The following is a 72,089-nucleotide window of genomic DNA, read 5'->3' on the forward strand; positions in this document are numbered from 1 at the left end:
GCAACAGAGAATTGCTACTCCTATAACAAGGAAATGTCATAAGGAAACAGAGTTTTAGGAAGATAATTCTTATTGCCCTGAACAGAGGCCACGGAGAGAAAAAAAAAAAGATCAACAAATAAAAAATATTGACTTTGGCATTTATGTATTTTGCATAATAATTGCAATAACGCATTTTTCCATCTGTGTTTTTTTTTCTTTCCCAAATTGCTTATGCTAGTTGTTTTTCATTTTTATTTTTATTTTTTAAAATTATTTTATTTTATTTTGTTTTTTTGCGAATTTTTGGGCCGCTCCCGCGGCATATGGAGGTTCCCTGGCTAGGGGTCGAATCAGAGCTGTAGCCACTGGCCTACGCCAGAGCCACAGCAACGTGGGATCCGAGCCACGTCTGCAGCCTACACCACAGCTCATGGCAACGCCGGATCGTTAACCCACTGAGCAAGGCCAGGGATCGAACCTGAAACCTCATGGTTCCTAGTCGGATTCGTTAACCACTGAGCCACGACGGGAACTCCCTTTTTTGTTTTTGTAAAAAGAAGCTTTAAATTTTATGTAATCTAATGGGTCTCTTATGATTTCTTAAAAGGATTATAAGCTTGGTAAGTCATCTTTGGTTTTAAATTCATAGGTCTAATACCTTGTTTGAGTGGACATTTGGAAGAGGATGTTTTAAAAATATTTAATTGTTTTTTTTTTTTTTTAGTGATTTTTATTTTTTCCATCATAGCTGGTTTACAGTGTTCTGTCAATTTCCTACTGTACGGCAAAGTGACCCAGTCACACGTACATAAACACGTTCTTATTCTCACATTATCCTGCCTCATTGTTTCATCACAAGTGATTAGATTTAGTTCCCAGTGCTATACAGCAGGATCTCATTGCTTATCCATTCCAAAGGCAGTAGTTTTTGCACAGCAAAGGAAATCATTAAAAAAAAAAAATGCAAAAAGATAACTTATAGAATGGGAAAAAATAGTTTCAAATGATGCAACTGACAAGGGCTTAATCTCTCTCTTTTTTTTTTTTGTCTTTTTGCTATTTCTTGGGCTGCTCCCACGGCATATGGAGGTTCCCAGGCTAGGGGTCTAATTGGAGCTGTAGCCACTGGCCTATGCCAGAGCCACAGCAGCGCGGGATCCAAACCGCATCTGTGACCTACACCACAGCTCACGGCAATACCAGATCCTTAACCCACTGAGCAATGCCAGAGACCAAACCTGCAACCTCATGGTTCCTAGTGGGATTCGTTAACCACTGTGCCACAGTGGGAACTCTTTAATCTCCAAAATATACAAACACCTTACACAATGCAACAGCAAAAATGCCAACAGCCCAAATGAAAAGTGGGCAAAAGGCCTGAATAGACATTTCTCCAATAAAAATATTTAACTGTTAAAAAAAATTTAACTTTTTAATGTATCTGGATTTATTTTATTATACACTAGGAAAGATGAGCCTAGATTAACTTTATTTCCCTTAAATTCCTACCCAGTTATTCCTGTGCAAGTTAATGGGTTATTCTTCCATTGTGGTGATGTCACTTTTATTTTCTAGCAAATTGATACATGGAAAAAACACATCAATTTCTGGATTATCCTGTGTTTGCTATCTCCATATATCTTCTTCTTTCAGTAGGTCTTGTTTTAACTATCATAGCCTTATTTTTTTTTCACCATAGAGTGTTCATTTTCCATGTAAAAGAGCAGAAGTTAACAAGTGGGCAAAAGAGTAAAGCATGGAACTCATGTGGGAGACCATGTCGGTGATTTAAGGCTGAGGGTGGTGAATGCTGGTCCAGGGGGAGGTGTGATGAAGAAATGGGGTGAGATCCAGGACCAGTCTGGCAGGAAGAGGTCATAAGATGTGTTGATGCCAAAATGAATGGGATGCAGCAAAAGCAGTTTTAAAAGAGGGTTCTCATAAAGTAAAAAAATGCTTACTGGTTTTGGAGGGTCTCCCAGAGAAGGGTGGGTTTGGGGGTCTGATGCCACAGACACTGGTGGCAGCCATCCCTCAAAGTTCCCCCCACCATATTGTCACTGGTGCTAGCATTCACTACCACAGAACCCTCCCTCCAGCTCAGCCTCATATCTAGTGTGGCTATAGTCCCATTCATATTCTTCATTCAAAAATTTCTTTGATAAACATCAATTTTTTTCTTCCTGAGAACATCAGAATCTAATCAGATTCTCCAAAATTTTCATAGACTATTAACTGGATTTTGTGTAAATCGTTATGAGGGTTGTAATGAGTTTGCGTATGTCATTTATATATGAATTTATACCCATTTTCAATCAACTTTTGATATTTGTGATGATGGAGTCAATGAATTAATTTAAAATAACAACAGAGTTTTTTTTTTTTTTTTTTTTTAACCTCAGTTGCCTCCTTCAGTTACACAATTAATAGTCAAGTTGAATTTAATCCCCTTTCATTTTTGCAGCTAAATGTCTGGTGGAGATGTACTCCAGCAATCAAAGATCCAGTGACTGGCCTCAGGGAGAAGAATAAAAGAAACAATGATAAACATTGTCAGTGAATGGATTTGGGGAGTCTTTAAGAGTTATTCACATTTCAACTTTAACTTTCATTTTAATTCCTTAGTATTTCAAATGGAAACCCATGATTCCTTTCTGCAAGAATTTTCGCCTTGGGCATTTATCATTTTTTTTCTCTTATTTCCTTTGCTCTCTTTGCCTCTTTGTGCTTGCGGTGTCTGTACAACAAGTTCTCCAGGCCCTGGCTAATTCTTGGTACCCTTGAATCTCTCCTGACAGCAGAAAGCAGTGATCAGATAGGTTGAATGATTCAGTGGAAATTTAATCTGATCTCATTTTAGCCATGTGAAAGAAGCAACCTGCTGTGAACTAGAATTGTAATGCTGGAAATTATCTGATTTCCACAGGCCTCTCTTCCTTCTCTGCCCTGGTGAATGACTGTTAAAGGAATTTAAAGCATGTAAAAACCTGATAAAAGTTGATTTGTTGCCTTGGCCATTGAACTGGACATCTTGCCTTCTTGCAGGTGAAGCTAAAGAGTGGTACCACAGACTCTAGATTTTATTTCTAAGGACAAAGCATTTAAGTGTATTCACTTAAGTTGCTTCTTGAGGCAGTAATGTCTTATTCCCTCTAAATTAGACTTCTAGCTTTGAACCTGGTTTGAAAAGCAAAACAAAACAAAACAACAACCACAACAAAGAAATCTCTGTCAATAGAACTCTTCAGATGCAAGGACTGACAACCTGAAGGATAGAGTTGACAAGATGGGATCGGTCAGTTCACTCATCTGAAGGAAAACCATCCTTTATTTGTGGTTGGCTTGAGAAGGCCTGTTACAATGCAGAAAAGTTGAGAAATGAAAGGAGAAAGTGGAGAAACAAACAGGAAAAGAGTGAAAAACTGGATATAAGAAAAGTGTAAGGTATAGAAGAAACAACAGCTTTCAGAGTGGTTTTGCCAATGTTTGGGAAGATTACAGTGATTGCTGCTACGTGGCTAGCCCATAGTAATTCATGTCGCCCAATATTTGCCTCTGTGTAGTTCTCTCTCTTTGAATCTGAGTTGGGACTGTGACTTATTTTAACTAACTGGAAGTGGCAGAGCAATGCTCTATCAGTTCTTGGTCTAAGCCTTAAGAAATTCTACTTTTGTTTTCTTCAGAGCCATGGTCTGTTTTATAAGAATTCTATTAGCCTGCTAGAACCATGTGGAGAGATTGTCCATCAAAGGAGCCACCTAAGAGGGAGTGTCTGTGGGACAAGCCTGGCCATCCCAGTGTCCCAGCCAATCCAAGGCCCCTGCTGACCTACCAGCTAGATTAATCCATGTGTGTAGCCATTGGTAAGATCAAGAGAAGGGTCACCCAGCTAAGCCCAGCCCAGATTACAGACTTATAAGCAAATAAAATGTTTATTGTTTTAAGCCACTAAGTTTTGAGGTGGTTTTTTATATAGCAAAATATAGCTGCTGGTTTGATAATGAAGGGTCAGGAATCAATACCCAGTGGGTCTACTCTCTGAGACAGCATCATGAAACTGAAGATGCACTCCTGGGTTGGTTCAAACCTTACTTTGTCACTTTTTAGCTCTTGTGGCCTTGGACAAGTTATTCAGTCTTCCCGGGGCTCAGTCTTAGTATCTTTTAAGTGAGGTAAATATTTCTTTTCTTATAGAATAAGTAAGAGATGAGGTGAGTGGAAGTTTGGGGCACAAATTAAGTACCCACCAAATGTTAGTTCTGTTCTATTTCCTACAGGTCATTCCCTCACCACCCAACCCCCTGCCCCAGGGGATAAAAGTGATCCAAACTACATTAACTCTCAGGGTAGCTCCATGACCTGTTAAAGGGTATTCTGTCATAGGTCAGTTTTGCACTGTGTATTTTTATTTGATTAACAATCATTGTGTTTACATGAAAAAGAAGTAAACTCCTAAAATACAGGTAATGTTTTTTTTTTTTTTTTAAGATAGCAGGTATAGGGGGGCACTGCTGGAATCCATGCACATTTGAATCCATGTCCTAGACTGTGTACACCTGCTCCCCTGGAATACCACAGCTGTTTACTAGTCTAAGCTGGGGTCATCAAAGAAGACTGAAATTATCCATTCAGTCTATTTTATTGCAGAAGGTATACACTACATTTCCATCCAGTTGTCACAGAAAAGCATTACTATGTCAATTGTTTGTGAAGTTCACTCAGGCGAAGATTGCAGGTTTCAAGGTAGTACTGGATAAAATTTGGTGTTGAGTCCTTATCTTCATACTTGAAAGAAAACAGTCCCATATTCAGTGTCCAAATTATGTGCAGACATCAAGTTTCCAAGCCTTCTGAGACAAAACACACACATACACATACACACGTGTGTACATGTAGACACATACAAAAGACAGAATTAAGGAAAAAAGAAATAATCCTGCCCTGGCCTCAGTTTCCAATTTGTAAAATGAGAATACCAGGCTAGAAAGTTCTCAAGGTCACTTCCAGCTCTGAGGTTAGCAGACAGTTCAAGTCCTGTGCATGTACTAGCCCTTTGTGGGATTAAAAACACAGGTTGCTCTCCAGCAAAACTTTAATTGCAGAGCTTTAATTAGAAAAAGAATCAAAATACTCTTTCAGATTATGTTTTTTTAATTTTATTTTTAATTGTGTTTTTATTATTTCCATTTTATTTTAAAAGAAAAGTGTGAAAGCTGCAATTTGCCAAACTGCTGAACGTTTCCTTGCCATACAACTGCCCTAGCAAGTTAACTTAAAACAATTTTCTAAAATGTATTTTTAATGAGAAACTTAGATCCCTAAAATTTGTCTTAAACATTTTTTTTTCCTTCAGACCTCTTATAGGGCTCTAGAGTTTCCATACCTCAGTGCCAAGAGCATGGCAAAGGAATTTGGCTCAGCTTAGTAATTACCTTGTGTTAGTCTAGCTCAAAGTTGTTTTTCTCTTAATGACTTAAGAGAGCCATTCGAATGCTTTGATTCTAGTAATAAAAGTTCCAGTGGGCAGAGTAGGTGAATGCCCATGTAATGTTTAGCCTATTAAAAGGGCCATATCCAAGGCTTACAAAGAGTAAAGTCTTACTAGCAACTCTGAATAAGGGTAGGTCAATGTAGAAAAAGGCGTGAGAAAATAAGAGATCTAAAGTAATTCTGGAAGTGTCCTTCTCTCTAAATAAGATCCCATGATTATAATGGACATTTGTTTTTGCCCTCTTTCATGGCAAGAGGGAAGAATCTCTCCAAAGTCTCTCTGTGTACTTCCAGACGGCTGACTCACCCCCAGGCTTCATAGTGGAGCATGTACATGCGACTACAGTTTCTCAAACTGTCTGCAGTGAAGGACCATTTTGCTTCCTCTCCAACACCTCCATCCTTTGTGGGCTGGCACTTGCACAAAGTATTATAAAAATGAATTGCTGGAAAAATGGCACAGTGGCCCACAAAATATAGGCCTCAATTTTTTATTATTAGATTTAATTAATCTGTCAAATTGTAACAAAAGTTTCTAATCATCTTTAATTTCTATACTTATCTTGTTGCAGTTGATGACAAAAATATGGAAACAGCCACTCATCCATCCATAGACCACACTTTGAGTAGCACTGGTTTAAACTAGGCCAGTAATATCCTCTGGTTCCCAGTAATTATTTTAGGGGTGTTTTTATGGCCTGAGCTGTTTCCAGTCAGTTGAATATTGGGACTTTAGTTGAGAAACTGTGGCAACAATTCTGTTTGTCCTGGCTGGATGCCATCTTGGGACTACAAGAGATGTGGCTTAAGAATGAGTCAACACCAAGAAAGCACAACCAAGAGATCGTGAGCCAGAAGCTGAATCTTCTCCTGTCTTGTGGAGAAATAGAAGCCAATAAATTAAAATGCTTTGCTTAAGGTAGAATTCATCAGGTTTTCTATTATCGGCAAAAAGAGTTCTATGTGATACAGTGATTAATCTGCATATTTCCCCCTCACTCTCAACCAGCTTGCCAGACATCTTTCCCAAACAGAGATCTGGGCATGCCATTCTTCTCATTACGAAAACCTTAGCTTCCCACTCCCTTGGTAGAAAGTTCAAGGTTCTTAAACTGTCATTCAAAGTCTTTCACAATTGAGATCCCTTCTTTTTTCAGCCTACTTTTTGGCTACTCTCATCCTCAGACACATGCCTGATGCTTTAGTGTGATCAGATATGCACTTTATATATGTTACAGGTTTGCTCATGTTTCACTTTGGCTGGATTGCATTTCCTCTTCCCACACCCTTTTCTAAGAATAGACCCTTGAGAACATAAGACATTAATTACTTTAAAATGTTAAACATTATGCATCACCATCATTCCTGCTGATTCAAAGGCTAATTTCAAGAGTGTTGGCAGGAGGGGAAATTGATGCACCCGGAATTTGATAAAAATTGCATTTGGACCCCAAAGATGTAATTTCATAGGGAGTCTGATATGGTCATGTTACCAAAACTCTCAGAAAACAACAAGCTTAGACAAAGTGTAACTTTTAAGTTATTGTGAAAATGAATGAGCAAGAGATGGAAGCGTATGTCTGCACCAAAATATGTACGTAAGTATTCTTAGCAGCTTTATTCATAATAGCCAAAAGTAGAGACAACCCAAATGTTCATCAGCTGATCAATGTATAAACAAAATGTGGTATATCCACACAATGGAGTATTACTTGCCATGAAAGACATGAAGTACAGATGCATGTTATAACATGGACGAACCCTGAAAACATTATGCTAAGTGAAAGAAGCCAGATACAAAAGGCCACATAGTGGATAGTTCCATTCATATGAACTCCAGAATTGGCAAATCTGTAGAGAAAGTACATTAGTGATAACCTAGGGCTGGGGATAATGATGAGATTGAAGGGTGAAGTCTAAGGGGACAGAGTTTCTTTTTTAGAGTGATGCAAATATTTTAAAATTGAATGTAGTGATGGATGCACAACATTGTGAATATACTAAAAGCCATTAAAAGCCACTTTTAATGGGTGAATTGTATGGTATGTGAGTTATATCTCAATAATGTGGTATTTAAAAAAATGAGTTTATAGGAGCTTTATTCATAGGTTCCAAAACTGTGAAGCAAACAAGATGTCCAAGGTGAATGGATAAATCAGCTGTGGTCCATCCAGGCAATGGACCAGTATTCAGTGCTAAAGAGACATGCACTATTAAGCCATGAAAATACATTCAGTAACTTTAATTGCATGTTTCTAAATGAAAGAAGCCAATATTAAAAGACTACACACTGTATGATTTCAACTATCTGATATTCTGAAAAAGGCCGAATTCTGGGGACAATAAAAAGGTGAGTGGTTTCCAGTGATTGGGGTGGAAGATGGAGTGAATAGGCAGAGCATAGAGGATTTTTAGGGCAGTGAAACTACTCTGTCCAATACTGTGATGATGGATACATGCCATTATCTGTTTGTTTAAACCCATGTAAACCATGGCCTCTGGGTGACAAGGATGTGTCAATGTAGGTTTGATTGTAACAAATGTCTCACTCTGATGCTAGATGTTGATAGGTGAGGTTCTGCATGTGTGTGTGTGTGTGTGTGTGTGTGTGTGTGTGTGTGTTGTGTAGGGCTGTTGGGGGATCAGATGGTATATGAGGACTCTATACTTCTGCTCAATTTTACTGTGAACCTTAAACTGTTCTAAAAAAAATAAAGTCTAAAGAAAGAAGAAAAGGAGGAGGAGGAAGGGGAAGAGGAAGAGGGTCAAGGGCAGAGGGGAAGAAGAGAGGAGGAGGTGATCTTACAAGGCCCATTTCAATGGGCACCAGCTCGGAAATTTTCCCTGCTCCACTCTCATCTTCTTCCTGGTAGAAGAATTAATTGCTCCTTTATCTGTATTTTTGTTGTGTTCTTATTCCTACTTTTATAGTTCATATTATTTTATTATAGTTGTTTGCAGATCTCACTTACTGGTGATGGAGGCAATGCCTTATTTTCTTGGCATTTCTAGTAGAAATACTACAAGCAGAGGTCAATAAAAATGTGGTATATGAATGGATGATGAACACCTTATAGCTACTGTTTTAAATGCATTTTTAAAGGATTTTGCCTTAAAATCTGTTGTTCTTCAGACTTTCTGATAACCTAAAAATAGCTCCCTTCATGGGACTCATCCCTGGGATAATGGTTGGGATGTGTGGCACTGAGGACATGTGACAGTCCTAAACTAATGACCTACCTCTGCTGAGTCTCCTCAAGTAGCAGCATGTTATGCTAGCGGAGCTTTTGGGAAATACTCCTCCTGGGGGAGACCATAAGTGCAGCCTGAAATCCGGGATCAGACTTCTGTGTGGTGATGAAGGTCACCTGGGAAGAAGTCATTGGGTGGTGAGGAGATCTCACTCTCCTAAAAGCTACCACCGCCACCTCGGGATGGCTGCCTGAAATGCTCTGGTGAGAGCCTTATTACCAGGCTTTGGGGTTGGATATATGTAAAACGTGTGAAATGTGTTCCAGGGAGGGATGACATTTTCAACTTTTATTATTCCTTTATACCTTTCTGAGAGTCGTATGCAATAGAGTTCTTGAAAGCAGGGTTTAAGAGGGCAATAGGCAAAACCTATCATGACACTGGTGCTAAGAATGAAAAGGAGGGGAGTTCCTGTTGTGGCTCACGGGTTAGTAAACCCGACTAGCATCCATGAGGACACGGGTTGAATCCCTGGCCTTGCTCAGTGGGTTAAGGATCTGGTGTTGCTGTGAGCGGTGGTGTAGATTATAGACACAGCTCAGATCTTACATTGCTATGGCTGTGGTATAGGCCAGCAGCTACAGCTCTGATTGGACCCATATCCTGGGAACCTCCATATGCCATGGGTGCTGCCCTAAAATGACCAAAAAAAAAAATAAAAAAATAAAAGATAAAAAATAATTAAAAAAATAATGAAAAGGAAAATATACCTAAATGGTGATAGGATGCCAAAAATAGCTTTTCTTTACCTCCCAAATTTGGCACCATTTAATGGACAAAGTGAATATTCTCAGTCACATGCATCTTTGATTTTAGGACCAGGGTATACTTTTTATTTTAAGACATCACTATTTATATTGTTTAAAACAGAAGCATTAAGATTGTAAGAATTTGGTTGTCAGGGCTCTGCTATGTTTTTGCTGAAGTCACTTGACCTCTCTGAGCTTCAGTTTTACTCATTGATAAAATGAGCACAGTAATGCCTGTCCTGTTTACAACACAGGATGTTTGTGGAAATCCACTGAGACCACTAAAAGCAAAATGTTTTGTAAATTAGACAAATAAACTTATAATTTATAGTTGATGTTAGTCTAGGGAAAATAGGTACTATGACCCCCCTCTTACTAATTGCCAATGGAGTTTATTTGTGGTTAGTACAAAAAGAAAAAGAAAAAAAAGTGATGTACCTTTAGTCCCTTATTTCTGTAGATTTTGAAGGACCTTCTACCAGATTCTAAAAAGGAGCCTTGTTAACATTTTCAGAGAAGCCTTTGAAACGTCTAAAGTTTTTTTTTTAATCTTTTTTTTATTCTTTTTAAGGCCACACCTGCAGCATACAGAAGTTCTTGGGCTAGGGGTTGAATCAGAGCTGCAGCTGAGGCCTACGCAATGGCAACACTGGATCTGAGCCTCATTTACAACCTACACCACAGCTTGCAGCATCACCAGATCCTTAACCCACTGAATGAGCCCAAGGATTAAACCCACTTCTTCATGGACACTATGCTGAGCCACAGCAGAAACTCTTCTTGTAGGTTTTATTTTTATTTTATTTTATTTTATTTTTAAAATATTTTAAGTGTTTATTTTTTATATAAAATGATTTTAATTTTTTTCCATTATAGCTGGTTTCCATGCTGTACAGTAGAAAATTCACAGAACCCTCTTGTAGGTTTTAAACACAAAGGCACACAAATGTATGTAAGAGGTAGCCTTTTAAAAGAGAAAAGCTATTCCTTTTTTTTTTTTTTGTCTTTTTAGGGCCACACCCCTGGCACATGGAAGCTCCTAGGCTAGGGGTCAAATCAGAGCTGTAGCTGCCTGCCTATACCACAGCCTCAGCAATTGCAGGATCCAACTGTTTGCGACCTACACCTTAGCTCATGGCAATGCCAGGTCCTTAACCCACTGAGTGAGGCCAGGGATCGCACCCAAGTCCTCATGGATACTAGTTGTGTTCATTACCACTGAGCCACAACAGGAACTCTGAGAAGAGCTGTTCTTTAACCATCTTCTCAAAGAATCGTTCATTTGTAGCCGAAAATTGGAGAGGGTAGGCATGCAGGGATGCCTTCCTGAGGAGTATAATGTGTTTAAGCAGTTGTCATCCACAGCGTCTGTCCCTTTTTTGATCTAATCCCAGAGATCGCGTGGCAATTCACAAATGCCATGGGGGCCCTCTTCTATGTGGTAACCCTTGACTCGTGGAGGGCTTTTTCCTAAAACTGCACCATGAAGTCTTTAAAGGACAGAGACAGGTGCTCAAACCTCCTCGTTTCCAGCAGTAAATATTTATTAAATGAAAACTTGGCTGAGGCTGCACATCAAGGTGAGGAGGAAGTGGCGCCTCTTGGCAGATTTTATCCTCAGGGCAGGTAACCTGTTCCTGCATAATTGAAAGAAGACTCTGTGGGCTTGAAGGCTGTCTAACCCTTTCTCAGGAGATCAAGTAACTGGGCTAGGCTGTGGGTGTCAAATAAAGGGCATCAGAGTTAAAGAAAGACATGAGAAGTTAGAGACAGTTCAGAGGACAGCCGTCAAGAAGATCAAGAGTTTAGAAAGGAAGATGTAGGAAGGGGGCGAAAGGTAAATACTGGGATTATTTAATCCTGACAGGAGCCTGAAAAAAAAAGTGTGGCAGGTAGTTGATTTTCGAACATACATGGGGTTGATTATTAGAGCTGAGCTTCTCAACCTTTTTTTGTATGTGTGTAGCAAGGCACTCTTAGGAAAAGGTCACATTTATAGGACCCACAAGGATCATCATGTAAGGCTGCTCAAGACTAGATTCTGCCTTAAGGCTTTGACACTCCTGGGTCCCACCCTGCCACCAGAGGACTTAGCATAATGTAACCCATCCCAGCCTTTGGAGAGTGTTATGGACAGAATGTTTATATTTCCACCAAATCCATTTGTTGAAACCCTAATCCTAACATAATGGTATTAGGAGATGGGGCCTTTAGGAGGTGATTAGGTCATAACAGTGGAGGCTTCATGGATGGAATTAGAGTTCCCTCAGCCTCTTTTTCTGCCATGAGAGGCTACAGGGAGAGGGCAGCTGCATTTGAACCAGGAAGTGGGTCTCGACAGACACAGAATCTGATAGTGCCTTCATTTGGAACTTCCCAGCCTCTAGAATTATGATAAATAAGTGTTTGCTGTTTAAGTACTCAGTCTGTGGTGTTTTGTTAAGGCAGCCCAAACTGACTAGGACAGGGATTGGTTCATGTGTTAGAAAACTGATGTGGCATGAAGGGACTACCTGTATTTTAAGTCAAGTAAGAAGAAGTAGAGCCAAAATTTCAAAACAAGGAATATTGAAATAAAATGAGAAAACCCTTTATTCGTAGATTTGAAAATACAGAATTGGTTTTTCAAAGGTGTGGGTGTGTATGTATAGCATGTCCTGAAAGTCTTTATGCAGTTTAAGCTTCACTAACCTCAGAAAAATAAGTGCTACACACTTATCCTCAAGATTATGTGAGGTTTAAATTATTTACATTTATTTTATAGTGATTTTGGTTTTCTGACTGTTGAAAGATGAATTATTCATTTTAATTACTTGAGCCAGCCCCTGTCTGAAGATGGTAAAGGCTGATTGAAACAAAAACCACCATTTCCTATTCAACATTTGCAAAACTAAGTAAAAGAACTTTAAGTTCTCTATCTGGGTTCATGTAGAAAAAACATTCTATAGGAAAGATTGATTTAAGGACATAAGTGACCCTGACTGTAAATGTCCAGCGAAAATCTCAGGCAGTTTTTCACACTTTCAAAGCAGTGGAGTGGTGACACTCAAGGTCCTCAAACAGAAAAGAGGACTTGGGTGATATCTAGGTTACAGATGGAACAGGCAGAAAATTTCATTAATCTAAATATATGAAGTCATGAAAGGATGGAATTGGAAAACAGGATGGCAGGGTAGAGCAAAGGCACCTGAAGAACCCAGGAGGGGTGGAGGGGTTGGTTCAGCAGGTGGGTGGGGGAGGGGCTGTGGGCACACCCTCTTCAGGTTGCCCCCTCCCCCACCCTCAGAAACCCTTTGTGACTCTTCAGTACTCTGTGATGCAGGCCTGGGACTATAACCAAGCCCCTGCACTCTCAGTGCTCATTGACTTCAAGGCTGCCTTGTGATTCAAATAATGGAATTCAGAAAATGGAAAGTTCTCTCTTTTTTAAACAGCCACACTGACCCATGTCTGAGCTTTGGCTCAACGTCCTTGGATATTGACCCCAACCTCACTGTCGTATGTGGGCTAGGGTTGCTCCTTCTGTTCCTGTGGTACCTGGTGGGATTTCCATGTTTACCAACCTCCTGTAAAAGCAAAGACATCCAAAACGTAAGTAACCCTGGGAGAACCCCCAACAGAGATTCCTTACTATTGGACCCATTTTTATTCCCATATTTTAAAGTGAGTTTGCTTCAGTCAGAGAGACATCTTAAGATAGGGAGTTTGAAGAGAGGATAGAACTCATAGACCAGAAAGGGCAAGGGGTTCAGGGAGAACTAAGGCTGACGTATGAAACTCAGAGACCATCTGAGTGTTTGGAGGATTCCAGGATAAAATCCCAAACAGTGATTTCATGGCCCTGGGTTGGGTAATGTAGAAAGTTTTGAGGTCTATGTAGGAGAACAGAGTTCCCCAAGGCTTGATCACAAGTCACATTCTCACGTCAGGCATCACCTGAGCAAGCCGTTCTGAGTTGGGCGTCAGGCAGTGCTGAGCTTGAGATCCTCTGAGCAGAGGCAGGAGCCTGAGATCCAAGATCCAGGGATTTATCTGAGAGACACAGACATGACTCTTGGCCTCAGATTCTATGCCCTTCTTGAGCAGATGACTTCTGAGAATGTCAAGTATGACCCTCACAGACAAAAGTCCTTCTTTGTGTTTTTCAAAGAAAACATTTCAAACCTTTAAAATTGATCAAAGGGAGGAAGACATAGTTCTATTAATTAAAACAGTCATATTATTCATGGATAATGAATATCTGAGTTTTCTAAAGAGGAGCGAGAAAATGAATCCCCACCTTTCATTCTTTTCTTTTTTGTTCTCAGCGTCAAGGCAGAGCCAAGAGGAGAAGGAAGGGTGGAACATCGAAAGGTAAGGTTCTGCTTATTCCATCCAGCTCTCCCAGGGTGACCCTTCCTGCCTCTTCTATGAGATCCAAGGTCCTTGATTTCTGAGGATGTCAGTTGACAGATACAATTCCTCTCAGAAACTAAAGCTCCCAGAGGGGAGGCTCATGGAAAAGCAGTCAGAGCCTGGAACACTTCTCAGATTCCCTGCCCTGCCCATTGCTGGGCATGAAGCAGTGAGGGACCTGGGCAATGAGTGTTTCCCATCAGGTGGCCATGTGAGATGTCAGGAGTCAGAACTTCTGTGTCCTGACTTTGTAAAAGTCCTTTGACCTCCTGGATGATCAGACTCCTCTCTGAGGCAGCACTGAGCTCCGTGCTTCACATGGTGGTTTTAAAAGCATCACATGAGATATAAATGCATGTGAAAGTACTTTACAAAGGAAGAAACATACATATGTGAACTTGTTAATATCATTGACCACTTTACCCCATGTCCTAATTCTTGGGTCTTTCAGAGTTTAACATCCCAAGGTGTTCTAATAAAGGGACTCCTGTATAATACCTGTGCTTCTACCTTTATTACATATAATCCATTCTGGTTTCTCAGGTTGGAGATGTCGCCAGACAGAAGCGGAGGAGAAAATGAAGCTGATTTCTATTCTGAAAAGGTGACTAGTCTCTCCCCTTCTTTCCTGACCCCTCTTTAGCATGTTCTAAGCAATTCCAGGGATTCAGTGCAGCCTGCTGTAGTCATGGGAGGGTGTAGCATAGGAATGAGTAGGTGAATGAAGGCCTGGAGGTGAGGGCTATGGAGTGTGCTGTGAAGTCATAGAGGTGGAGAAATGTAAAGGGGCAGCAGGCTCCAAGTGACCCCACCCCTACCAAACAAACAGGTCTCCCTTTCCTTGTTCTTGTTCTGGTTGCATCTTTGTACTTCCTGTCTCCTGCAGCCCCCTGGGCCGGCATGATGATACCACCCGCTTTCGTCAGCTGTTGTGTCCAGACCCTTCCTGTGAGGTGTGTAACAATGCATCTGCTGAGGTCAGTTGGCTGCTGTTCCCAGAGGCCTTGGAAGATGCTACTTCCTCTGTGTCCCCTTTGGCTTCTACAGCTCCTGTGACTGACTCATCGTTTACTCTGTCCCCTGACTCCTTGGCAGTCCCTCCGGGAGACCTAATACCAGCCTCTCTGTCTGAGCCTTCCCCACTGCCCCCCTCCATTCTCTCACCGAGGCCGATGACTCCCTTAGTTGACTTTTTTTTACCCTCACCACTGGGTCACTCTCTGTCACCAGAGCCTTTTGCTCCCTTGGATTCTGAATTCCCGGTGGACTGTTCCCCACCCCAAGCCCTTGCCTTCCCCCCTCTCCTACCACATGACACTCAGATAGCAGATCCTGTTGTCCCACCAGAGGCCACTCTGTCTCTGAATACCATCTTCTCTCTTGACCCCACCTTTGCCCAAGATATTAATAACTTATCAGATTTGTCCCAGGCAATGAATCCCACTGATTCATTTGCTTGTCATCATGCACCACCAACCCTGTGTGTTTCACCACAGCAAGACTGCACTTTAACTGTCACTCAGTCTAAATCAATTGCCATCTTACTGAAGCCTCTTCCCGAGAGTGCACCTCCTGATAGCCCTGGTGCATTGTCCACTTATGTCCCAACACTCAGAGGCATTGATCACTCAGGCTTGTCAGTTTCAGACTTCTCCTGGTGGAAAGCTCATGCCAAAGACTTGTTTCCTCCCACATTGACACAGTGTGATTTCAATCAAGAGTTTCTTGCCCTCCATTCTGCAGAGACCTCTTTTGGGGGAGACCCTGCAGCCATCCTTGTAGAGCCTGGGAACCTCTCATTTCTTAGCCCTGATGTCCTGGCACTCCTGGAGAGACAGGTCCAAAAGAGGAGTGATTTCCTGATGTGGAAGGAAAAAGAAAAGAAAAAAGATTATTTTCCAAAACAATTTGGGCCAGACTACCAACTAAATTCTTCAGAGAAAATGATGGAGTCAATTGCCGATAAGTGCGACCCGGCTGCCTCCCTTCCTTTTTGGAGCAGCAAAGACAAACCAAAGGAGCTGCATATGCATCAGCAGCCCCCATATCCTAAGTCCTTGGAGGACCATTTACAGCAAAAATGTATCCAGCTCTTCTGGGGTCTCCCATCTCTGCACAGCGAGTCCTTGCCCTCTGCTTTTCATGTCTCAGGTGATGGTTCCTCAGTCTTTTTCAATAGAAACTCTAATGCCTCTGCAGACCAAGAATCCCCAGTGCATCCCCATCCCCTACCTTTGTCCTTACCTGAGATTCAGCCTGAACCCTTGCCTCAAACTCTGCCTCCATCCCAGCCTCTACCTCTCACTGAAGTCCAGCCCCAGGTCCACCCTCAATCCCCACTCCCAGTCATACCATCTAGTCCTCTATCCCAGATTAGGATCTGTGGAGTGTGTTTCCATAAGCCTCAGAATGAACCAGAGTGTCTTACCTCATCTGAAATTCAACAGCTGGAATGGAACATGTTGCAGAAACAACAGGAAAATTTGTGGGGTGTACCCTCTGTGGTCCAAAGATCTAAGGAAGACTTTTGTCTACCAGCTCCCAGTATTTCTTACCACCAGGTCCCCCGGGGCCCTGGGGCCCCCCGGGCTCATGCTTCAATCTCCATCCCTCCTGGGGAGTTTCCTCTCAGTGATGAAATTCGGAAGAAACTAGAGCATCACCTTCGAAAAAGGCTCATCCAACACCGGTGGGGCCTGCCCCGCAGAATCACTGAGTCTGTGTCACTGTTAATGCCTCCGAGAGAGTTTTTGGAGATCTCGGAGGCAGAAAGCAATTATGGAGTCTCACTGATCTCTGTGCTTAAGGGTCAGAGTAGCAAAAATCTGAGTGTTGGACTGAGCCAACCTGGAAGCATCCATGAGAGGGACTCAGAAATGCTCCAGCTAGAGGCAGATGTGGGGAAGGATCAGGGGCAGAGCCTAGAGCACCACCCGAAAGATCACCTGTTGAATGACACAAAAAGCTCTTCAGATAAGGATCTGGAGTATGACTCTGAGAAAGACCTAAACAGTCAGATGCCAAGTCTCTCAGAGGAAAACTCAAGGGTGTCAGCAGGGAGCCTAGGTCAGAGACAACTTGAAAATGCCCTCAAAGTACATTTGAGCAAGAAGTTTGAGGAAATCAATGAGGGTAAGCTCCCTGGGACTGTGAATAGCTCATGGCATGCTATCAAACAGACATTACTTATTCTTGAGAAATCCCACACTCAAATAGAAGAGAGAAATCTGCCATCATCCATGGGCGAGAGCTACTCCCTGAATACCTGCCACGAACTGACCTTTGTTGATTCCAGGGCACAACAGATGCTGGAGGCCCATATTAAAAAGTTTCATATGAGGATGTTGTGGGGCCTTCCCCGCAAGGTCCTTGAATCCATAGAGATCTTTAAATTGAAAGATGCCTCTTCCCAGTCCTTGTCCCATTCCAACTTTTCCTCCTCAACCAATGAGCTTTCTGAGGCAGACTCCAAATCTGGGAGCATCAGGTTCCAAAGAGGAAGCTCTAAATCTCTTCATGGAGACAAGGTGGGAACAACAGTTTCAGCCCCTGCCACCAGGCCTGTGGGCAAAGGAGGACAGAGGATCCTGAGACGATCACACCCTAATACGAACCGTGGGCTTGCAGAGGATGTTCAGAGAAGTAAGGATGCCAGACAGACTCGGCCGACTAGCAAACTCTGCATTTCAGGGAAAGCAAATCAGAGACAGATGCACCCGGCCAACAGATACCCCTCAAAGCTGCTTACAAAGCAAGCTGGGACCCGACAGGAGCCAAAGTCTAAGAGTGTGAGTTCTAGAGATAAAGGAGAAATGAAGCAAGGCCAAAAGGTGGAGAAGTTAGAACCTGTTTCCAAGCCCAACGTGTCAAGGGAGATATTCAGGGCTGAGGAGCTCAATGCTGTTCAATTAAAAACCAGTGAGAATTTGACAACTAGCAAGCCAGGGAGCTCCCAAGCCATAAATGTGAATGAGAATAAAGTTGAAACTACTGTGACCATTGAAAGGCCCCCAAGAAAACTACCAGTTCCCCAAGATCCTAAATCCTTAGACCTTAAAGAACAACTGCTTGATGAGTTAAAATGTAAACTAGAGAACAGGGGGCATAGCCAGGCTCAAGGCCGTCCCCTTGATGCGTCCCTTGCTCCAGATAACTTGACTTACAAGGCCTCACTGACTCATGCCCAGGGTGTCTCAGGTGGGGATATGGGAGCTTCCCAGGTGCTGCATGTCCATTTGGAGGACAGAGGAATCAGGATGGAGCAGCAGCAGAAGACTTGGGTCCCTAAAAATGGCTTCAGGAGGTGCCAGGATAATAATTTCCCATGCACTGCAAAGAGAGTGAGCTCTCCGGGATCCAAAGCAGAGGAGCTTGGTGGAGGAGATGCAGGGCTGGGGACATCCCAACTTAGGAGGAAAAGTCTCCCTACTCAGAAGATGGTATTAGAGGAGACGCTTGGGAGCAAGTCTTGCCAGGCCCTGTCACAGAAGGGGCAGCCTCCTCCTGAAAGTCTTACCAGAAAAAGAATGAAACACTTTTTTCAATGGCTTTATCTGGGGGGAAAATGCAAAAGGCAAGAAGGCCCCCGGGAGAAGGGCAGCCCTGTATCAGCTGGACAGACCAGAGGCCTAGTCAAGAGCAGAGCTACTGTTACTGGGACAACTGAAGCTCAGAAAATCATGACAGACATTGGGAAGTTTCTAGAGGAGAAACTGGTGTGTCAGCACCCAGTAGATGTCCCCTGCTCTCAGGAGCCCCTTCCTTCCCCAGAGAAGTCTGGGAAAACTCAGCAGAAGGCAGAAGTGCAGGTCCAGACAGCACCTGTCCAGGGGCATCCTCTCAACTACCGGGTTCCAGCCTCTAAAGTGACAAATAACAAGTCCTGCCACCAAGAAGCTATCTTTGCTGGCCAGAGTTATCCTCCAAGTACCAGGTGGATCAGAGACAAGAACATAGACCCCCATAGAGTTGTGGCTTGTAAGGGCCAACAGTCGTGTCAGAAACATCCCCCACCAGTGCCCTGCAGGGAGCATGTGCCCCATCCAAGCCCCACCTGCAGGCATCAAGCTGTCCAGGCCCCACTGGCCACACTCTCCACTGCTAAAGGCACTGTGTTCAGAGATCTGTCTCTACTGTTTAGACAGAAATCACTTCTACAGAGTTTCCAGGGAGGAAAAGTTCCCATCCAAAAATAATTCCTTCTATGTGCAGAATATTGATTCTTCCCAATAAATATTTCTCTAATATATTTTTTTCTGTGTACTATATTGGGGCATGGGTTTTGGCTAACTCAGGGCTTGTGTGTGAAGGAAAGGAAGAAGACAGCTCTTGCTGATTGCTTCCTTCAGCTTCGGCTAAAAGGTGACCTGTCCCCTCTGGAGCTCTTATTGAGAAATAGATATTATGTGCCCCTTCCCCCTCAAAACCCATTTCCTCCATGATGAAGTTGGGGGAAAGGGGCTTTGCCTTCTGCCTCTTAGCTTAACCTTAGTGAAAATGTATAGCAGCCCCCACATCCCCCCTCAGTGAATGTTTTATATCCTTTAGAGAAATAGGGAAGACAGGTCTTCTATATCTAAAGAGGGTTAAGGACATGTATACTTTCTGAAAATGATGCTGAAGAAGAAACAAGAGATTAATCTTTATTCCGAATTTACCCACCAGAGGCTTTTCCAGATGGCTAAACCATGAATGACACTGTTTGGGCAGGGGTATTGCTGTCCTAGATCCTGGGCTGGTTGAGGTAGAGACCACAGATAGCATAGCAGCTGCTTAAGAATCTGTCATGTGGGTGATGTTAATGTGTCAGGGAAGTGCACTTTGAACTTGACATTGAGGTTTCCCTACTGGAAAGGCACCTTGGGGAAGTGGTTGCCCTTCTTGGGTGTTTCTTTAGGCTGCATGATTGACCTTCTTTTCTTTTTGCAGAGCAAAAGTACCACTCAGCTGTCAGTGGTAGGAATGTTGACAGGCACCCACCTACCTCTCAGAGTAAAATACAGCTAAAATACAGAGTAAGGAAAAGTTGCCTCAAAGTGAGTGGAAAAGTAAGAAAAAGTGAAGGGGAAAGAATGTTCTTGCTGGTGGAACCATCATGTCCATATTGTAACCCTGTCCTGCTCCCCCATTCATCAATCTGATCCAAGCACCACATCCTTGAGGCTGATAAGAGCATTGATACCAAAAAGGCATGGGGTGGGGGTGTCTTTGAGTAATGAAACAATATCTCCATGGATATCATCAAGCATGGCATCCCCCTCTTTGAGATAAATGATCTTAGTGCTTTCCTTCCATCTATGCTTGATGACAACATACAAGAGCTTGCCCTTGGTGTGTACAGTTCACCTGTCAGGACAGAGTTGCCACCTTTGATATTAACAGCCTTGTCAGAACCATGGTAGACCTTCCCCAGAATACCTGCTGCTCAGGAACTTGAAAGTCCTAGGCTATGCACTCAAGTTACATAGGGGCTCACCATGGACAACCTTTTTTTGGCCAAGACTGCACACAGACACCTATGCTTATGATGAGGTCTAGAGGGAAGGCAACTCCACTCATACAGACTGGGACTCAAAAATAGGGCGCCTATCTTAGCACTTGAGTTTTTTCCAGAAAGACTTGTGGATGCTGGGTGTTAAACGAATGAACAAACAAAAAAACTGAAATAGATGTCTACTATGGCCTTCTCACTATTTTTATCTTCTTTTTTTTCCCTTTTTCTTTTTTCTTTCTTTCTTTCTTTTTTTTTTTTTTTTGTCTTTTTAGGCCCACACCCTCGGCATATGGAAGTTCCCAGGCAAGGGGTCCAATTGGAGCTGCAGCTGCCAGACTACACCACAGCCACAGAATGTCAGATCCGAGCCACATCTGCGACCTACACCACAGCTCATGACAGCGCCAGATCCTCAACCCACTGAGTGAGGCCAGGGATCGAACCTGCATCCTTATGGATCCTAGTTAGATTCGTTTCTGCTGAGCCACAATGAGAACTCCTACTTTTATCTTCTTATCCAGAGTTAATGACATTGAACCTACAATATCTGAAGCTTATGATCACAGAAAAAAGGCAGATTCTGTAGAGGCCTGGGAGGGACAAAAGATGGGTTGGGGCCCAGGGTGGGGAACATGAGGAAATGAGGAAGCAGTGGAGGATTCTAACTCCATGTGGATAGACCTGCCAGTGACCCAGCCTCCCAGTTCCTACATCATCTCATCCTGGGGTCTTTTACTTCCATTCCAGTGCAGTCACTGCCACCTGGTAGAGCTTATTACTAAGAACACTTCTGCCACCTGGAATAACAGTCTGACATTCCACCCTTTGGCCTCATGCCCCCCGTCCTTCCAGCTTATATACCACTCATTACTTTTTCAACTTCAGGTCATTTTTCCATTCTTTTTTTTTTTTTCATGTTATGTATTTTTTTTTTCATGTTATTTATTTATTTATTTATTTTTTATTTTCCCACTGTACAGCAAGGGGGTCAGGTTATCCTTACATGTATACATTACAATTATATTTTTTCCCCCGCCCTTTCTTCTGTTGCAACATGAGTATCTAGACAAAGTTCTCAATGCTATTCAGCAGGATCTCCTTGTAAATCTATTCTAAGTTGTGTCTGATAAGCCCAAGCTCCCCATCCCTCCCACTCCCTCCCCCTCCCATCAGGCAGCCACAAGTCTCTTCTCCAAGTCCATGATTTTCTTTTCTGAGGAGATGTTCATTTGTGCTGGATATTAGATTCCATTTATAAGTGCCAAGTCCATTTATTCTTTATCTATCCACTGAGCTCTTGTTTTCCTTTTCTCCCTCTCCAGGGTAGACTGGATGGTCTATCTGGTAATTAACATTTAAAAAGCCCCACTACAAATGGGCCTCATCCAGTCTCCTTTAAACTTTCCCGTGTGGCAAAAATCCCTTATCTCTCTTTTTTTCAGAAATTCCTTCCTATAAGTAGCTGATCACTGCTGGATTAAATCTCACAAGTATACTGGTGACATGATAAACTCAGCCCCAGCATTACCTGGAAATAATTCATCCATTCCACAAATATTTATTCCATGCTTACTAACATGTGAACAAAACCAATGGAACTTAGATAGCTGTTTCCTTTGAACATTTTCTCTCCAGTGGTACTCAAATCTATTTAAAATATCCTCCACTTTTCTCAAATTTAGGCCATCTCCTCTTGCTTAGCAGATACGCCAAACCACCAAACACAGAGGAGCTAGAAGCTATGAAATGGGAACTTTCATCAAAAAACCTTCCAAAAAACCACTTTCCCATTCCTTTTTTCCTTCTCCCTGTTGTATGGAAAGAAGTTTCCTTCCCAACCTCAAAGGAATTATACGTCCTGAAATTTCCTTGTTAAGAGATAATTAAACTCTAGTCTTGATGGAATGAGCCAATGTGGGCAGATATTCTTTGGTTGCTTCCATGTCCTTATGAGTCATTCAACGTCTTTTATTTTTTTAAAGCTTATTTTTTTTTAACGGAAATGTTTAGACATGCACAAAAGCAGTAGAACAACGTAAGCTCTCATGTACCCCTCACCAGATTTTCACAATTATCATTTATCATGTGGTGCATCCCTTATTTTATATTATGATTTAAGTGTAAAAGCCCATTTAAACATCTTACCATCCATTTCTTGGACATATGCTCTGTGCCCATGTCAAAGCTCTCATATATATATATATATATATATATATATATATATATATATATATTTTTTTTTTTTTTTTGTCTTTTTTTTGGTCCATTTCTAGGGCCGCTTTCCACAGCATATGGAAGTTCCCAGGCTAGGGGTCTAATCCGAGCTGTAGATGCCGGCTTACACCAGAGCCACAGCAACGCGGGATCTGAGCCGCATCTGCGACCTACACCACAGCTCACAGAAATGCCAGATCCTTAACCCACTGAGCAAGGCCAGGGACCGAACCCGCAACCTCATGGTTCCTAGTCAGATTTGCTAACTACTGCGCCACGATGGGAACGCCTCATATTTCTTTTTTATAGTTACCACTTGTGGTACACATTTATTCACAACAGATGTGCACAGCACTGGTGTCAAAAAAACATTGTGCTTTAGAGGATCTGGAAATCAGTTCTGCTCTGCCTCTTAATCAACCCTGAGGAGTCATTTGACTGAATTCCTCCTTCAACTCCATCCAGGAAGTAATCTTTTAGAGTAAGTTCAGTGCATAATATTGCTGTCCCTTAATAACAAAGTAATTATGATATGCAAAAAGGATAGAAGTAGTAAGCTGTCCGTGTTGATAAAGACAATGGTATATGCATTTTCAAATATTTAAAAGAAAATATTTTTCCTGTCACAGTTAAAATGATCTATTTTGTTTCAAGGTAAACATAATGGATTACATTTTTCTTTTTTCCTGAAAGCCATTAAAAGTAAGAGCAGAGGAAAAGTTGCTCAATAGCATTAGCCCTCAGGGACTGTCAATCAAAGCTGCTATGAGATAACACTTCCCACACTCAAGGATGGCTAGAATCAAAAAGTCAGATTAAAACAAGTGTTGGTGAGAATGTGGAGAAACTAGAAAGATCACACACTGCTTGTGAGAATGAAAAATGGTGCAGCTGTTTTGGAAAATAGTCTGGCAGTGTCTCAAAAGGTTAAACATAGGGTTACCATATAACCCAGCAATACCACTTGTATGTATATACTTAAGAGAAATGAAAACATACATCCACACAAAAACTTGTAAACAAATGTTCATAACACTATTTTTCATAAGAGTTAAAACGTGGGAAAAAACCCAAATGTCCACTAACTGATGAATGGGTAGATAAAACACGGTATATCTACACACTGTAATATTTTTGGCATTGAAAAGCACTGATCCATGCTACAACGTGGATGAACCTTGAAAATGGTATGGTAAGTGAAAGAAGGCACTCACAAATGACCACCTATGATTCCATTCATATGAAATGTTGAATAGGGAAACCTAGAAAGGACAGAGGTAGGTTAGTGTTTGCTTAGAGATGAGGGATGAAGAGGGTAATTGTTAAAGGTTATGGGGTTTCTTTTGGAAGTCACAAAAATGTTTTAAAAATTGACTGTGGTGATGTACATGACTGTGAGTATACCAAAAAGAATGGTGGAATTACTTTAAATGAGTGAATTGTATGGTCTGTGAACTATATTTCAATAAAGCTGTTAAAGGATTTAAAAAGAATAAGCACTTGAGGATCACAAGAAGGAGAGAAGATATGATAAAGTATGTCAACACATTTATGGAAGATGGAAATCTGGTAAAGGAATGGTAACTGACTAGCAGAGCAGACAAAGTGCTGGCAAACAGATTCACACCAAAAAAATCTCAGAAGACAAATGACTTGGTGGTACTAGATAAGAAAGAAATTAGAGGTTCCATACTGTAAACATGTTGAATTTTTTGTTCTTTTTGTTTTGTACTGTATATAATTTTTAAAAGATTTTTTTTTTTTTTTTTTTGGTGGGGGTAGGGGAGCTGATGCTCTTCAGTATTTTGTAAACTCCTGTTAAAATGTGCCCAGGGTCCCAGGTAGACCTAAGGTAACTTAAAAAAATTTTTTTTTGTAATTAAACTATAGTTGATTTACAATGTGCCAGTTTCCACTGTACATCAAAGTGATCCAGATATAGATATATACACCTTCCTTATATTATCGTCCATCGTGTTCTGTTCCAAGAGCTTGGATATAGTTCCCTTTGCTATACAGTAGGATCTCACTGCTTAGCCATTCTATATATAATAGTTCGCACCTACTAACCCCAAACTCCCAGCCCATCCCACTCTCTCCCCTCTCCTCTTTGGACCACAAGTCTGTTCTGCATGTCTGTAGTCTGTTTCTGTTCTATAGATAGGTTCATTTGTGTCATATTTTAGATTCCACACATAAGTGATATCATATGGTATTTGTCTTTCCCTTTCTGACTTCACTTAGTACGAGAATATCTACCTGGATCCATGTTCCTGCAAATGGCATTTTTTTTTTAATGGATGAGCAGTATTCTATTATATATATCCATTTACCTGTTGATGGACATTTAGGTTTTTTCCATTCCTGGCTTTTGTGACTAGTGATGCTATGAACATAGGGGTGCATGTATCTTTTTGAATTGTAGCTGAAGTAACTTTTAAAGTTGGCATTACACACTTCTGCGCTCTGGGCATGGTGGTAGTAGTAGCTGAGGAATCAAAGACAGAAATCTCAAAGTTAGGTAAAATTCCAGACATCAGGCAGTGGTCCATTTTTTAAATGTATTTATTTGAAAAGTAATTAAACTTGTAGAAAAGTTGCATGAATGGTAAAACCATATACCATTTATCCAGACTTACCTATTAACATTTTGATCCATTTGAGATCTCTATACGCTCTGCTTTTTTGTCTCCTTCCCTTTTTGCCCCCCCATATATGTGACTTTATGCACATATATGTGAAAAATATGCATACATTCCTGAATATTTGAGAATGCATCTCATGCACCTTCTCCTTGAATATTCTAAGAAAAAGGAGATTCTCTTACATACAGTACAATTTTTTTTTTGTCTTTTGTTTTTTTAGGTCTGCACCTGCAGCATATGGAGGTTCCCAGGCTATGGGTCTAATCGGAGCTACAGCTTCCATCCTAGGCCAGAGCCTCAGCAACACCAGATCCAACCCGTGTCTGTGACCTACACCACAACTCATGGCAACGCTGGATCCTTAACCTACTGAACGAGGCCAGGGATCGAACCTGCAACCTAATGGTTCTAGTTGATTTAATTTCTGCTATGTCATGATGGGAATTCCAAGTACAGTTATTTATCTTCTTAAATAAATTTAACAATGGCATAAAATTTTTTTTAACTAATCTCCCATTTATATTCCATTTTTGTCAGTTTATTGAGTTTATCTGTGGCTTTTTATATTAAAAAAAAAATTACAGGAGTTCCCGGTGTGGTGCAATGGGATCAGCAGCATCTCTGGAGTACTGGGACATGGGTTCAACCCCTGGCCTGGTGCAGAGAGGGTTGTGGATCTGGCATTGCCACACATGTGTTGTAGATCTGATCCCGGGTCTGGGAAATCCATATGCTGGAAACGAAAAGAAAACCCTCCATTGCAGAATTCAGTGTAGAATCACATACTGCATTTAGTTATTATGTGTCTTTAGTCTCCTTTAATCTGGACAAGTGTTTCTCAGTCTTTGTTTTTTATGACAAGCCATTTTTTAAAAGAATATATTTGATGTTTTTTTTTTTTTCTTCTTTTTAGGTCTGCACCTTTGCCATATGGAAGTTCCCAGGCTAGGGGTCAAATCAGAGCTGCAGCTGCAGACCTATGCCACAGCCACAGCAATGCCAGTTCTGAGCCACATCTGCAATCCAACCTACACTGAAGCTGCAGAAGTCTGGATCTTTTAGCCTACAGCACTGGGCCATAAACTGATGAACTTCTGCAGTGGCCCAAGCCTTTGCAGTCGGACTCCTAACCCACTATGCCATGGTGAGAACTCCTGATGTGTCTTTTTTTTTTTTTTGTCTTTTTAGGGCCACACCCTCGGCATATGGAAGTTCCCAGGCTAAGGGTCAAATGGGAGCTGTAGCTGCTGGCCTACACCACAGCCACAGCCATAGCCACAGCAACTTGAGATCCAAGCCATGTCTGTGACCTACACCACAGCTCATAGCAATGCTGCATCCTTAATCCACTGAGTGAGTCCAGCGATCGAACCTGCACCCTCATGGATACTAGTCAGATTCATTTCCACTGAGCCACAAGGAGAACTCCCTGATAGGTCATTTTTATAATCCCTTCTCACCTGGAAATTTTTTGGTACTTATTTTGCTCAGACTTTAAAGGATGTTTTTATAGTTGTGAATCCTAAGGACCTTAGAGACAGTCAGAACCAGACTTTACATATATATATATATATATATATATATATATATAACAGAGATGCAAAAATATATGGAGGGATTTTTCTGAGCAGACACCCCTGCAGCCAAGGGAGAAGTGTATGTGAGATGGGGTGGACTTGAAGTGCACCTTCCTTTTGGGTAGAGACAATAGAGGCAGGAGAAGACAGGCAAAGAGAAGAGCAGTCATTACTAGTAAACCTTCCTCATACGGGAAGGAAAGAATTGGATATCTGGAATCAAGACTAATTTGTCAGAATCTATCAGGGAATGCAGGCAAGGAAAGAAAAGAAATGACACAGGGCTTAGTTTCAGCAGTTTAAAATCTAAGTAATGGAGCTATAACAGCTACAACTATGAAATGACTAGCTAGCATGGGGAGATTAAATAAATACATATATACCATGAACAAAAAATGATATTGTTTAAAAAGGCATAAAGAAAAAAATTAATATATGGCACAAATGAACCTATCTACAGAAAAGAAACAAACTCATGGATATGGAGAACAGACTTGTGGTTACCGAGGGCGAGGGGGAGGGGGAGAGAGTGGGATGGACTGGGAATTTGGGGTTAGTAGATGAGAACGATTCCATTTGGAGTAGACAAGCAATGAAATCCTGTTGTATGGCACAGAGAACTACATCTAGCCACTTGTGATGGAACATGATGGAAGATAATGTGAGAAAAAAATATATATATGCGTGTGTGTGTATATATATATATATATGTACGTATATATCTATGACTGGGTCATTTTACTGTATAGCAGAAATTGACAGAACATTGTAAATCACCTATAATAGAAAAAATAAAAATCTTAAAAAAATTTAAAATGTTGGTGGAGAGAAAGGATTTGGCAGAAGAAAGAGAGACCAGCAGGATGAGAAACTGTATGGGCAGAGGAGGCTAGATAGAACCCTAAGGGGCTGAATAGCCTAAGAAGAATTTGGGGGGAAAAAGAATTACTGATGGTTTTTTGAAGCTGTTTGCCATGGGCTTATGGGTCTGCCATACCCTTGTTTTCCCTTCTGGTTATGCATCTTGTTCACTGGTACAGGCTACTCTGCACTCATGCTTTTGGTGAATGTGTATTCTTCTGAGAAGATATGGCAGGGAAGGCTGCTGCGGAGTGTATTTCTGGCTTCATACAGGTAAAAACACATGTATGAGGGGAAGCTGTAGTTGAGGGCAGAGGAGACCTTGGAGGTGTAAACCCTGTGCCATAGCAGAATTTTAAATATTATGAGGGGTCCAAAGGGCTATCAACAAGTAGAAGGGTCTCAGGTAATGTCTGGGTAACAGGTGGAACAAATAGAAAATTTCACTAAGGAAAATATGTATGTGAATGTGTGGGTCAAAAGGTAGGTTAGAGGTGTCTAAGGGCCCTGGAGGGATGGATGGATCTTCCAGGTTGGATGGTGGGGGAAGGATTATGGGTTCTTCTCTCTGTGTTGTCCCTTCCCCCACCCAAGAACCTTTGCTGTTTACCTTAAACCTCTGTGATGTGGGCCTAGAACTCTTAGTGTAGAATGCGCACTCTGAATGCCCAACTGCCTGATGTGGCAACGCACTTCTGATGGTTTGGTCTTTGTCTGAGGAGACTTATTGTACCATGGCTGAGCTCCAACTCAGTTTCCTAGGTTTTCCCATCCTTGCCTTTGTGTGTGGGGTGGGGCTCTTTCTTCTATCACTGTGCTACCTAGAAAGAAATACATGTTTCCCAGTATTTTGGAAACAGAGAGACATCAATCAGGTCAGTAAACCAGAGTCTTTCAAAGATATTAAATCTTGGAGTTCCCGTCATGGCTCAGCAGTAACGAACCCGACTGGTATCCATGAGGATGCAGGTTTGATCCCTGGCCTTGCTCAGTGGGTTTAGGATCCTGCCTTGCTGTGGCTGTGACATACGTAGGCCTGCAGGTTACAGCTCTGATTCGACTCCTGGCCCAGGAACTTCATATGCCATGGATGCTGCCATAAAAAGACACACACACACAAAGATATTAATCTTTCTTTTCAAATAGATGCATTCAGTGCTATCAGTTTCCCTCTTAAGTACTGTTTTTTTTTTCTGCATCTCACACATTTTGACAAGTTGTATTTTAATTTTCACTTAATTTAAAATATTTTTTTCTCTTGAGAGTTCTTCCCTGACCCATGTGTTAGTTGTATGTTAGTCACACTCCAAATATTATGGCATTTCCAGCTATCTTTCTGTAATTGATTTCTAGTTTAATTCCATTATAGTCTGAAAATATACTTTGTTTGATTTCTATTTTATATGTTTAAGGTGTGTTTGTGGTCTATTTTGGTCAGTGTTCCATGTGTGCTTGAGAAGAATGTGTATTCTGCTACTGGATGAAGCAGTCTATATATATCAATTAGATCAAGTTGATTGATGGTGCTGTTTAGGTCAAATACATCCTTAATGATTTTCTGTTTGCTAAATCTGTCCCTTTCTGATAGAGGGGTGTCAAAATCTCCAAAAGTAGCAGTGGGTTCATCTAATTCTCCTTGCAGTTGGACCAGTTTTTGCCTCACACACTCTGTTGTTAGATTGTATACATGTTAAGTAATGTTGTGTCTTCTTGGAGAATTGAGCCTTTTGTTGTTATGTAATGCCCCTATTTATCCCTGTAACTTTTCTTGTTCTGAAGTCTCCCTTGTCTAAAATTAATACAGTGACTTCTGCTTTCTTTCATCTCTATTAGCATAGTATAGTTTCCTCTTTCCCTTTACTTTTATTCTATTTGTATCTTTATATTTAAAGTGGGTGTTTGGTAGACAGCATATAATTGGATCCTGTTTTAATCACTGAAAGTCTTTTAATTGGTGAATTTAGGCCACTTATATTTAGCAATATTTTATACCATGTCTGTTTACTATTTATTATATGTATTCTTTTTTTTCTTCCCCTCCTTGTTCAACTTTTCTGGTTCTTAAACAAGCATTTTATATGATTCCAGTTTCTCTCTTAGCATATAAAGTATCCTTCTGTCTTTCCTTTTTTTTTTTTATGACTGCACCTGTGGCACATGGAAATTCCTGGGCCGTGGATCCATCTCTCACCTCCACAGCGACCTGAGCCACTGTAGTCAGATTCTTAACCCACTATGCCACAGGAAATGGCAAGTAAATATGCCAGGAAATGCTCAAGTAAAATATCTTTCTTTCTTTTTTTTCTTTTCTTTTTCTTTTTTTTTTTTTTCCTTTCCTAGGGCCGCTTCCCACAGGATATGGAGGTTCCCAGGCTAGGGGTCCCATCGGAGCTGTAGCCACTGGCCTACACCAGAGCCACAGCAACGCGGGATCCGCACCCTGTCTGTGACTTACACCACAGCTCACGGCAACGCTGGATCCTTAAACCACTGAGCAAGGCCAGGGATCGAACCTGCAGCCTCATGGTTCCTAGTCAGATTTGTTAACCACTGCGCCACGCCTGGAACTCCTAAAGTATCTTTCTTTAAAGAAAATATATCAGGAGTTCCCGTAGTGGTACAGTAAAGACGAATCTGACTAGGAACCATGAGGTTGCAGATTCGATCTCTGGCCTTGTTCAGTGGGTTAAGGATCTAATGTAGCTGTGATCTGTGGTGTTGGTTGTAGACGCAGCTTGGATCCTGCATTGCTGTGGTGTAGGCCGGCAGCTGAGGCTCTGATTGGACCCCTAGCCTCTGAATCTCCATATGCCGTGGGTGGTGCCTAAAAAAAAAAACAAAAAAAACCCCGACTTTTTCAGTGGATGCCCTAGAATTCATAATCTGCATTTACAACTAATCTAAGTCTGCTTTCATATAAAATTATACCACTTCATAGGTAGTGCAGATACCTTTATAACAGAGTTCCCAGAATATCCCTGTAACACTGATGTCTTTTATTTCACATTTCCATATACTATAATTATCCAATAAGTTATTATTTAGTATTATTAGATCAATTCAGAAAAAAAAAATTAAAGTTTTGTTTTACCTTCACTATTCCTTCTCTTCCCTTCCTTTATGTAGATTGAAGCACTTCTTTTAATGTTTATTCCAGGGACGATCTGCTGCTGCTCATGAGTTTCTCAGGCTTTATTTGTCTGAAAAAGTTTTTATTTCTCTTTCACCTTTTTTTGAGGGGGAGGGGCTGCACCCACAGTTCCAGGGCCGGGAATGGAACCCATGCTGCAGTTGCAACCTGTGCCATAGCTGCAGCAACGCCAGATCTTTAACCTACTGTGCCACATGGAAATTTCCTCCCTTTCACTTTTAAATGATAATTTCACTAGATATAAAGTTCTTGGGTGGTGAGTTTTTTTCTTTCAACACTTTAAATATTTCACTCTATTCTCTTCTTGCATGGCTTGTAATGAGAAGCCCATAATTCTTATCCTTGTTTCTCTAGAGTTTAGGATACTTATTTTCCTATGAATTCTTTCAAGATTTTATCTTTCAGGTTCCAACAGTTATAATAAAATATGTCCAGGTATAGACTTTCTTAGTATTTATACTGCTTGGAGTTCTCTGAGCTTCCATAATCTATGGTTAACCTGTCATTAATTTTAGAATATTATAGGCCCTTATTGCTTCAAATATTTCTTCTGCTCTATTTGCTCTTCTCCTTTTGGTATTTTAATTACATGTATATTATGCATTTTGAAACTGTCTCAGAGTTCTTGGATATTCTGGGTTTAAATTTTTAAAAAATTCTTTTTCTCTTTACATTTAAGTTTGGAAAGTTTCCACTGACATATATTCAAACTCACTTATTTTTCTCTGGCTATAGGCAATGTACAAATGAGCCAATTAAAAGCATTTTTCATTTCTGTTGCAGTGTTTTGGTTTCCAATGTTTCTTTTTGATTCTTTCTTCAAGTTTCCCTCTCTCTGTTTATTGCTCATCTGTTATTGCATATTTCTCCTTTTCCCATTAGAGCCCTTAACATATAATGATGGTTATTTTAGATTCCATGTATGCTAATTCAAAAACCTGTGTTATATCTGAATGTAGATGCAATGCTTGCTTTGTCTATTCAGATTGCTTTTTCTTGTCTTTTATCTTATACTGTAATTTTTTTTTGAAAGCCAGATATAATGTATTCGGTAATGAAAACTGAAGTAAATAGACCACAAGAAGTTTTATGTTAATCTGGCTAGGTGTTGGTTGTGTTTAATATTTACTGTAGCTATATGCATCAGAGAATTCAATTACCTATAGTGTCCCTATTTTAATCTCCCCTGGTGTCATCAGGTTTCCCTAAATCCCCTCCTTACATAGAATCTTTGCCTGGCAGCTCTTTCAGCTATGATTTTGTTGCCATACTGGAGCCCAGTTGATATGGTAGTAAGGTGTTGGGGGAGGGCACATGATTAAATCTGACTTTCAGTGGGCCTGTGTCCCTGGGCCATGGTGCTCACAAGTGTTTCTATGCCTTTTCTCTTTCTGTTCACATTTTAGAAGAGACAAGAAGGCTAGAGAGTTGGATAATTTCCCTTCTCTAGGGTGAGATAAGGCTCTGGTAGTCTTTTCTTCTGTTGAGTTAACTTTTGTTATGGGGAACATTCAGGGGATATTTCAAAACGTTCTTGAAATTGTTACCTTTCTTCTCATTCCATACTCTTCCACCAGAAGCATAAGTTTTTCATGGCTCTTCACTGTGAAAACCTGGTGGGACTTCTATAGGTGAAACCCATGAATAGGTAAAGGCCCCTCTAAGATAATGACCCTAGAATTTTCTCACTCTCATTGTAGCCCACACACATCCTCTAGCAATTTGTCAAAGTGTTTTTTTGTTTCTACCAACTTATGGCTCCAGTGGCTTCTGTTCTAGGAAAGCTGGTCTCCTTAACTGTGATTCTCTGTATTCTCCCTCTATGAAGATTTTTGGAGTGATTTGCCCTGTGGCCTTAATTCTTAAATGCTCCAAGAAAAGTCATTGATTTTCAGTTGGTTCAGATTTTGCTCCTTCTTAAAGACTGGAATGATGACTCACTCCTAAGCTCTTTAAATGGACCCAAAAGTTGCCTCTCAGAGAAGGCTTATTTACATTCTTGTTCCCCTGCCCACATTTCCCAGAGTTTAATTGGGTCATAGAGACACATAAGATAGGAAATTTGAAGAGAGGATAGAACATTATAGTCCAGGAAGGACTAGGGGTTCAGGGAGGACTAAGGTTGCCATATGAAACTCACAAACCATCTGAGTGTTCAGAGGATTCCAGGATAAAATTGCAAACAGTAATTTCATGGCCCTGGGATGGGTGATTTAGAGAGTTTTTGGGTCTCCGCAGGAGAACAAAATTCCCCAACACTTGATCATGAGTCACATTCTCATGTCAGGCATCACTTGGCCAAGACTTCCTTTGTGTTGAGTGAATCAGGGCAGTAGTACTGAGCTTCTGAGATCCTTTGAGCAGAGGTAGGATCTAGGGTCCATCAGAGGGACACAGACATTACTCTTGGCCTCAGATTCTATGCCCTTCTTGAGCAGATGATTTCTGACTGAGAAAACCAAGTGTGCCCCTCATAGACAAAATCCTTCTTTGTGTTTTTCAAAGAAAACATTGAAAATATTTTAAAACTTTAAAGTAGATCAAAGGAAGTTAGACAATGTTATATTAATTAAAATTGTCATATTATTCATGGATAATGAATATCTGAGTTTCCTAAAGAGGTGCGAGAGAAATGAGTCCCAGCCTTTCATTCTTTTCTTTTGGTTCTCAGCATCAAGGCAGAGCCAAGAGGAGAAGGAAGGGTAGAATATTGAAAGGTAAGGTCCTGCCTATTCCATCCAGCTCTCCTAGAGTGACCCTTCCTGCCTCTTCCATGTGCATGATTTCTGAGGATGTCAGTTGCTAGATACAGTTCCTCTCAGAAACCAAGCACTCCCAGAGGAGAGGCTCATTGGAAGGCAGTCAGAGCCTGGGACACTTCTCAGATTCCCTGCCCTGCCCATCACTGGGCATGAAGCAGTGAGGGACCTGGGCAATGGGTGCTTCCCAACAGGTGGCCATGTGAGATGTCAAGAGTCAGAACTACTGTGTCCTGAATCTGTAAAAGTCCTTTGACTTCTTGGATGATCAGATTCCTCTTTGAGGTAAATAACCATTGACCTATGTTCCTCAAAAAGTGGTTCTGAATATCACATGGGGGAATACATATCAAAGCCCTTTGTGAATGATAAAGCAACATACATATTTCAGCCTTGTTATCATTATCATTGACCATGTGGTCTTGTATCCTAATTCTTGGGGCTCTCCAAGTCCAACCCACCAAGGGTACCACTAGAAGACATTCTAGTCAGCCTCCTATAAGGTATCTTTGCTTTTACCTTCATCACTCTCCTGGTTTCCTAGGTTGGAGAGCTTGCCAGAGCGAAGTAGAGGACGCAAGGAAGGTGCTTTCTCTTCTGCAAAGGTGACTGAACATTACTTTCTTTCCTGTACCCCTCTTTTTAGTGGAGCCTGAATATCTAGGGCCTCAGTGAAGGCTGGGATTGACAGGGGAGGAAAAAAATCTTCAGATTTAGAATGCAAAAGCACTGGGGAGAGGGATAAAATATATATTGTGAGATGAAGGAAGTAGAAAAATGTGAAAGGATAATATACTTGGGCAGTCATACTTTTGCCAGACATACCAGGGGTCTTAGTTTGTTCTGGTCCTGGTTGCATCTTTGTACTTCCTGTTTCCTGCAGCTCCCTGGGCCAGCATGATGATACCACCCGATTTCGTCAACTGTTGTGTCCAGACACCTCCTGTGAGGTATGTAATAATGCATCTGCTGAGGTCAGTCGACTGCTGTTCCCAGAGGCCCTGGGAGATGCTACTTCCTCTGTGTCCCCTTTGGCTTCTACAGCTCCTGTGACTGACTCATCCTTTATTCAATCTAAATCAATTTCCATCTTATCAAAGCCTGTTCTGGAGAAGTCATCTTCAGATAGCCCTGATGGGTTTTCTACTTGTGTTCCAACAATCAGAGGCACTGAGCACTCAGGTCTGTCATCTTCAGACTTCTCCTGGTGGAAAGCTCATGTCAACAAGATGTTCCTGCCCACATTACCACACTCTGATATTCAGCAAGAGCATGTACCTGTCCATCTACCAGAGACCTGTCTCTGTAGAGACTCTGTTACCAAAGACATGGAAGCCAGTAGCCATTCTTTCCTTGGCCTTAACATTCAGGCACTTATGAAAAGACAAATAAAAAAGAGAATGGCTTTCCAGAGTTTAGAGAAGAAAGAAAAGGAAGAGGGACCATTTTCAAAACAAATGTGGTCAGAATACCAAAGGACATCTTCAAGGAATTCGTTGAAGTCACTTGATATACAGGACACTGTAGATCCCCAAACTGACTCAAACGTTGAAAGCAAATCAGAGCAGCTGCACATTTGTCAGCAGCTCCTATATGTCAAGACTTTGGGGGGAGACTTGCAACAGAAATATAGCCAGCTCTTCTGGGGTCTTCCTTCTTTGCACAGTGAGTCCCTAGTGGCTACTCTTCTGGTTTCTAGTAGTAGTTCCCCACTAGAGTCTCACTTTGTCCTATTCAATGGAGTTTGTAATGGATCTTCAGTCAAAATGCATGATCAAGAATCTCCACCACATCTTCATTCCCATCCCCTCCCCCTTCCCCATGTACATCCACAAGCCTTGCCTCAAACTAAACGTAAATCCAAGCCCCTTCCTTTCACTCAAGTCCAGCCCCAGGTCAACCTTCAATCCCGACTCCCAATCCTGCCATCTTCACCTCCATCCCAGATTAGGGACTGTGGAGTGTCTTTCCATAGATTACAGAATGAATCAGACCTTCATATTGCAACTGAAAATCAACACCTGGAATGGCACGTGTTACAAAAACAGCAAGAAAGTTTGTGGGGTTTAGTTCCTATGCTCCACAAATCTCAAGAAGCCACTTGTCCTCGAGCTCTTAATCTCCCATTGGTCAACCAGTCGTCCCATGCCTGTGTACCAGTCTCCATCATTCCTGACCATTTTCATATCACCAGTGAACCCCAAGAGAAATCGGAGCTTCATGTTCCAAGGAGGCTAATTCCACGCTGGTGTCTCCAAGCCTGTAGGAATCTAGAGTCTCTAGCATTGATGGAACCTCAGCATAAATTAATAGAAGAATCTCAACAGAGAGGCAGACATGTTCACTTACAACTCTCTGAGCTTAATGGCCAGCATAGCAAAGATCTAGGGATGACTGAATTAGGTCTCCCAGGAAGTTTCCAGGAAAGAGTCCCAACAAAGTTTCAGCTAAGGGATGACATGAGGAAGAATCTTGGTTATATCCTAGAGAAGAGCCCAGAAGACAGACCACAAGGGGCCTCAGAATGCTACCTAGTGCAGGGTCTGAGGCCTGCCTTGGGGACACAAAGTAACTGTGTGTGTCATTCAAGGAATCACTCAAGTTATGAACTGTTAAATGTCTCACGGAAGGACATAGATCGGAACCAAATAAAAACCATTCTTAGATTACATGTAAGCACAAAGTCTTGGCAGATCAGTGCAGGTAGGATTCCTGTAGGTGTGTGTCGTTCATGGCTGGCTGAGGACAATACTTTGCCTCCTTCTAGAAGTTCCCAGACCAATATGGAGGATGCAAATTCAGAAAACACAAAAGTAGCTAGGGCCTATTGCCAAACTAGCACTCTAGAGCTTTCTTTTCTCAATCCCAATACCCGAAAGGTGCTAGAAGCCCATATTTTAAGGTTTCGTGTGACTCAGAGATGGGGCCTACCCCTCAAGGTTCTTGAATCCATAAAATTCTATATGTTGAGAGAAGCTAAAACATGGCCTCTTCCCCAATTTGACTTTCCCTCCTCAACCACCCATGTTTCTGGGGCGGATTCTAAAACTGAGATTTCCAAGCCCCTTGAAGGAAGCTCTACAACTTCTCAGGGGAAGAAGATGAGAACTACAAATTCAGTCCCTATGCTGGCTCATCCTCTCTCCGTTATCTCATCTGTGGGCAATGAAGGACAGGGGGCCCCGCAACCATCACACTCTGATTTCCACCAAAAGCTTACAGAAGATGTCCGGACAACTGATCGTGGCAGACAGGCGTTTCAGTCCATCACACACCGAAACAAAGACAAAGTGGGTCAGAGTGAAACTCTAGTAGACAACAGATGCAGCCCAGAGGTGCCCAGAAGGCAAAGTGGGGATGGACATGAGCCAAGGAATAAGAATGTGTACTCCAGTGACAGAGTAGAAATGATTCAGGTCCAAAAGATGGTGGAGAAGAATTTAGAACATTCTTTCATGTCCAACAGGTCCAGAGAGATATTCAAGGCCAATGAGCTCTGTGCCCTTAAATCACAATCTTGTGACATTTCAACAACCAGAAAGGTGGAAAACTCACAAAGGACAAATGTCAAAATGAATAAAGTAGGAAATACCCTGACCACTCAATGTCCCTCACCAAAAACATCTGTCCGTCAAGATTCTAAACTATCAGTCCTTGAAAAACAGCTCCTTACTGAGTTAAAGTTTAAATTAGAGAGTCAGGAGCACAGCCAGGCTCAGTGCTGTCCCACTGACGTGCCCCTGACTTCACATAGCTTGCCTTCCAAGTTGTCACTGACTCATGCCCAGGGTATCTCCACTGGGGCCATGGCAGCTTCCCAAGTGCCACGTGTCCGCTTAGAGAACAGTGGGGTCAGTATGGAGCAGTGGCAGGATCCCTCTAAGCATGCCTTATGGATGTGCCAGGACAACAATTTCCCATCCACTGCAAAGAGAGTGAGCCCTCTAGGCTCCAAAGCAGGAGAATACAGAAGTGAAGATTCAGAATTAGGGACATCTAAAACCAGAAAGAAGAGCCATCCTATTGAGGACAGAGAATTAAAGGACACTTTCCCATCTTGGTCACAGGATGAACAGCTTCCTCCTGAAAGTTACTTCAGAAAAAAGATGAGGCAGTTTTTTCAGTGGATCGATTCTAAGAGAAAAATCAAAGCCCAGGGAAGTCCCCAACAAAAAGCCAAATTCAAGTCCACCTTTGTGCAGCACCAAGCCTCAGTTGAGAGTGCTTCTGGCTTTGTGAGTTATGGGCCTCCTGAAGCTCAGGAGCTCATGATGGCCATTGGGAAGATCCTAGAGGAGAAACTGGCATGTATGTTGGAATCTGAGGCCTCAGAATTCAGGCAGCACAAGAAAGAGCTGCAGACCCAGAGGGAGTCTGACAAGGGACATGCCTCCAACTGTAGGGCTGTCTTAGACCCACAGCAAAAGGGATGGGCAAGTACCAAGTCTTCAAACCAAGAAGCTGTTTCTGCTGACCAGAGCTGTCTCACAAGTGTTAGACAAAACAGAGACAGGATCACACAGCCCCAGAAAGTTGCGGCCTTTGAGAACTAGATATTATGCCAGAGTCAACCCCCTTCCCTGTCCTCCAGGGAAATTGGAGGCCTCACCTGTGTGCATCAAGACCCTTGATGCCAGATCTCACCTGCATGCATCAAGACCCATGATTCCAAGCCCCTCTGGCCAATCTCAACCCTGATGAAGGCACTGTGTTCAGAGATTTGAGTCTTCTGTTCAAACAGAAATCACTTCTCCAGCGTTTCCAGGGAGAAAAAATGTCCCCAAAGAACTCGTCCAGTCCTTGGTGAGAAAACCTCCCAGTTTTCATGGTAACACATCCTCTGATAAGAACAATCTTTTTTTCTTTTTTTTTAAAAGTGCACTCGATAATGTTTATTCTCCTCAATAAATGTTTCTTCTAATAGAAAAACATTAGTGGTCTCTGTGTATTGCACCAGGGGCATGTGCTTTGGATATCCTGGGACTTGTGTGTAGGAAAAGGAAGGAGTAGTTCAGCTCATACTTATTTCCTCTCTTGGCTTCTGAAAGATGACCAGTTCCTTGCAGAGAGCCTGACAGTGGCCTTCTCAGTTTTATCCTGGGGTCCTCATTTGATCCTGTTCAGATGTCCCTACCTAAAAAACCTCATTTTTCTACAAAAAGTTTGCTCTAAAATCTTCCTAGACTTTCCAAAGTGAGAAAACCCTTAAAGTCCAGAACTTGCTTGAAACTCTCTTTGTATCTACTCTCCAACTATCCTGAACTATATACAGCTATAGGGTGGGGTGAGCTATTCTGGCCTCATATAGCCAGAATTCACCCTTGTTACCTCAGAAAGTTTAGGAAAGTATTTAGGCTCTGAGGTTAGTGGAAAAGAGTAATCTTTCTTTTAGATTTTTTGGTGAGGAATAAATATCACCTGCTCCTAAGGGCCGTTCTATCCCTCATAAAGTTTGTGAGGAGTTCCCATTGTGGCACAGCAGAAATGAATCTGACTAGTATCCATGAGAATGTGGTTTCCATCCTTGGCCTCACTCAGTGGGTCGGGGATCTGGCATTGCCATGAGCTGTGATGTAGGTGGTAGACATGGCTTGGATTCTGTGTTGCTGTGGCTGTGGTGTAGGCTGGCAGCTGTAGCTCCGATTCAAACCCTAGCCTGGGAACTTCCATGTGCCTCAGGTGTGGCCCTAAAAAGCAAAAAATAAAAAATAATGAATGAAGTTTGTGGTAATGGGCCAGGTTCCCCACCCCCTACCTTACCATAATGAAAATGGGTAGAAGTTCACCCTTTCCCATTCCTCTACTCTTACTGGATCAGTAGGTAAGACCAAATTTGCAGTTCTGAAAAGGATGAGGGATATAAATATTTTCCTGAAAACAGTGACTTACTTTCACTTAGAAAAAGTTGCTGATTCCAGAGTATCTCACAGGTGGGCAGCTATTAAGTGGGTGTGTATGGACAGGTTTTGTGACTGTGGACACTGGGTTGGCCAGGCAGGGTCTAGGAACTGGGTGGGTCTGGCTGAAGAATGTTACACAGGGAGTGTTAATCTGGAAGATACATTTTGAACTCAACAATGAAGTCTCCCTGCTTGTGAGAGTAACTCGAGGAAGAGCTGTGCCTCAAGGAAATTCCTTCAGGATACCTAGCTTGAGAGCATTATTGCAAGACCAAGAGCTCCCGTGGCCATCACTTGCAGGAATGGTCATCAGGAAGCCACCCAGAATTCTGGGTAGGGAAACAGAGGGTAAGGAAAACACAATGGTAGAGTGAGTGGGAAAGGAAGAAAAAATGAGGGAGAGAATGAGATCATTATCACCACTCATGATCTCACGCTGCCCATCCACTGTACTCAACAATACTCTACCTATGCCTTTAGTACCTGTTGGAGAATAATTAGGGATTTGTAGACTACAACAATACCATTTTAGTATAATAGTACACAGGATAGTCTTTGAGAATGAAGAGAGTTATCTCTGGGATGTTGTCAGAGATTTGTCCTCCTATTCAGTGCCTGCCTCCTAGTCATGCTACATTTTTTCACCAAGGTTACAGTAATTTAGGGGTGTATTTGTTATCTATTGCTGTATGACAGACACACCCAAATGTAGTGGCTTAAAAAAAGCACATATTTAATATGTCACAGTTTTTGTGGGTCAGAAATATAAGCAAGGTTTACTTGAGTTCTCTGCCTTTGAAGTCTCTCATGAGGCTGCAATTAAGGTGTCAGCTGGGGCTGGATCTCATGTGAAGGCTCAGCTGTGGAAGGACCAACTTCTGCACTCACCTATACAACTTCTGGCAGAATGAAGTTCTTAAGGGCTATTGGACTGAGATCGTCAATTCTTTGCTGGCTGTTAACTAGGGTTGACTGCAGTCTACATTTAGTTTCTCTACATGTGGCCCTCTCTAACATGGCAGCTTGTTTCGTGAATACCAGGAGATAGTCTCCTAGCAAGACAGAAGTCATGACCTTTTGTAAACTAATAGTAGAAATGATATTCCATCACCTTTTCCTTATTCTATTAGAAGTAAATCACTAAGTCTGGCCTACACTTCAAGGAAGAGATAACTACACAAGGGTGTAAATATCAGGAGTGGGGAATCACTGGAAACTTCTTAGAAGTCTTCCTAGCACAACCATTTCTTCTTAGATGCCCTACTCAGTTAACTGAAGCAGAAGTGGCCTGGAGTTCCCATTGTGCCTCACCAGGTTAAGAACCTGACTAGTATGTGTGAGGATGAGGGTTAGATCCCTGACCTTGCTCAGTGGGTTAAGGATCTGGAGTGACACCAAACTGCAGTGTAGGTCACAGATGTGATTCAAATCTGGTGTTGCTGTGGCTGTGACATAGGCTGGCAACTGCAGCTCCAATTTGACCCCTAGCCTGGGAACGTCCATATGCCCTAAAAAAAAAAGAAAAAAAAAGTGGTCAGAGGTGTCAAGTGGATCTTTGTCCTCAACCACATCCATATCATCAAGATCAAAGCTGTTTGGAGTTCCCTGGTGGCGAAGCAGTTAAGGATGCGGAGTTGCAAACAAAGCTCTTTAATGGCCAAGTGGAGTTGGAATGGCAGCTGGTAAGAAAAACGTCATCCAAAGAAGGAGGTAAAGGTGGTGTGGGGTCACTGTGAATAATTAAGTGAAAGGAGGCCTTAGAACCACCTAACTCATTGCTTTGGCTGTGGTGCAGGCCAGCAGCTATGGCTCCTATTCAACCCCTAGCCTGGGAACTTCCATATGACACACTGGTGTGGCCCTAAAAAGAGAGAGAGAGAGAGAAAAAAAAAAAAGAACCATCTGACTAACCAGTGCCAGTTTTCAGACTTGGGAGAGAGAAAAAATTAGGTGCAATATAGTTCCTCCTGCCTCCTCTAGTCTCTCCACTTTGCCCTAGTTTTCAGACCATAAGGCTAAAGAGGCAAACTTGGTGACAGCCAAGAGACAGCCATGGTTACAGAGGAAGCATACTCTACAGATAGCAAGGTTCAATTTCTACTCTTATCAATGTATTTAATATAGCATCATTTCAAATTTTATTCACACAGCTGGAACATCAAGGAAAATGACTCACCCAATTGGTGGAAAAGCCAACAGAAGCAAACAGAGCATTCAATTCCCATTCTGGGATGTTTTCTATGTGCCCATGGCCCATGGACTTTTAACTAAGGGAGAGGTGGTGGTTTAAAGGCTGAGTTACTGGCTTGGGGTCACATAACAAGCCATACCTGGTGCCCAGATATTTGCTTCCATTCAGAGAAACATTCCATGAATCGATGAGACTGAATTTGCACATTCAGAACACCTATTAAGTGACCTGTTGAAATGAGGTGGCAGCATCATCCAGGAATGATGTCACATTCTTGTTCTGTTTCTGTTCTTGTTCTTTTTCCTTTTGCCCAGACTCCTGTTCTTATGGTACAGGCCCATGGTAGGGCTGTCATAAAAAGCAGGAAAGTGTATTAGCTGAAAAATGATTGGAGAGATTAGGATCAGTTTCTCTACAAAAAGATTTTATGTGCTTGTGTGTCCACAAGCATGGATCACCGTGTTGGGGAACTTCAGGAGGGGGTCTCATTTACATGGTATTTTGTGGTGTCTAAAGAAAGTAACTGCGATAGTAACTCCAACACTGCCTGAAAATAATCCATTCATTCTTTGCAGGTTTACCAGGTACTCAGCCCTTGGGACATACCAGTGAAGGAAACAAAGCTCCCTGTCATGGTGGAGCTTATATGATTTTTTTCTTAGTCAATCCTCTTGTCTAAGTCCTCAAAACTATTTCACTCTCCTACACCTCCTTGCTCGTCAAGCATATGTGCTGGACCACCACAGGGAAATGACAAGTCATCAGATGGGAAATTTTCATTATAAAAACTTCAAAACAACAAAAAAACCAAAACATTCTTCAAAACAACAACAAACCCCATTCTTTCCACGTCTCTTCTTACTATATTAAAAGGTTTCCCTCAGATGCTTTCCCTCAGATCCTCCCACACTGTCATTTGTCCTTGCATTCCAACTCATAATACATTTCACAATGTGTGGAGCATATCCGGGAACACGTAGGCCACATTTACGTCATCACAGCTACTCATAAACTACAAGAGAAAAGGAAGTGGGAGGGATTTATACACGGAAGACCGACCCAGGGCGTTCTGGGGGCGGGGCCACGCTCAGGGGCGGAGCCTGAGAGCCCGTGGCATTTGGCTGTTTAATGGCGACGGAGCTGGGCTGATGGTGAGACGCTTTACTCAGGCTTTTGAACCCTTTTCTTTCACTTCTGGAAGACGAAAGTTGAGACTTAAAGTCAGAGTTTGACCAAGGTTTCTGGACTCCTGAGTGACCTTACCCCCTGCGGGCCTAAAGAATCCTTGCCGCTGTCCGCCATTTCCATCCTGGCAGGAGGGCCCTGAGGCTTCCAAGCCCGCAAACTTCCACACCAGGCAGCTGCCTCAGAAGCCCTGAGGGCAGTGCACCGTCTGCCAAACACCTGCACCCCTCGCGGTGGACAATCAAGGGAGCTCCATGGGGGTGATTTTAGTAATAAGTACAGCAACAACCCTGACGAGTGTTAAGGCTACATCTTGCACTAGCTGCCTGGCTTGCACAGGTGTCTCAGATCTCATCCATGATGTGCAGAGATACTAATGTGTACTAAGGGAGCTGGTCCTGAGAACTGGAATGGACAAGAAGTTTGAACAATGTTAAAAACCAATATTAAGGAATTAGCCGGCTGGGGTTTCTGATGCAGTTACCATGTGAGCCTTGCCAGCACCCAGAGAGCCCAGTGCGGTGGAAATGCCTGCACAGGTCAGGATGGTGAGACGTCAAGGTGCCGGTCCATACACCAAGTTAGTAAGTCATCTCTGATTCTTTGCAGGACCAATGACTCTAAGAAGGATGCTCACAGTGTTTGTTTTTGGAGGAGCCAGCAAGAGCTTTAATTCCCCCTGGGACACATGAGTGAGTCTTGTAGGAGTGGTTTGTGGAAACCTCAGGTAAAGGCCTATCAAGGCATTTGTGTCCTTGGACAAGAGAACGGTTTGCCACACCTTACAGGATCCAGGACAGCAGGACATGAGGCTTTCTCGCAGAAAGAACTGCAGACTTTTCCTGGGGCAGAAAATCTCAGGTAACTGCCTTCAATCGCAGGTATCGATAAAGTGATGGATTATTGAGGATCTACTGTGTGTCCAGGTTCTGTGTTAGAAACTGTTGCCAGGTTTATCTTCGAAAGAGGGAACCCCGCCCCCCCCCCTTTTTGGACTGTTTTCCATGTTAGAAAGCATTACTAAGTGAATTTGAGAGATAAGGAATGGTAGAAGGAAAATCTCATAGATTTCCACCTTCAAAGTAATTATTGTTAACTTTTTGATGCAATTCTTTCTAGATTTTGCTATGACTATCTTTACATGGCTTAAATGATACGTACTTTAAAAGAAAAATACCCATTGTCATAAACATTTTAATGTTATAAACTTTCAGAAATAACATTTTAAGTGGTAACATTCTAAGGGCCGCAATGTTTAATTCAACTTTTTTATTGGGTAGTTTGGGTAGTTTATAATTTTTGCATTTTTAATATGTGGCTCTCCATATTTGGTCATGTATTGCTTATAAACTGTTCTGTTCCAAACAGCATAAAGCTTTTCCTCAAAGTCTGATTAACAAAGGGCTGTGCCCTGGGCAGAATGCTTTTTTCCTTCTCCAGCTTCTTTCAATGAGTAATCCACTTGCGTGGTTAGCTATTTCAGTGCTAGTGTGAAGCCAGTGAAACCAACTGCTTGCTAAACATCCTTAATGTAAAATCTTCTTAACTTAACCCATTCTTTCTTTGTTCCCAACCTTTGTTCCCTCCCTCTTATCTTCTCAGTATCAATTAATAGCATCTGGACACCCAAGCAAGACACACAAGAGCCTCTTCATTTTCCCCATCACTAGTCAGCTGCTACATGGATAAATTGATAAAAAATTCTGGGCAGAGAAATCCTAGAGTTCTCACAGTGAACTACATCCCCCCCAAATAGACTTTAAGATCCTTCAGTTTGTGAGCTGCATTTTTGCAATTAATTTAAAAATATCCCATTTCAGAACAAACACAAATATCTCATTCCCTATCAAAATTTCAACTTATTTATATTGTTATCTTATTTTGAAGCATTTTTTTAAAATAAAAAATTTATACAATTTTTAAAGGTTACTTTTCATTTATAGCTATTACAAATATTGACTCTTCCTCATGTTGTACAGTACATCCTCTAGCCTTTCTTACACCCAATAGTTTGTACCACCCACTTCCACACCTCAGTATTTCTCTCTGACCCCAGCTTCCTCCCAGTAACCACTAGTTTGTTCTGTGACTCTGCTTCTTTTTTGTATTTTGTATATTCCACATATAAGTGATATGAAACAGTACTCTTCTTTTTCTGTATGGCTTATTTCACTTTTTTTTGGGGGGGGGGGGAGGGCTGCACTATGGCATATGGAGATTCCCAGGCTAAGGGTTAAATTGGAGCTGCAGCTGCTGGTCTGTGCCACAGCCACAGCAACGCAGGATCCGAGCTGCATCTGCGACCTACACGGTAGCTCACGGCAACACCAGATCCTTATTAACCCACTGAGAGAGGCCAGGGATCGAACCCACAACCTCATGGCTCCTAGTCAGATTTGTTTCTGCTGCGCCATGACAGAACTCCTGACTTATTTCACTGAACATAATGTTTTGCAAGTCTGTCCATGCTGCTACAAAAGACAAAATTCCATTCCTTTTTATGGCCGAGTAGTATTTCATTGTATATATGTACATCTTCTTTAACCATTCATCTGTTGATGGTCACATAGGTTGCATCCATATCTTAGCAATTGTAATTAGTGCTGCTATAAATATGGGGGTTCATGTATCTTTTCAAATTAAAGTTTTTATTTTCTTCAGATATAAACCCAGGATTAGAATTGGTGGATCATACAGTACTTATATTTTTAGTTTTTTGAGAAACCTCCATAAAAGGTTTTTCCACAGTGGTTGCTTTAAATTATATCCTACAAGCAGTGTAGGAGGGTACATTTCTCTTCATATGTTCGCCAGCATTTGTTATTTGTGTCTTTTTGATGATAGCTGTTCTGACAGGTTTGAGGTGATATCTTATTGTGGTTTTGATTTGCATTTCTCTGATGATTAGTGATGTTGAATATCTTTTCACATGCTTTTACTGGCCATCTGCATTTCTTTCCTCTTTGGAAAAATGTCTGCTGAGTTCTTCAGCCCATTTTTTAATTGGGTTTTTTATTTATTTTATAATGATTTTTAGTTTTTCCTTTATAGCTGGTTTACAGTGTTTGGGTTTTGTTTTGTTTTTTGATGTTGAGTTGTATGAGCTATTTATGTATGATGTTTATTAATCCCCTATTGGTCGTACCATTTGAAAATGTATTTCTCATATTCAGTAAGTTGTCTTTTAATTTTCTTTATGGTTTCCTTTGCCATATATATATTTCCTTTGCCAGATATATATATCTCCCATTTGGTTTCCTTTGCCAGATATATAGATATATATATATCTCCCATTTGTTCATTTTTGCCTTTATTTCCTTTACTTTAGGAGCTGGCTCTAAAGAAATACTGCTGTGATATATAAAGAGTGTTATGTTTTCTTCTAGGAGTTCTGAGGTATCTGGTCTTACATGTAGGTATTTAACCCACTTTGAGTTTGTTTTTTTATATGGTGTTAGAGAATTTTTAACTTCATTCTTTTATATGCAGTGCTCCAGTTTTCCCGGCACCACTTATTGAAAAGACTGTCTTTTCTCAATTGTGTATTCTTTCCTCCTTTGTCATACATTAACCTACCAAAAGTGTATGGGTTTATTTCTGGGCTCCCTATCCTGTTCCATTGGTCCATGTATCTGTTTTTGTGCCAGTACCATGCTGTTTTGATGATTGTGGCTTTGTAGTATAGTCTTAGAGAGTATGATTTCTCCAGCTATGTTCTTTTTTAAGATTGCTTTGGCTTTGAGTTCCCATAGTGGCTCAGTGGTTAATGAATCCGACTAGGAACCATGAGGTTGCAGGTTCGATCCCAGGCCTCACTCAGTGGGTTAAGGATCTGGCATTGCCATGAGTTGTGGTGTAGGTTGCAGATGTGGCTCAGATCCGATGTTGCTGTGGCTCTGGTGCAGGCTGGCATCTACAGCTCCAATTAGACCTCTAGCCTGGCAACCTCCATATTCTGCAGGAGTGGCCCTAAAAAAGGCAAAAAACCAAAAAAGAATAAAAGATTGCTTTGGCTTTTTAGGGACTTCTGCATTTCCATATAAATTAAAAAAGTTTTTTGTTCTAGTTCTGTGAAAAATGTCATTGGTGTTTTGATAGAGATTGCATGGAATATGTAGATTGCCTTGGGTAGTATGGACATTTTAATGATATGTATTCTTCCAATCCAAGAACTTGGTATGTTGTTCTACCTGTTTGTGTCATCTTTGATTTCTTTCATCAGTGTTTTTTTTTTTTTTTTTTTTGTCTGTTTAGGGCCACACCTGCAGCACATGGAGACTCCCAGGCTAGGGGTTAAATTGGAGCTGCACCTGCTGGCCTATGCCACAGCCACAGCAATGCCAGATCTGAGCCACGTCTGCAACACATGTCACACCTCACTGCAATGCCAGATCCTTAACCCACTGAGTGAGGCTAGGAATCAAACCTGCATCCTCATGGATGCTAGTGAGATTCATTTCCACTGACCAATGACAGCAACTCCTCATCAGTGTCTTACAGTTTTTGGAGTACAGGTCTTTTACCTCCTTAGGTAAGTTTATTTCTAGGCATTAGATTCTTTTTGATGTTACATTAAATGAGATTGTTTCCTTAATTTCTGATATTAGTGTAAAGAAATGCAACAGATTTCTGTATGTTAATTTTGAATCCTGCAACTTTATCACATTCATTGATGAGCTCTAGTAGTTTCATAGTGGTGTCATTTGGAATTCCTATGTATAATATGTCATCTGCAAAAAAATGACACTTGTACTTCTTCCTTTCCACTTTGGATTCCTTTTATTTGTTTTCTGCTGTGACTGCTTTGGCTAGGACTCCCAAAACCAAGTTGAGTGGGCTTTCTTGCTTGTTCCAATCTCAACAAAAATGCTTTCAGCTTTTTACCATTGAGTATGATATTAGCTGTGAGTTTGTCAGATGTGGCCTTTATTACATTGAGGTGTGTTCCTTCTGTACCCACTCTCTGGAGAGTTTTTATCATATATGGATATTAAACTTTATCAGAAGCTTTTTCTGTATCTACTAAGATATAGTAGATTCTTCAGTTGTTCTTCAGTTGTTAATTTATGGATATTGATTGATTTATGGATGTTGAAAAATCCTTACATCTCCAGGATAAATCTCATATGATCGTGGTGTATGATCCTTTTAATGTACTGTTGCATTTGGTTTACTAGTATTTTATTGAGGATTTTTGAGTTTATGTTTATTAGTGATATTGCCTGAAATTTCCTTTTTTTGTAGTGTCATTGTCTGGCTTTGGTATCAAGGTTATAGTGGCTTCATAGAATAAGTCTGGAAGTGTTTCTTCTGCATTTTTTAGGAATAGTTTCAGAAGGATAGGTGGTAACTTTTCTGTAAATGTTTGGTAAAATTCACCTGTGAAGCCATCTTGTCCTGGACTTTCGCTTGTTGGGAGTCTTTAAATTACTGACTCAATTTGAGTACTGGTAAGTGGCCTGTTCCAATTTTCCATTTCTTTCTGGTTCAGTCTTGGGAGATTGTGCCTTTCTAAGAATTTATCCATTTCATCTAGATTTTCCATTTCCTTGGCATAAAGTTGCTTGTAGTAGTCTCTTATGATCCTTTGTATTTCTGTGGTGTCAGTTGTAACTTTTTATTTTCCTCTGATTTTGCTGATTTGAGCCCCCTCCCTTTTTTTCTTGATGAGTCTTGCTAAAGGTTTATCAGTTTCGTTCATCTTTTCAAATATAAGCTTTTAGTTTCATTCATCTTTTCTATTTAAGTCTCTATTTCATTTATTTCTGCTCTGATCTTTATGATTTTTTCCTTCTACTAACATTAGGTTTTCTTTGTTCTTCTTTCTCTGGTTGCTTTAGGCATAAGATTAGGTTGTATTTGAGATTTTTCTTGTTTCTTGAGGTAAGAATGTATAAACTTCCCTTTTAGAACTGCTTTTGCTGCACCCTATAGTTTTTTTTTTAATCATTAAAGTATAGTTGATTTACAATGTTGCACCAATTTCTGTGGTACAGCAAAGTGACTCAGTCATAAATATATATTTTTAATATTATTTTCCATCGTGGTCTATCCTAGGAAATTGGATATAATTCTCTGTGCTATGTAGTAGGACCTTGTTGTTTTTCCATTTTAAATGTAATCATTTGCATCTACTACCCCCAAACTCCCAGTCCATCCCACTCCCTCAGCCTTCCTCCTTGGCATCCACAAGTCTGTTCTCTATGTCTGTGGGTTTGTTTCTGTTCTATAGGTTGGCTCATTTGTGCCATGTTATAGATTCCACATGTAAGTGATATCATATGGTATTTGTCTTTCTCTTTCTGACTTTACTTAGTATGAGAATCTCTACTTGCATCTATGTTGCTGCAAATGGCATTATTTTGTTCTTTTTATGGCTGAAGAGTATTCCATTATAAACACGTACCACATCATAATCCATTTATCTGTTGATGGACATTTGGGTAGTTTCTGTGACTTGGCTCTTGTGAATTATGCTGCTATCAACATAGGGGTGCATGTATCTTTTTGATTTATAGTTCTATGCAGATATATGCCCTAGTGGGGTTGCTGGATTATATGGAAGTTCTTTTTTTAGTTTTTGAGGAACCTTCATACTGGTTACCATAGTGGTTGTACAAATTTACATTCCTACCAACAGTGAGAAAGTTCTCTTTTCTCCATACCTTGTCTAGCATTTATTATTTATAGACTTTTTAATGTTGGCCATTCTGACTGCTGTTGTTTAATACTTCATTGTAGTTTTGATTTGCTTATCTCTAATAATTAGTGATGTTGAGCATCTTTTCATATGCCTGCTGGCCATCTGTCTTCTTGAGAGAAATGTCTGTTTAGGGCTTCTGCCCATTTTTCGATTGGGTCATTTTTTTATTTGTATTGTGTATTTTGGAGATTAAGCAGTTATGTTCTCCCATTATGTATGTTGTCTTTTTTTTTTTAATGCTTTGCTGTGCAAAAGCTTGTAAGTTTGATTGCTTATTTTTGTTTTTATTTCTATTGCCTTGGGAGACTGATCTAAAAAAAACATTTATATGGTTTATGTCAGAGAATGTTTTGCCTATGTTCTCTTCTAGACTTTTTTGGTGTCATGTCTTATATTTAAATCTTTAAGCCATTTTTATTTATTTTTATGCATTTTGTGTGTGCTAGTTTCATTGATTTACATGTGACTGTCCAGTATTCCCAGCACCACTTGCTGAAGAAACTTTATTATTCCCATTTTATATTCTTGCCTCCTTTGTCAAAGACTAATTGACCATAGGTGTCTGGATTTATTTCTGGGCTCTCTGTTCTGTTCCATTGATCTGTATGTCTGTTTTTGTACCAGTACCACACTGTTTTGATTTCTGTAGCTTTTGAATATTGTCTGAAGTCTAGGAGAGGTATACTTCCTACTTTTTTCCCCTCAGGATTGCTTTGGCAATTCTGGGTCTTATGGTTCTATATAAATTTTGGATTATTTGTTGTAGTTCTGTGGAAAATATCATGGGTAATTTGATAGGGATCACATTAAATCTGTAGATTGCTTTGGGTAGAATGGCCATTTTGACAATATTAATTCTTCCAATTCAAGAGCATGAGACATCTTTCCATTTCTTTGAACAGTCTTTCATAACTTCCTATATTAATGTTTTATAGTTCTCAGCCTGTAAGTCTTTTATCTTTTCTCTCAGGTTTATTCCTAGGTATTTCATTTTCTTTGGTGTAATTTTAAAAGGTATTATTTTTGTACATTCCTTTTCTGATATTTCATTGTTAGTTGCATCCCATAGGTTTTAGATTGTCATGTTTCTGTTTTCATTTGTCTCTAGGTATTTTTTGAATTCCTTTTTCATTTCTTCAGTGATCCATTGATTGTTTAGTTATGTGTTGTTTAGCTTCCATTTGTTGGTGGTTTTGATTGTTTGATTTTTGTTTTTGCAGTTTTTTCTTTCCGGCTTCATAGTGTTGTGGTCAGAAAAGATGCTTAACATGATTTTGATTTTCTTAAATTTACTGAGGTTTGTTTTATGGACTAGCATGAGTCTGGAAAGTATTCCATGTGCACTTGAAAAGAATGTGTATTCTGCTGCTTTTTGGTAGGATGCTCTATAAATATCAGTCAAGTCTATTTGGTCGTGTGTGTGTGTGTGTGTGTGTGTGTGTGTGTGTTTTCCTTTTTGGACTACACCTGTGTCATATGAAAGTCCCTGGGCCAGAGATTGAATCTGAGCCACATCTGTGACTTATGCCACAGCTGTGGCCATGCTGGATCTTTAACCCACTGTGCTAGGCCAGGAATTGAACTGGCAATACCACAGAAACAAACTGAGTCATTAACCCACTGTGCCATAGCAGGAACTTCTTGTTTAATGTGTTTTTTAAGGCCTCTGTTTTCTTATTGATTTCTCATTTGTATGATCTATCCATTAATGTAAATGGAATGTTAAAGTCCCCTACTGTTATTGTGTCACTATTGATTTCTCCTTTTATGACTTAATATTTGCCTTATATATTGATATGCTCTTATGTTGGGGTGCATAAATATATTAAAAATTGTTATATCTTCTTGGATTGCTGTATAGTATCTTTTTTTGTCTCATAACGGTCTTTAAAGTCTCTTTTGTCTGATATGAGCATTGCTACTCCAGCTTTCTATTGATGTCCATTTGCTTGGAATACCTTTTTCTATCCCCTCAATTTCATTCTGTATGTGTCTCTACGACTGAGGTGAGTCTTTTGTAGGCAGCAAATATATGGGTCTTGTTTTGTATCCATTCAGCTAGCTTATGTCTTTTAGTTGAAGTATTTAATCTGTTTCCATTTAAGGTAATTATTGTGTATATGTTCTTATTATCATTTAGTTAATTATTTTGGATTTTTTTTTCATGTTTGTTTTTGTGGCTGCACTTGTGGCATATGGAATTTCTTGAATTGAATCTGAGCTGTGGTTGTGACTTCTGAGGCAGTTTTTTAACCCACTGTGCTGGGCTGGGATTGAACTTGTGTCTCCATAGTGACCTGAGCTGCTGAAGGCAGATTCTTAACCCACAGCACAACAGTAGGAACTCATGAATTTTGATTTTATAAGCCTTTTTTTTTTCCTTTTCCCTCTTTTCTTCTCATGATTTGATGATTATCTTTAGTTTTATGTTTGGGGTTCCTTTTTTTTTAATGTGTGCATACTTATTATAGATTTTTTATTTGCAGTTACTATGAGTTTTTTTTCTTTCTTTTTTTTTTTCATTTTAGGGCTGCACCTGCAGCATATGGAAATATCCAGGTTAGGGGTCATTTTGGAGCTGCAGCTGCAGACCATAGCCACAGCCACAGCAATGCCAGATCTGAGCTGAGTCTGTGACCTATAACAGCTTATGGCAACGCAGGATACTTAACACACTAAGTGAGGCCAGGGATTGAACCTGCATCATCATGGATACTAGTCAGTTTTGTTTCTGCAGAGCCACAGCAGGAACTCCATCATGAGGTTTTAATACTGCAATTTATATATCTACATAATTGTGTTAAGTTGCTGATCTCTTAATTTCAATTGTATATATGCTGAGTAGCCTGGGCTTCTCTAATCTCCAGTTTTGGAGATTAATTTTATATGTCAAATAGGAAACTAAAACTTAACATGTACAAAACAAAATCCTTGTTTTTGTTTTTTTTTTTCTCCTGGATTTATTGAGGTATAATAGAAGTATAGCACTGTATAAGTTTAAGGTATACAGAATAATGATTTGACTTGCATATATCATGAAATTATTACATTAAGTTTAGTGAAAATTCCTAGAAGCAGCTAACAGCAGAATACAGGAGACAGAAGAATGAATAAGCGAGGTGGAGGACAGATTAGCGGAAATTATGGATGCGGAACAGAAAAGATAAAAAAGACTGAAAAGAAATGAGAGTCTCAGAGAAGTCTGGGACAACGTTAAATGCTCCAACATCCGTATTATAGGGGTGCCAGAAGGAGAAGAGAGAGAGAAGGGGACAGAAAAAATATTCCAAGAGATAATAGCTGAAAACTTCCCTAACATGGGGAAGGAATCACTCACTTGAATCCAGGAAGCACAACGAGTACCATATAAAATAAACCCAAGGAGGAATACCCCGAGACACATATTAATCAAACTGACCCAAATGAAAGACAAAGAGAAAATCTTGAAAGCAGCTAGGGAAAAGAAACAAGTAACATACAAGGGAATCCCAATAAGGTTATTGGCAGATTTTGCAGCAGAAACTCTGCAGGCCAGAAGGGAGTGGCGTGATTTACTTAACGTGATGAAAGGAAAAAACTCCAAACAAGACTACTCTACCCAGCAAGGCTCTCATTCAGATTTGAAGGAGAAATCAAAACCTTCACAGACAAGCAAAAGCTGAGAGAATTCAGCAACACTAAACCAGCCTTACAACAAATACTAAAGGAACTTGTCTAGGCAGAAAAGAACAAGAGAAGAAGGAAAGAAAAAAGAGCAGCAAAAACAAATCCAAAGCAATTAATAAAATGGCAATAAGAACATACATATCAATAATTACCTTAAATGTGAATGGATTAAACGCCCCAACCAAAAGACATAGACTGGCTGAATGGATACAAAAACAAGACCCACATATATGCTGTCTTCAAGAGACCCACTTCACTTCTAGGGACACATTCAAATTGAAAGTGAGAGGATGGAAGAAAATATTTCATGCAAACGGGGATCAAAAGAAAGCTGGAGTAGCAATACTCATATCAGACAAAATAGACTTTAAAAGGAAGAATATTTTCAGGGACAAGGAAGGACATTACATAATGATCAAAGGATCAACCCAAGAAGAAGATATAACAATTTTAAATATCTATGCACCCAACATAGGCTCACCACAATACATAAGGGAACTGCTAACAACCTTAAAAGGACAAATCGACAATAACACAATCATAGTGGGGGACTTTAGCACCCCACTTACAGCAATGGACAGATCAACCAGACAGAAAATCAATAAGGAAACACAGGCCCTGAATGATGCACTAAACCAGATGGACTTAATAGATATTTATAGGACATTCCATCCAAAAGCAACAGAATACACATTCTTCTCAAGTGCACATGGAACATTCTCTAAGATGGATCATATCCTGAGCTACAAATCCAACCTCGGTAACTTTAAGAAAATTGAAATCATATCAAGCATCTTTTCCAACCACAACGCTATATGACTGGAAATCAACAACAAGAAAAAAACTGCAAAAAAACACAAACACGTGGAGACTCAACAACATGCTACTAAACAACCAATGGATCACTGAAGAAATCAAAGAGGAAATTAAAAAATACCTAGCAGCAAAAGACAATGAAGATTATGACACTCCAAAACCTATGGGATGCAGCAAAAGCTGTTCCAAGAGGAAAGTTTATAGCAATACAAGCCCGCCTCAGGAAACAAGAAAAAGCTCAAATAAACAACCTAACTTTACATCTAAAGCAGCTCGAGAGAGAAGAACAGACAAGACCTAAAGTTAGTAGAAGGAAAGAAATCATAAAGATCAGAGCAGAAATCAATGAAATAGAAACAAAGAAAACCATAGAAAAGATCAATGAAACGAAAAGCTGGTTCTTTGAAAAGATCGACAAAATTGATAAACCCCTAGCCAGACTTATCAAGCAAAAAAGAGAGAGGGCTCAAATCAATAAAATTAGAAGTGAAAAAGGATAAGTAACAACAGACATCACAGAAATACAAAGAATCATAAGAGACTACCATATGCAAGTATATGCCAATAAAATGGAAAACCTAGAAGAAATGGACAAATTCTTAGAAAAGGACAATCTTCCAAGACTCAACCAAGATGAAACAGAAAAGATGAATGCACCAATCAGAAGAACTGAAATTGAAACTGTGATTAAAAAACTTCCACCAAACAGAAGTCCAGGACCAGATGGCTTCACAGGTGAATTCTATCAAACATTTAGAGAAGAGCTAACACCTCTCCTTCTGAAACTATTCCAAAAAATTGCAGAGGAAGGGATACTCCCAAACTCATTCTGTGAGGCCACCATCACCCTGATACCAAAACCAGACACAGATTCCACAAAAAAAGAAAACTACAGGCCAATTTCACTGATGATCATTGATGCAAAAATCCTCAACAAATACAAGCAAACCGCATCCAACAATACGTTAAAAGGATTGTACATCATGATCAAGTGGGATTTATCCCAGGGATGCAAGGGTTCTTCAATATCCGCAAATCTATCAGTGTGATACACCACATTAACAAACTGAAGAATAAAACCATATGATCCTCTCAATAGATGTGGAAAAAGCCTTTGACAAAATCCAACACCCATTTCTGATAAAAACCCTGCAGAAACTGGTCATAAAGGGAACCCACCTCAACATCATAAAGGCCATATGTGACACACTCACAGTGAACATCATTCTCAATGGTGAAAAGCTGAAAGAATTCCCGCGGAGTTCAGGAACAAGGATGTCCACTCTTGCCACTACTCTTCAACATAGTTCTCGAAGTCAGTCCTAGCCACAGCAATGAGAGAAGTAAAAGAAATAAAAGGAATCCTAACTGGAAAGGAAGAAGTAAAACTATCCCTATTTGCAGACGACATGATACTAAACCTAGAGAATCCTAAAGACTCTACCAGAAAACTGTTAGAGGTCATCCATGAATTTGGCAAAGTCGCAGGATACAAAATCAATACAAAGAAATCGACAGCATTTCTATACACTAACAATGGAAGAGCAGAAAAAGAAATTAGGGAAGCAATCCCATTTACCATTGCATCCAAAAGAATAAAGTACCTAGGAATGAACCTGCCTAAAGAGGCAAAAGACCCGTACTCTGAAAACTGTAAGACACTGATGAAAGAAATCAAAGATGACCCAAATAGATGGAAAGATATAACATGCTCGTGGATTGGAAGAGTTAATATTATCAAAATGACTATACTACCTAAGGCAATCTACAGAGTCAATGCAATCCCTATCAAATTACCAAGGACATTTTTCACAGAATATTTTAAAGCTTTTTTGGACGCACAACAGACCCAGAATAGCCAAAGACATCCTGAAAAAGAAAAAAGGAGCTGGAGGAATCAGGCTCCCGGACTTCAGACTATACTCCAAAGCAACAATCATCAAAACTGTATGGTACTGGCACAAAGACAGCAATATAGATCAGTGGAACAGGATAGAAAGCCTAGAATTAAACCCACGCACCTACAGCCAACTAATCTATGACAAAGGAGGCAAGAATATACAATGGAGAAAGGACAGCTTGTTCAATAAGTGGTGCTTGGAAAATTGGATGGGCACATGTAAAAGAATGAAATTAGAACACTCCCTAACACCATACACAAAAATAAACTCCAAATGGATTAAAGACCTAAATATAAGACGAGACAGTATAAAACTCTTAGAGGAAGACATAGGCCAAACACTCTCTGACATAAATGACAGCAACATCTTCTCAGATCCACCTCTTAGAGTAATGACAGTGAAAACAACAATAATCAAATGGGACCTAATCAAACTTCAAAGTTTCTGTACATCAAAGGAAACCCTAAACAAAACGAAAAGACAACCCACAGAATGGGAGAAAATCTTTGCAAGTGAATCAACTGACAAGGGATTCATCTCCAAAATTTACAAACACCTTCTGTAGCTCCATACCAAAAAAACAAACAACCCCATCCAAAAATGGGCAGAAGATCTAAACAGATAATTCTCCAAAGAAGACATAGGGATGCCCAAAAAACACATGAAACGATGTTCAACATCACTGATTATTAGGAAAATGCAAGTCAAAACCACTATGAGTACCACTTATAGCAGCCAAAATAGCCATCATCAAAAAATCTACAAACAGTAAGTGCTGGAGAGGGTGTGGAGAAAAAGGAACCCTAGTACACTGTTGGTGGGATTGTAAATTGGTGCAACCACTGTGGAAAGCAGTATGGAGATTCTTCAGAAAACTACAAATAGAACTACTATTTGACCCAGCAATCCCATTCCTGGGCATCTATCCAGAGAAAACCATGACTTGAAAAGACACATGTACTCCAATGTTCATTGCAGCACTATTTACAATAGCCAAGACATGGAAACAATCTAAATGTCCATCGACAGAGGAGTGGATAAAGAAAAAGTGCTACATATACGCAATGGAATATTACTCAGCCATTAAAACGAACGAAATACCAGCATTTTTAGCAACATGGATGGACCTAGAAACTATCATGCTAAGTGAAGTCAGCCATACAATGAGACACCAACATCAAATGCTTTTCAATGACATGTGGAATCTGAAAAAAGGACAGACTGAACTTCTTTGCAGAACAGATGCTGACTCACAGACATTGAAAAACTTATGGTCTCCAGAGGAGACAGTTTGGGCGGTGGGGGGATGTTCTTGAGTTATGGGATGGAAATCCTGTGAAATCAGATTGTTATGATCATTATACAACTACAGATGTGATAAATTCATTTGAGTAATAAAAAAGTAAAAAGAAAAACAAAGTTTAGTGAACTTCCATCATGTCATATAGATATAAAATAAAAAAAATATATTCTTGTGATGGTAACTCTTAGGATTTACTTTCTTAGCCATTTTCATGTATATAGCACCGTTAACTGTATTAATCATATCGTACAGTGTATCCTTTGTACTTACTTCTTCTATAACTGGAAGTTTGTACCTTTTGACCACCTTCATCCATTTTTCCCTCCTTCTACCCCTGCCTCTGGTAACCACAAAATGTTATCTTTTTTTCTATGAGTTTGTTTTGAACTGTATTTGACCTATAATACAGTGTTAATTCCTAGTACATAAGATGGTGTTTTGATATTTTATATGTTACAAAATGTTCAACGCCATAAATCCAGTTACTCTCATCAAAGATATTACATTATTATTGACTATATTACCCATGTATACATTTCAACCCCGTGACTTACTTATTTTATGATTAGAAGTTTTTAACAACTCTTAATTTTCCTTACTTATTTTGCTTATTCCCTAGCCCCTTCCCTCTGGCAACCTGTTTACTGTATCTATGACTGTTTTTGTTTTCTTATATTTGTTTATTTGTTGTTTTTTAAGATTCCACATATAAATGAAATTATACAATATTTGTTTTTTTGTCTTTCTCTTTGACTTATTTCCCTTGTATAATGTACTCTAGGTCCATGCATGTTGTTGCAAATGGCAAAATTTCTTTTTATTTCTGAGTAGCATTCCATTGTATAAATATAGCACATCTTCATTTACTCGTATGTTGATGGGCAACATGGGTTGCTTCTGTATCTTGCCTATTATAAACAGTGCTGCTATGAATATTAGGATGCATATATCTTTTCAAATTAGTGTTTTCAGTTTTTTCTAGGCATAGCCATAGGAGTGAAATTGCTAGATCATATGGTAGTTCAATTTTAATTTTTTAGTGAACCTCCATAATGTTTCCCACAGTGGCTTCACTGGTTTACTTTCCCACCAACATTGCATGAGGGTTCCCTTCTCTTCAGATCCTTGCAAACACTTGTCATTTGTTGTCTTTTTTGATGATAGCTATTCTTACTGCGTGGGGTGATAATCTCATTGTGGTTTTGATATGCATTTCTCTCATGATTACGGATATCAAGCATCTTTTCATGTGTCTATTGGCCATTTTCTTTGGACAAATGTCTCTTCAGTTCCTCTGCCCATTTTTTTTTTTTTAAGGTTCATACACGTGGCATATGGAGGACCCCAGGGTAGGGGTCGAATTAGAGCTGTAGCCGCCATCCTATGCCATAGCCACAGCAATACCAGATCTGATTTGCACTCATGACCTACTCCACAGCTTGCAACATTGCCGGATCCTTGGACCCACTGGGCAAGGCCAGGGATTGAACCTGCATCCTTGTAGTTACTAGTTGAGTTCTTAATCCACTGAGCTACAATAAGAACTCCCCCTGTCCATTTTTAAATTGGATTGTTTGCTTTTTTGATATTGAGTTATTGGAGTTCTTTGTATACTTTGGATATTGACTCCTTGTCAGATTTATTGTTTGCAGATATCTTCTCCTGTTCAAAAGGTGACCGTTTCATTTTGTTGGTAATTTTCTTTGCTGTGCTTTTTCATTTGATGTAGTCCTATTTGGTGTTTTTGTTTGTTTGTTTTGTTTGTTTTGTTTTTTGTTTTTTGTTTTTTTTGCTTTTACTTGCTTTTTTAAATGAAACCTTACCTTCTCACATTTCCCCCTATTTCTATAAGTCATATTCCTTCTTAGAGTTTCTCAGGTCACAAACTTTGCAGTTAGCTTTGACTTTTTATTTTTCATCTCATTCTCATAATTTGTCCATTGTTAAATCTTTTGTAGTATATTCAGAATCTGTCTAATGCACTCTGTTTACTTCCTACTCAGTCTTTGTGGTTCAAGCCACCATTATCTCTTGCCTAAATTTTTCTAGTAATCTTTCAGTTGTCTTCCTGTTCCAATGTTTGCCTTACCTTCTATTCTCCTCCTTGAAGCTAGATTGTTATGTTTAAAATAATACATTCTATCATTTTACTTCTCTGCTCAAAAACTTCCAAGAGGTCCTTTTTTTAACTCAGAAAAAAGTCAGTATGCCTCTGCATACATTACGTTTATCTAAGTTTCTTCTGTTTCTGAGGCCTCATTTCCAACTTTCTTTCCTTTGCTTGTTCTGCTCTAGCCATACTACTGGCCTTCTTGCTGTTCTTTGAAAATCCTAAGCATTTGCCTACCTCAGGGCCTTTGTAGTTATTATTCTCTCAGGCTGGAATGCTCTTTACTCTGATATTTGCTTGGCTTAAATCCTTCTGTGATTTTTGGATTTCTGCTCAAATATCACCTTATTAGAAAAAGCTCTCCTGATTTCCCTCAGTAAAATACATCTAACTTTTAATGCTGCTTACTGCTTTTTGCTGTTTAATTTTTTTTCTATAGCACTTGTTACCATCTGGCATATTTTATACATAATTAACATTTTATTTTACATATAACTTAGTATGTAACATATATATTAAACATATTGCATGTTGACTTATAGCTTCTACTAGACTATAATGTCCATGGAATCAGGGGCTTTGATTTTTTTTTTTTTTTAATTATGTGTCCTCGGTGTTCATAACAGTGCTTAAAATGTAATTGGTGTTCCATTAATTTTGTGGGATAAATAGATATTCCTTATTAGGTGAAGAATTTACTTTGTTCAGATTCTAATAATGCTAGTCAAGTTAAGACTGATGCTTCCTTCTCCTCTCTTTGCCTAGTACCATCTCTGACCAAAGCAGAAGTGATTTTGTGTGTGGGGATGGAATTTGGATGGGTAAGAAAATGCAAGGGCAGAAATAGAAAGAAGACCATACCCTTCTCCTCCATTTTAAGTCTCCTAGCCTGAAACAACTACCAGTTGGTGTAGGAAAAAAGTTTTAACTTTAAATGAAACTGGTGTTTTGATTATTAAACTGGACTAGACATTTTAATTACTAGCTAGATTATTCTTGGCACTACAGGTAACTTAAAGAAGAATGTCTAAGAAAATTATGGGACCTTCACTCACTCAGCATTTTCTTTGAAGAACAAGAGAAAAAAGTGTGTCTGCAGATTGTTTATAAAGGGTTTTCAAGGGGAATGAATGAAGTTGTTGTTTGTTTGGGTATTTTATTGCCTGTATCCTATGGAGTTCACTTATTCAATATAATGGTTACCCTTCTATTGTGTTCTTTATCACAGTGGATACTATCTATTGTTTACACGTCTGTCTCTCTTACTAGACTGTGAGTGCAAGAAGAGAGGGCCAGTGTTTAATATTAAGCCTTTTTATCCAAGACCTGCCATGTTGCCTGATACATAGCAAACATTTAGTGTTTGTTGAATAACCACCCCCCTACCCCTCCTCCTACTCACCTTAATTCAGGAGTTAGCCTGAATACCAAAATACCTTGAATATCAAAAATGCAATATTTGATGATATAAAAGAGGGTGATTACTTAGGTATTTAAAGAGATTATACTGCATTCCAAGGTTTAGATTCATTTACCACAACAAAATTTTAACATCATTCTATTCTACACTCTAAGGGAAAAAACACTTTACTTCTGATGTATCACAGAGTTGCCTTTATTCTTCCTTTCTTGCTCAGGCTCTCAGCCACCTAATCTGTCTCCCCTGTTGCTGCAGGGCATGAATGGAGCCCAGTGTTTGGAATAAATGCTGAAAATAATCCCCTTTTCTCTACATCTGGTATTGCTATGATTCCTCTTTAAAGGCAGAGCTCGAATCCTTATTATTTAAAAGTTTGAAAGCCAACATCTTCTGTATTCTTGTGGCAAATGCAAAAAAAAAGGGACAACATTTTGAAAGCCTGTGGAAAGGTCTGTGTTTTGGTATAGAAACTACAGCATTACTGTCACCATGATACAGAGGTGAAAAGTTGTTTTGGCTCAAAGAGCTGCCACATGAATTTAATAATTTTCATGTGGATAATCATTTTCCAAACAAACTGTAGCCATGACTTAATCCCTCCTAGAAAGACAGGAGTGTATCTTCAAACAAACTGCCTAAGCTGTTTGTTCACAGTTTGCGTTTTGATTCAACAAGATGGATTATGAGGGGTAACAACCAGAGCTGTGACAGCTCTGGCTAAGTCCCACCTGGCGTTCAATCTCTTTCTCCTTTAAAAAGCTCTCCAAGTTCATAATTCTACAAAAGGCTTAATCAAAGTCATTGGAGGAGTGCATTGGCTTAAGGGTGGTGGTAGTGGTGAGGAGGAGGGAGTGCAGTGGTGGGGAAGGATTTATTATGCCAATTAAAAAATCCTTTGTTAGTGAAAATTCTTGGGTTGTTTTATTTGCATAATGAAAGCAACCCAAGTATGAATCACATTTGAAAAATTCTGTGCTTGGGCTGACAGCGAAGTGAAGTAAAAACATTTAAGGCCTATCCCACTGCTTTCAGTGAATTGTTTCTGGTCAGTGACAACTCATCGGGCCTTCTAGGGGATAGTGTGGCTGCCATTTTCCTGGCCTCTTGACATTATTTCATCCACAATCACATGACACATATAATACACATGTGAAACCTCCCCCACCATATTTATCAGCCTATCTCCTTTCTTCTATAGTTACTGCCACCTTCATCCTCCTCACCCTGGCTAAAAGTGTCAGTAGGTAAGGAAAGAAAAATTAGAGTAGCCTTCATTGCATGTGAGAGCTCCCAGACAGAGGAGTTGTATAATATAGAACTAAATGGCTAATTACTATTTCATTTTTCAGCTCTTTAGTTCTTTGATTAGAATAGGAAAGTTAGTGTTAATTGTTTGTGTCCAGCAACTGTCCACTTAGGAATATCAACATATTGGTCAGTCTTCATTTCTCATAAAGTGGGTAACAGATAATTTGCCCTTAATAATTAAGATGCTTTATTTACTTAAAAATGGGAGCTAAATCAAAATCATCCATATTTACATTAAAATCATTTTTCCTTTACTTGCACTGAATCAGCAGAAGAAAGAGTAAAGTTGGCATGAGAATTTTTGACAGTGTCTGTGGAAGTATGACGTTCCTGGAAGGACAGAATATTAGGAAACTTTGATCTCAGCTTCAAATCCTAAAAAGTAAAAGCAATAGATGACAAAATTAGATTACCTTATACTCTTTCAATCCTTGTCATCATTCCCTGTACGGAAAGTAATTTTGTATCTAGTGCTACCTTCTTAAAGTCATCTCTGAGACTGAGTTTCTAACATATACCACTTAGCATACATTTGTCATATATGCTAACAAAAAAGGAAGGCCGTCAATAAGGAACCATAAATCCAGTCTTGCTTTGAGGATGAACTGTGGATTTAAATTACTATAGCAAACTTTATACCTGAATTGTTATTAAGTACCAACAGTATTTTATCTAACTTCCTCTCCCTTTATCTGCATACCTGTCGTGGAAGTGCTAAGCAGGAGTACAGGGGCAAAAGAGTTGTCAGCCTATGGGAAAAGGAAATAAATTTTTAAAATTTGGTGTTTGGTCTCTGGACCATTCAAGAATGGAAGTCTATTAAAATATTGATGTACGCATATGGTGTCATCTGTTCAGAATATCCCAGTAACAACCTCTCTTTGAGACTCAGATCTTGAAGTTTAAGAAAGTGTGAAATGAGAATATGGAATTATATGTCTTTTTCCCTTTTTGATCTTTGATAGATATTGAGTAGTTGAATTAACTTGAAGCTTTTTGTGCCCCTTGATTAAATAATTTAATTATTGTATTGTATTAATATTTTTCTGTGATTTTTTTTTATGTATATTTCGCACAATTACTTCAGGTCTTTCGGACCTGAGATTCAAGTACAAGTTGTTCAAATTATTACCTTTTTAACAATACCTTAGAAATATATTGGTATCTGGTATAATCTTATTTATTTTATTATTTTCTAAAGGTATTGATGTCAGTTAGAAATTGAGGCCTGTATACATTCATCTGTAACATATAAAATGCATTTATAAATATACATATTGAAAGCATATTTACTTCTAGTAAATATAAATACATGTTTGTTTTTTAGTCTACATATATAACATTTACTTTCAATGCGTATATATACTTAGTCACAAATATTTCCCAGTGGCATTTGAAATGAAATTTTAATTTTCCATTCTGTTTTTCTTTTAAATTGGTCAGAGTAATTGATTAAGTAATCAGCTTTTGGTTTTTTTTTTGTGTATGAAATGAATATTTTCTGCTTTTACCTGTTAACATATTAGGATAGCTAAGGTTTGGGCATGGGGAAGCAGCAGGGAGTTCCCAGAATTAAAGTGCTAGGTAATTGAAGAAACAGAGCTCTGAAGAAATGTAGCAACAATTGCTGGGCACTAGCCTAGCAAGAGCAGGTTTTAACATGCAAATAAATCCCTTTTTGTCCCTGTTTTCCCGGTACCTAAACAAAACCCAGATAATAATTTTCACTCTACCTACAACTGCAAAAAAGACTCTTTTTTATTCAATAAAGAAAGTCATTTTTAAAGTTTGTTTTTGAGAGTCTGAGTTCCTAAAAAGATGCTTAGGCTGAAAATGGGGAGAAAAACATTTGTTAAGTGATGAGCCTATGTCTAACACTAAACTAAACGATATGAGATTCAAAAGAAAAATGCTAATAATTCTATAAATAGGGACCTATAGATAAGGCATTTGTAGGAGGCAATTAATATACATGGCATTGCTTTCTACAGGATTGACATTGTGCAAAATTTGGGGTCATGGACCCTTTGCAAATCTGTTACTAGAATAATACATAGTTACATAAAATTTGTATGCAATTTTACAGGGGAAGAGGATTCAAGAATCCATAGAAGAGAGAACCAGACAGTAATTTTAATTTATAATTTCTTCATTATTTATTCACAGAAATCTTGGATAAGGACATTTACTGCTGTTATATTCTCTCACAGCATCATTTATCTCATCTTAGATGTTCAAGTTTATAAATTAACATTTATTTATGTGATTATTTGCCTAAGGTCTATATCCTTAACTTGACTGTAAGCTCCATGCTGGCTGAAATATCGTCACTCTTTGTTTCACTCCCTATGATGAGCACAGTTCCTGGTGTATAGTAATCACACAGATATTGGTTGAATGAATCAAAAACTGAGTGTGGATTTGACAATAAATGTAGAAGTGAGAGAAGGCAGCTAGAGTTTTGTGTGCTGGAATCATCAGGGCAAATTTCTTAGAGGAGGCATCACCATTTCAACCCACATTTACTGAACACCCATCATGGGCAGAACTTGCTTGGGCTCTGCGTGGGGTGGGGGAGATATCAAGAGCTCATTTTTGCAAGAAAGATAGGAAGTTTGGGTGGTCATAGATGCAGGAAAGAAGCATCTTGGGTGAGGGGAAATACCAGGCTTAAAGAGTGGTGTAGAATAGGCATACTGGATGAGAAAACTAGCATCGCTGGTGGATGTTTGATAATTGCAGAAAACATGGTGTGACAAGTTATGAACTGTTTTGACTAAGATGTTGTCTTAGGTTAGATTCTCATAAGCAGACCCTATGATGAGAATTCATGTGCAAGTGATTTCTTAGAGAAGTACTCCCAGGAGAAATGAGTAAGGGAGTGAAGGGAAAAGGAAGAAGCCAAGTAAGTGTGTGTTTTTTAGGCAAAGTTCCAGTTTCAGCCTAATCCTGCCAAGGAGTTCTGAAGTGTAAATTACACCACAGAATACATCCAAATCCAGGCAAGGGAGCTAGGCATTCATACTCCCACGTTATTTAGGCATCAACTGCTGGTTACCCCAGAGGATGTAAACTCCCAGGTCTTTCCCGTTTTCTCTGCAGGAGCAGGGACAAAGTAGCTCTAGTAGCTCAAGGGCAGTCATTGGAAGAGAGCTGCATGTGCTGATAACCATTAAAAGTAAATTACACCAAAGCCAAGGAATGGATACATTGAAAGGCCAAAAGGATTCACCAAAGCCTCTGGGTAGACCCCCAACATTGTCTGCTACAGGAGTTCTACCTTGACTTAATAGGCAATAGAGAGTCATCATGTTGGTTCCCAAACCTGGATGCACATGAGAAACACCAGAGGAACTTTTAAAGAAAAATTAATGACTTGCTCCAACTCAGATTAAATCAGAACCTGAAGGTAGAAATTTGGCATCAGTGCTTTTTAAAAAAGCTTCTCCCCTGGAATCAAGGGATCAACTGAATTACAGGCTCCTGGATAAGAATGTGGCAGGATGTAAGTAATACTTTAGGAAGAAAACAGGCAGGTTTATGGGCTGGATTGAAGGGAGAAAAAACTGGAGAAGGTAGGATTTTAGTAAAAAGTGATGATGTGAACTGTGATGGTGGCAGAGTAAATGTAGATAAAGGAACACATTTGAGAGAAATTTAAAGGGAAAATACAAGATTTTAATAAGGAATTGAATGTGAGTGCTTAAAGAGATGGAGAAGTCAAAGATGGCTTAAATATTTCCAGGTTGGGAGTCTGGCTTTGAAGCAATGTTCTTTGAAGTATTATGATGCTCAGACTGTGTGGAAAATTGTATTAGCATAGCCCTTTGACATTTTCAGTTGGAGAAGGGAGGTGCTTATTATTAATATGGAAGCTTGTTTTGGGGTCTAGACTTTTCTTTGGTCACAACTTAGATATTCTACTAACCTTTTTGGGCTAAAAGTGATTATTTAAATCATATAATCCATAACATAATGAAAGTAAATATATCTTAGGTGGCCTGAGAAATTTGTTCCCATGGAACCTGGAGCTTGGGTGTTCATAATTCTATCACATTCTGCTAGTGTCACTATTCCAGATTGGCACTGCTTACTTCTGCTGTTAATACTGCTAAATATACAAGTCCATAGCCATCTTATCTTAGTCGTAAATTGTAACCCTTGATATAATATGTAACTAGATATATCTTTAATATTTTATGCTTTTTAAAATTAGGTAAGGTCTTTCTCATGTTTGTGGAGCAATGGAAACAACTTTTCTCTCTTGACAAAACGTGTAAGTAATTGAAGTTTGCATATTTTGCCTTGATTGTATGATATTTCTTTATAGATACAAAGCAAAATATGATCGTATAACTGTTAGTGCCACTCATTTTGTTTAATACTTTCTCAACACATCATAAGAAGAATCTAGTAAACTAGTAAGAAAAGGATTTAAAGATGTAAAAGTTAAGGCCAGCTGAAGTTTGCCCATGGTTGCTTAGTGCATAAAGTGGGAAAGAAGCATGAAATCAGGACTTCTCTTCTCAACTCAGATCTCTTTCTCTCATGTATTGCTCTCTCATTCTAAACACTAGAAAGTGATTCCTCTGAGTTCTGATTTTCCTAGGTAGTGATCATTCATATTTGGATATCACACTTGCTACTTATGTGCTCAGAGAAGCAACAGTGGCAACAGCAGGTATCAATTTGATATTTGTTAGATGACACATTGTGCTTGGAATTTTACAAACATTTTCTCTAATCCTCTTATACTGTGTGATAGGTAAGTAATTTGCAAATAATAAAACTGAAACTTAGAATGATGTTTTTCTTTAACAAATAAAAACAGTTATTTTAGCTTCCACATATGAGTGATTTTATATATTTGTCTTTGTCTGATTTACTTCACTTAGTATGATAATCTCTGGGTCCATCCATGTTGCCGCAAAGAAGCATTATTTCATTCTTTCTTAGGGCTAAGTAGTATTCCATTATGTGTGTGTATATATGTAATATTACATATGCAATAATAATATATTAATACGGTAATATATTAATATCTCTATATTTGTGTAATATTGCATATGTAATATTACATATATATACACATAGTGTTCTTTATCTTCTTTTTCCGTTCATCTGTTGATGGACTTTTAGATTGTTTCCATGTCTTGGCTCTTGTAAATAGGGCTGCTATGAACATTGCAGTGCATGTATCTTTTCGAATTATGGTTTTCTCTGGATATATGCCCAGGAATGGGATTGCTGGATCATATGGTATTTCTGTTTTTATTTACAAAACAGAAACAGACTCATAGACATTGAAAATAAAGTTATAGTTACCAAAGGGGGGAGGGAGAAGGGATAAATTAGGAATTAGCAGATACAAACTACTATATATAAAATAGATAAATAACAAAGTCCTACTGTATAACATAGGTAACTATATTCAATATCTTATAATAAACTATAATGGAAAGAAATATGGTAAAAAAATATATGTATAACTGAATCACTTTGCTGTACACCAGAAACTAACACAATGTTATAAATTATTATACTTCAATTAAAAAAATATTATGGAAATTCCCATTGTGTTCAGTGGTTTAAGAGCCTAACATAGTGGCTACAAGGACGTGGGTTCAATCCCTGGCCTCACTCAATGGGTTAAAGATCCGGTGTTGCCACAGGCTGCTGTGCAGTTCATTGATGTAGCTTAAATCCAGTGTTGTGGCTGTGGTGTAGGTGTGTAGCTATAATGCTGATTTGACCCCTTGCCCAAGAACCTCCACATGTTGCAGGTGCGACCATAAAAACAAACAGACAAAAATGTTATGAAGCAAACAAAACAAAGTTATAGTTATAAGCATTGCAGTTCAAAGGCAAGGAGAAAAGAAAAAAATGTTTTATAATTTAAAAGTTTGTACCTCAGATGAATTTTTTTTTAAATCCATACTCTCGAAATAGCTTCCTTATATTCATGCTTAATGTCTTAGAAGGATTTCTTTTTGATTAGTTTCTAATCAGAGGTTTTAGATTCATTTCTTCCTATTTCCCCTGAGGCTCCTGTTAGTTTTTTTTTTTTTTTTCCAGGGCCTCACTTTAGGCACATGGAAATTCCCAGGCTAGGGGTCAAATCAGAGCTACAGCTGCTGACCTACACCACAGACACAGTAATGCGGGATCCAAGCCATGTCTGCAACCTACACATCAGGTCATGGCAATGCTAGATCCTTAATCCACTGAGCAAGGTCTGGGATCAAACCCTCATCCTTACAGATACTAGTTGGATTTGTTTCTGCTACGTCACAATGGGTACTCCTCCTATTAGCTTTTAATGTCTGAACTTTTTTTTTTTTTTTTTGTCTTTTTAGGGTGGCAAATGGAACTTCCCAGGCTAGGGGTTGAATCAAAGCTGGAGCTGCAGCTGCCAGCCTATGCCATAGCAATGCCAGATCTAAGCCACGTCTGTGGCCTACACTGCAGCTCATAGCAATGCTGGAGCATTATTAACCCACTGAGTGAGGCCAGGGATTGAATCCGTGTCCTCGTGGATACTAGTTGGGTTCATTACTGCTGAGCCACAATGGAAACTCCCTAAAGTCTGCATATTTTTAGATAATGAAGCAATGTTTGTGACTGGTTGTAGTGGATATCTGTGGCTCAAGTTTATGTTGGTTCAACATATGTATTATCCTACCTTTATTCTTATGGTTCCTTTTGGAAACCTCCTCTCCAGCATCCCTTATTTCTGCTGCTGGGGTGTAAACAGATCTAGTTTGGCCTAAAAGAGTATTTCATTCACTAAAGCATTAGTGATCCATTCTTTTAGGGATAGGCAAGTAGGGCTATGTAATAAAGAATTTGGCCTCAGCTCAAAGACAAGTCTGGCCTTTGTCTCTTGTTTCTGAGGTAAGCTCTAAGCCCTTGGAATTTCCTGCCAGGAATATCTTTATTAATCATGGTGGGCCCCTTAGACCACGTGATGTCAGACTGACTTCTGGGATGTAGGCTGGATATTTAGCTAAACCGTGTTGGTAATTAATCAATCAATCATGCCTACATATTAAACCCCAATAAAAACTCTGGATGTGGAAGCTTGGATGAGCTTCCTTAGCTAGCAGTACTCTTAGAGTATTGTCATATATTAGTTCTGGAAGAGTAGAGCATCCTTGAGGATGAAAGCTTTGCATCTGGAACCCTTCCAGACTCTGCTCTAGGTATGTTTTCCTTTGGCTGATTCTAACTCGTATCCTTCTGCTATAATAAAACTGTAATGATCAATCTATCAGTATACTGTTTTCCTGAGTCCTAGGAGTTGTTCTAGTTATTCATCAAACCTGTGGGTTGTTATGGGAACTCCCCTGAATATGTAGCTAGGTGGTCTGAAGTGAGGGTGTCCTTTTGGCACCCCTGAGCTTGTGACTAGTGTCTGAAGTGAGAGAAATTTTGAGACCGTTTCCTTTGATTTTGCAATTGATATCAGCAATCTTGTGCATACTTGACAATCTGGAGCACTGCCTTTAATCTTGTGTTTAGGTAAAGGCTCAGGTGGAGAATTGCATTGGATTGATATATGGACAGATAGGGAAGTTCTGTTTTTGGAAATGTTGAGCTAGGGGTATTAAGCTAGAAAGATGATGTGGTTGGTTGCTCATGGCCGTGGTGACTACCATGTGGTGATAATCTACATGCAGAATGTAGCTAGGTAGAGTAATAGAATCATGAAATGAAGAAAGAGAACTATGATAATATTGTTTGGGTCCACTAATTTCACTGTGCTAGTCACCCTGTGTATCCATGACTTCCTGGTTCAGTAAATCATTAAATTTCCCTTTTGCTTAAACTAGTTTGAAATGGCCTCCACCATAGCAGTGTAAGAGTTTGTCAAACACCTGTTCTTAGGACCCACTGCCTTTCCTGGAAGATCACAAAGCTCCATATGTATTACTGAATGAAATTTTGATCAAGAATCTGCTTATTTCCATGGAACCCTGATAATCACTTAGAACCTCATTTCAAATATATTTTGAACTTTTATTTATCAAGGAAGAAACCTTACCTTTATGAACATATTTTGTTAATGAGTGAACAAGTTTATCCCCCTGAATTGTATTATCTAACTATATTTTTTGGTACGGAAATTGAGAATAGGAGTTCCTGATGTGGCACAGTGAAAATGAATCTGACTAGCATCCATGAAAATGTGGTTTCAACCCCTGCTCTCTCAGTGGGTCCAGAATATGGCATTGCTGTGAGCTGTGGTGTAGACTGCAGATGAGCTCAGATCCCATATTGCTGTGGCTATGGTATAAGGCCGGTGGCTGCAGCTCCAATTTGACCCCTAGCCTGGGAACTTCCGTATGCCATGGGTGTGGCCCTAAAAAGCAAAAACCAACCAACCAAACAAACAAAAAAAAAAAAAAAAGAAAGAAATTGAGAATAAAGGAAAATATAAAGTCAAAAAGATTCTGAACATTCATATACTTTTTAATATTCTTTGTTGAACAAGGGAAATAACTAATAAAAGTTTGATGTTTTTGGTGCATAAACTTGAGTTTGGGAGCAAATTCTTTTGAAATTATGAGTAAATTTCCTTATACAGAAATTAGTCCATTTACAAATCTATATAGAATTTATTCAAATACAGATATATACATTTAAAAATAATTATTAAATTTATCCTATTAGAAATAGATAAATATTTACTTTAGAAAATAGAAAGATAAAAATATTCATTGATTCAAGATATATTTCTTAGTACCTATTATATATGAGATATTCTCAAAAAATTTCAGTGAACAAGATAAATGTATTTTTGTTCAAATGGGGATGAAATTTTGTGGTATAAAAGAAAACAAAATTATCCATAATCCTACTTTCCAAAAGAACAAGGTTAATATTTTAGTGTATTTCCAACATACATGTTTGAGTGTGTGTGTGTAATGCAGTTGGAATAATGCTCCGCATAGTCTTGGATTCTGCTTTTTTTCTTTGGCTTTTATTTTTAATCTTACCTTGAGGTATTTAACAATCTTCCAAAAGATTATTTTTAATGGTTACTAATGTTGTAAATCATATTTATTTTACATTTTTAAGAAGTCTTCTTTAAACATACATGCATTTGTCTAGACCATGACTATTTTAATAAGATACATTCTTTTTTCTTTTTTTTCTTTTTTAAGCCTCACCCACGGCATCTGGGTTCCCAGGCTAGGAACTGCTGCCAGCCTACACCACAGCCACAGCAACGCAGGATCCAAGCAGGGTCTGTGATCTACACCACAGCTAATGGCAACGCTGGATCCCTGACCCACTGAGGGAGAGGCGGGGATCGAACCTACATCCTCATGGATACTAGTCAGATTTGTTTCTGCTTTGCCACAATGGGAACTCCTTATAAGATGTATTCTTGAAATGAGTGGTTAAAGAGACAGGAATATTTTAGTTTTGTTTTAATAAATTTGAATTTTTCCCCTAGAAATAATGTATTATGTCAGAGTCTTGACAAAGAAGTGTTAGGAGTGCTTGTTTCACTTTTGCCATCATTAAATATTGGTGTTCATTTCTTGCTAGGCATTGTTTCACACTTTTGTTTTTTTGTGAAATGATGCTATTTTTTTCTTTTCTTGGCCACACCTGTGGCATGTAGAAGTTCCCGGGGTGGAATCAAACCCCACACCACAGCAGTGACCCAAGCCACTGCAGTGACAATGCTGGATCCTTAACCTGTTGCACCACAAGAGAACTCCTAAAGGATGCTTTGTTGTAGTACAGCTTCTAACTATTATTTCAGGCATATAGGAAATCAGTTGACATTTTCTTGTGCAATGCCCATTCTTTAGCAGTGGTTTTATTTCTGGAGCAGCAGTCAAACTAACAAGACACAGTAGGCCTTAACCAGCTTTAAGTGAAATTACCATTAAGATACAGATGGACACGAAAATAGCATGCACAACAACAACACTGATACCAGTGTTCTAGTTACTTCACACAGTATGTTCACGGTGGTAAGAGATGGGGCTATGTGGTAGAC

General features: G+C 39.7%; 2 protein-coding genes across 2 annotated transcripts; both read left to right on the plus strand.

The window, feature by feature from the left end:
- The first annotated feature begins 10,956 nt into the window (after positions 1 to 10,956).
- Positions 10,957 to 19,088, plus strand: LOC125120829 (spermatogenesis-associated protein 31D4-like). Its single transcript, XM_047769238.1, has 3 exons — positions 10,957 to 11,053; positions 13,781 to 13,826; positions 14,755 to 19,088. Exons 1-3 carry the CDS (start codon positions 10,957 to 10,959, stop codon positions 19,061 to 19,063), a joined length of 4,452 nt encoding a protein of 1,483 aa, XP_047625194.1. The 3' UTR covers positions 19,064 to 19,088.
- A 1,010-nt stretch (positions 19,089 to 20,098) lies between these two features.
- On the plus strand, positions 20,099 to 38,121 carry LOC125120830 (spermatogenesis-associated protein 31D1-like). The gene is made up of 2 exons (XM_047769239.1): positions 20,099 to 20,265; positions 34,452 to 38,121. The coding sequence occupies exons 1-2, from the start codon at positions 20,099 to 20,101 to the stop codon at positions 38,119 to 38,121; spliced, it is 3,837 nt and encodes a 1,278-aa protein (XP_047625195.1).
- The last annotated feature ends 33,968 nt before the right edge of the window (positions 38,122 to 72,089 follow it).

This window comes from Phacochoerus africanus, chromosome 2 (assembly GCF_016906955.1).
Source record: "Phacochoerus africanus isolate WHEZ1 chromosome 2, ROS_Pafr_v1, whole genome shotgun sequence".
NCBI lineage: Eukaryota > Metazoa > Chordata > Mammalia > Artiodactyla > Suidae > Phacochoerus > Phacochoerus africanus.

Excerpts from the sequence above, each read along its gene's own strand:
- LOC125120830 (XM_047769239.1), top strand. The coding sequence starts at position 20,099 with ATGGATATCATCAAGCATGGCATCCCCCTCTTTGAGATAAATGATCTT. Across the intron at positions 20,266-34,451 it reads ACAGCCTTGTCAGAACCATG|CTCCCTGGGCCAGCATGATG; the intron begins GTAGACCTTCCC and ends TGTTTCCTGCAG.
- LOC125120829 (XM_047769238.1), top strand. The coding sequence starts at position 10,957 with ATGAAGTCTTTAAAGGACAGAGACAGGTGCTCAAACCTCCTCGTTTCC. Across the intron at positions 11,054-13,780 it reads GGCTGAGGCTGCACATCAAG|CGTCAAGGCAGAGCCAAGAG; the intron begins GTGAGGAGGAAG and ends TTTTGTTCTCAG. Across the intron at positions 13,827-14,754 it reads GAAGGGTGGAACATCGAAAG|CCCCCTGGGCCGGCATGATG; the intron begins GTAAGGTTCTGC and ends TGTCTCCTGCAG.